This window comes from Papaver somniferum, chromosome 1, assembly GCF_003573695.1.
Source record: "Papaver somniferum cultivar HN1 chromosome 1, ASM357369v1, whole genome shotgun sequence".
Lineage (NCBI taxonomy): Eukaryota > Viridiplantae > Streptophyta > Magnoliopsida > Ranunculales > Papaveraceae > Papaver > Papaver somniferum.
Window position 1 is genome coordinate 211623307 of NC_039358.1, and position 72089 is coordinate 211695395.

At 35.2% G+C, this 72089-nt stretch overlaps 5 protein-coding genes across 5 annotated transcripts in view; 3 read left to right on the top strand and 2 right to left on the bottom strand.

Annotated features, from left to right (window-relative positions):
* Window positions 1-1747, bottom strand: part of LOC113315175 (probable protein phosphatase 2C 33) — a 4608-nt gene extending 2861 nt beyond the window's left edge. Inside the window, exons 1-2 of the mRNA XM_026563477.1 lie at window positions 1264-1747; window positions 387-1074 (exon numbers count right to left, since the gene is read on the bottom strand). Coding sequence (XP_026419262.1) covers window positions 387-632 — 246 coding nt within the window. The 5' untranslated portion in view covers window positions 633-1074; window positions 1264-1747. The remainder of the gene's footprint in view (window positions 1-386; window positions 1075-1263) is intronic.
* A 19177-nt stretch (window positions 1748-20924) lies between these two features.
* Window positions 20925-22370, top strand: LOC113359615 (serpin-Z1B-like). The gene is made up of 3 exons (XM_026603221.1): window positions 20925-21263; window positions 21522-21905; window positions 21963-22370. The coding sequence occupies exons 1-3, from the start codon at window positions 20925-20927 to the stop codon at window positions 22368-22370; spliced, it is 1131 nt and encodes a 376-aa protein (XP_026459006.1).
* A 7571-nt stretch (window positions 22371-29941) lies between these two features.
* On the top strand, window positions 29942-30256 carry LOC113359626 (serpin-Z2B-like). The gene has a single exon (XM_026603226.1). The coding sequence runs from the start codon at window positions 29942-29944 to the stop codon at window positions 30254-30256; it is 315 nt and encodes a 104-aa protein (XP_026459011.1).
* Window positions 30257-51125: 20869 nt separating this feature from the next.
* Window positions 51126-52518, top strand: LOC113359632 (serpin-Z2A-like). The gene is made up of 4 exons (XM_026603232.1): window positions 51126-51580; window positions 51683-51862; window positions 51974-52281; window positions 52325-52518. Exons 1-4 carry the CDS (start codon window positions 51126-51128, stop codon window positions 52516-52518), a joined length of 1137 nt encoding a protein of 378 aa, XP_026459017.1.
* Window positions 52519-52713: 195 nt separating this feature from the next.
* LOC113315180 (riboflavin biosynthesis protein PYRR, chloroplastic-like) lies at window positions 52714-57230 on the bottom strand. Its single transcript, XM_026563488.1, has 9 exons — window positions 56762-57230; window positions 56017-56151; window positions 55522-55621; window positions 55242-55367; window positions 54807-55120; window positions 54483-54602; window positions 53942-54187; window positions 53734-53859; window positions 52714-53178 (listed from the first exon to the last, which is right to left on the bottom strand). Exons 1-9 carry the CDS (start codon window positions 57110-57112, stop codon window positions 52930-52932), a joined length of 1767 nt encoding a protein of 588 aa, XP_026419273.1. The 5' UTR covers window positions 57113-57230; the 3' UTR covers window positions 52714-52929.
* Between the last annotated feature and the right edge of the window lie 14859 nt (window positions 57231-72089).

The following is a 72089-nucleotide window of genomic DNA, read 5'->3' on the forward strand; positions in this document are numbered from 1 at the left end:
TTGGTATCATGATGTGGAGAAATGGGCAGCTAAAACTGAAGGTATGTCTAAGCTTCAGCTAAATAACAAACTAGTCAAAGAAGAAAGCTTAAATCTGACTGAAATACTAAAGATGAGAAACCAAAGACATCATCTTAGTGACGGTATGAATAAGAAAGGAATCAAACATCAAAAGGATAAAAAAGATAATAATTTAGGATCCAAATGATACGATATTGTAATTGATTCATTCCCATCATCAGATTAGATACCCCATCAAATAAATTACGACATATGTATGATAGTGAAAAAGAACAAGCGTGTTGTAAAAGCAGGTAAAGTAAGAAATAAGCATAGCTAGACAAATGAAATTTAAATTAGCTAAGTTTATAGGCAAAAGACCTCACCTCCCAGACAATCATGGCATCCTGATTGGTCCCCTTCTTCCCCTGTTGGGTAAAAAGTGAAGCAGCATTACTAGCCCCATTAGAATACAATCGACCAGGAGTTCTACTTAACTGTTCTGATCTTCTTGAATCAAAAGAAGAACTACTTCTCAACCCCTTCTTCTTCCTGTGCTTCCTACCTCCCGAAGGAAATGTAGGAGAGTAAGGGTGTGGATTCGTCCCATCTGTCGATAGGCAGGACCCCATCCTGAGGGCCCTGATTATCTCGAGTAAGCAATCCAGACCAGCCAGACAATTGAATCCCCTATTTTCAACTGATCGATCTGCTGCTGTCAGAAACAAACCGAGTTTCTCCGTTTCACCCGTCGTTCCAACTTTTTAATTACCCAATTTTCTTAATCAATAACCACCACAAACTCCCTTAACAATTCTCTGAATTCAATTGAAGAAACCTTATGCAACAATGTCCTTCTACTAATAATAACCCCAATACTCAATCAAATTAAGAACCCGGAAATCCTTCCAAATCAAACAAAGATTGATGTACCCTTTATCCTATAATAACTTTCCTTCCGAAATTGTCTAAATTTTATTGCCAATATCAATAGCAAATTGATGATTAACAAGCAGATAACACTTGCAAAACTAATTGGATAACACCTTATGAAGCCAAAAAGAGAAACCCCACCTTCAAAAAACAAATATTGGATTGGATCAAAACTCAAACACATAGACAACAATAATGGAAGAAGGAGATAGATTCGAACTAATCACATGTAATAGTAAACAAAGGACATATAAATTGAATGATTTTTTCCTTTTTAAAGATTAAAAAATGAATTAATCAATTAAAGCAAAGGGTTATAGAAAAACTTACCACCTTTTAGCCCACAAGAATCCTGTATAACCTTTAGAAAAAAGAGTAGAGATCTGCAATAACTCAAACAATATATAAAAATGGTATCTTTTACATCTTCTTAATAACTACCCAATATAGCTCTTCATTAATTACAGAGAAAAAATTTCTGATATCCAAAAATTCAATTCTTGAGTGATCAATCCAATATTGGCTTTTGCATGTAATCAGAAACAAAGAGAACCCTTTGATAATCTTCGAATGGAGATCTAAAAAAACCAAGAAATGAGAAAAATTGATTTGATTCAGAGAGATTTCCTTTAATGAATTGAATTCGTTTGATGGAAGGTTTTTTTTTTGTATGATATCTTTTCTGTTTACTAAAATAAGTAAGTGAAAAAAAAGTTTTACAGGGGAAGAATGACGTGATCTATCGCTTTCATATGTTTTGATTCTTCCTAAAACAAAAGAACCCGATCTCAGATTCCACTTTCTCTTCGTGGTTTCTGTTTTTCTTATATTAATTTTTGAAATAAATGTTTATTAATTTTCTTTTATTACCTATTTTTATCTGTATCTTTATCCATGAAAAACTGGAAAAAGATTTGTTCGCGAAAATACACCTGGATATTATAACCATACTACGACATTGATGACGTGGAAAACCTGTATTCTTTGCTAGAAGGTCTAGAAGGAATATTGGTTTGCCAAGTTGGCAAGGGGTCTTTGTTAGGTCACGACGAAGTCCAATTTTGTGAACACTTGTGTAAATGTGGGCATGAAATTTTAATCTTATTTTTGATTTGATTTTGGGGGTTATGTAATAAAGAACGCAATTTTTAACAGTGAGATCGGCTGCTAATTACTTAACGTGGCTAGTTTAGAGCAGAGGTGTAAAATGTGTCGGTCCAGCACAACACATTCCATGAAATCACGTGTTTAACGTGCTATGTGTCGTGTTGTCCCGTGCAGGAGATTATGACGTGTCGTGCTGTGCCGTGCTAAAAGGCGTGATGGGTTGGGCTGTGCCAGAAAAATAAACGTGATGTGCTGTGCCAGGCACATTTATTTTATATTTTGCAATACAAATGTTTTTCAAATATTTAGGTATTATATGTGTTATTATAGAAATAAGTAGACATAACAGTAGTAAAATGTCAATAATTGGCTAGAATAAAGCTGACATAAAATGTGATGTATTGTGCCTTATTTTGTAGTATTTTATACATTTTATGACGTGCTTTCTTAACGTGTTGTGTTGTGTCGTGCCACGTGCTAATCTGTGTCGCCTGTTGTGCTGGGCTATTGTGCCAACTAGTCAAACTCAGGACGTCCCATTTAACTAACGTGTTGTGCCGTGCTGGGCTAAGTCACGTGTTGTGCTGGGTTGTGCTCAATTTTTAGCGTGTTGGGCTGGGCTGTGCTCGTGTTGGCATAACCCAGTTTACACCTCTAGTTTGGGACTTAAGACAATTATTTGGGGCCTGTTACTACATGACAAAATAAGATATCCCTTAAACAACTATTTTCTTTAATGATTATAATTTATCCTTTGATTAAATAGTGTTCATTTGGTCTACTAATAGATGTTTAATCTTATTAATCTAGAAATCAACTAATGTAAGATTTATCACCAAAACACATAGAATCTTCTTCTTCTTTTGCCGAAAACACTACCCAGAATTGGTTTACGTTCATGCACTCGTAAACCGATTTTGGGTTGGTGTCTCGCTATATACGAAGGATATCCAGAATCGTTAAAGTACGTATAGATAAAATCCGATTCTAACACTCGTGTTTTTCCTAGTCACATACAAACTGATTATTTCACATAATCAGCTTATGTGAACATTCACATAATCCGATTCTAACAAAAAAAACATACAGAAAATTGGGCCTCCTCCATACCATAATCGGTTTATGTGGACATTAACTTTTACCGATTCTGGTCAAATTTTCTTCGACCAGAAAACACATCCAGGTTAATTGATTGATGTTTTCATGAACATAGGAATCAGTAAATATGAACACGAACATCGACCATAAATTTTACCAAACAAAGCCATATTAACGTAAATTGAGTTTCTTACAATTAGAAATTTGGGCCCACTAACCCATAAAGGCTGAAAATTAAGCCTAATGATGAACCAAAATATCACTTTAAAAATATCATTTTTCTTGGTCACAGTTTGTCGCACATCTACAGTATTACTAGCCAAGGCTTAGCTGAAAGTGCCTGTATCACTGTAATATAATAATAAAATTGGTAGATAATGATATCCATAATCTAAACTTGAAACTCATCAGCACCGGTTTCTTTACCGATAAGAAAACAGGCTTAGCTCATAGCTATATTGTAACTAAGAGAAGGGCCATAGTGGTTGCTCTTGTCTAGTAAAAGTAAGGAAAAACACCTCCCATGGTGATTATTCCTCTAATTCTACCTACTAGACTTATTTTGTGAGGTTGCACAATGATGATTTTATGAAAATTTGTTATATTAATTAATCTTCCAACAGTAACTCGGTCAAAAATATCATGCAAAAGACAGTATCATTTTGAAGTCGGCTTGTTCACATTAGTAAACTCAACAACTACCATGGCAGAGTTCCCGCGCTAACCTCGTGAACATTTTCAATATTCTCGACCTTCTTTGTCAACAACAACTTTGAGCAAATTATAAGTTTAAAAAGTCCTAGTCAAATGATTGTAGATTTGACTTACCACATCCTTGGAGTTGGATGACCGTGACGATATTAAACTAGAGCACCATTTAAGAGACTGGCGTATGATCCATGGGATGTCACAATAAGACCCGCCACCCAGTAAAAATCACTGTTAGTTGCACCGAGTATTATTATTTATTTAAAATAAAAGCAGCTAGGGTCTGCGCATAATGTTGAAGCAGCAGCCCCTCCACGCATCGTACTGATTCCTTCCCCACTCGTTGATTGCATATTTGTCATTCAGTTTTCGATAATATCCATGATCTGATTCGTGGTCTGGTGATTTATTTGAATCTTTAAAGAAAATGTTCTTTTTTTATTATTATTATTATTATTATTATTATTTTATCTTTTGTAGATAATATTGAATTTTGGAAAGATATATTGATAATTTAATTTGCAAGACATTATTTTCTTGAAAACTATGGATGGAGTGTCCACGGTTTGGTCTAAATTAGTTTGTGCCCGGCCTCATTTCTTGACAATGATGGCTTCGAGATACATACACCAGTTTACACTTCAAGCACACGGCAAGAATGACTGTCAACAAAGTTGATCGAGGAAATACGTGGGAATTACCAAATTCAAATAAGCCAAAACAATTTTGCTTGTTGTATCAAATGGATTGGCAACTCTTTATGAAATTTGTATCAATTTATTTTCAAAAAGAAAAATTTGTTTTCATATTTTAAAAATTGTTTGGTAGAATAAAAATTGTTTTTGAAAATCAAGTTTTAAATCATATCAAATGTAAAGACTCGTCTAAGAGATAGTGATACTGGCCATGATTCACTTGCAGTCATTCCCCCGATCTCTTATTTTATTCTGAAAAGAAGAAGAAGGAACAAAAAAAGAGAAAAAAAAACACAGAAAATAATAATTTGTTGTTTTCATTTTTTTGTTTTCAAAAATAAAAAACAAATAGAAAAAAATTTCTGAAAATATCCCTACCAAACGCGTTTTCTTCTATTTTCTGTTTTTAAAAACAAAAAACTGTTTTTAAAAACTGTACCAAACACGCTCTTAACCTTTTACTTATAAAATTCATTTTGAAATCGTATGGTCCGGTTAGATTTTGACATTTAAAAGTCGAAAAATAACTTCTGTATAGGTATCCGAACATGCAAGTATCATTTTCCAGCAAGATTTCTATCAGAGTGCAAGTTAGTATCTGTAACTACAAGATTACAATCACATGGAAATGGATAGCGCAGAGATTGTGTGATCTTAGTAACAAACATGGAGAGAAATGTCAACTGAACCGATTAATTTAGCATAACTATTTTCTTTATTTATCCAGTTTAGGATAAATGTTTGGCCTACAAAATTTGTTTATAGTGATGAGATGGTGAGCTTCTTTCTTTCCTTTATTCGTTGCGGGATACGTGGGAATAAATCTTTAGACAAAAAAGAACAAAAGAAAGATTGTTGTAAAGGTGTGTTGGATTGTTCTTCTTCTTTTTTATGCACCGCCCCATCTGCTGCAAACATCACTTCCCTCCTGATGCGACTCTTTACGTACCATCGGATCTCTAATTTACGTAGAAAATTTAACATCTACCACTGCTGAATAACACTACAAGAAAATCTAGCTATTGCTACTCCATATTGCTACACCTTCAATATAGATGTTGCAAAAGCAAATTTTTAGTCACGGTACTTTTCAGCTGCAGCTAAAAGCTATTATTTACTCCTGCAAAGTGAAACTTTTGCCACACAACCGTAACAACAATATGAAAAGAGTGGCAAAAAAATATAATCTCTTGCTACAGCAATAAAGATTGGGTGCAGTAATAGACTTCTTGTTATAGGTTATCGCGATACTAGTACGAGTTTATGCCATAACCATTGGGTACTGCAATATATTAAATTTCTTGAAGTGATAGCAAGTACTATCGGACTTCTTCTGTAATTGGCATGATCCCTCTCACTACGGAGGTAGGTGTTCGAACCCTGTAATTTCCAAAAATCCATTCCAATTTAAGGAATTTGGATGTAGTTTAGGGACCACTAGTCTATGATATAAAAAAGAAAAAAATCATACTTCCTCTGTTTCAAAAATAATAGACTGGTTTTATGTACAATAATACATCCAAATCAAATCTAATGCACATCGATATAACGACTGCGTTTAAAAAATGTACACACTAAATACCGGCTTACCGTTTGTTCTAAGCAAAACGTTTTTTCACCCCTCTCGAGTTCAACCCATGAGTTCCCTTTAAAAAGGCGAAAGATGAGAAATCTTTGAGAATATTTTAAGAAAATGAAGAAGAGATATCTGAAAAACTACAGCGTAACAAGTAATCGAAGAATGGGGTAGGATCTGTTGACATGGTTATAATGACATAATCTTGACATTTTAGCGTCATTTTCTCTACCAAACCCATCAGGCAATGAATTTGAGGCTAGTTTCTTGATGACATGTTCTTCTTATAAGTTTCTACACTCCCACCAAAAATGAGAGAATTCCGGGATGTATAAGACCACCATCTACCATTTTGAATATCAACCGTTGAAAATTAACGGCTAAAATCAAAATTTGTGGATGGTGGTCTTATACATCTCGGAATTCTCTCATTTGTGGTGGGAATGTAGAGTTTTATACGAGAAACATGTCGCCAAAATATTAGCTTTAAATTCATTGCCGTTTGGGTTTTATAAAAGAAAACGATAACCATGTCAACGGATTATGTCATTATAACCATGTCAACGGATCATATCTCAAATATAATAATGTAAATGTATGATCCGCGTTTCTATAAACAATTAATTATTTTAGTACCAGCCAATCCCCAAACTGATGGAACCCCTCCTCACTCAATGCTGGATGGAGAAGGACTTGAGCGACTTGGACTTCAATGGGGAACAAAGAATAATTCGCAACAGAATTTTGATTCAATGCGACGCCTACATAGTCATTTAGTACTAATTTGATTCAAAAAATTTAGGTGGTTGCCAGGAAATTCTGTACTAACTAAACCAGATTTACCTATGAATTGTTTGGGTGGGTTCGAAAAGGTGGTGGTACAATTAGGATAGGGCACCCATGCAAAACACAATTAGTACCTAAAGTACATGTGTTCCATGCACCTTTCAATCTCACGTTATGATCGGAACAAGAAGGACATGCTTTGATGTGCTGCGCTTTTATGCCTTGTGTAGGTCCCGCACTCTTTTCACTTTCCATACACACAAAACATAAAAATCAAGGTCGAAATCCACCTATTCAAAAGAAAATTAGAAGGTGTTCCGATAAACCTTAAGATCGATATAGATTTCCGACCTTGAAGAAGCAAATTAGAGGAATTAGGTTAGGAGCCGAATTTTTATAACGATTTCTAGAAATAAAAGAATTTACTTTTTGTAAAACAATAACACTCTCGATTTCAGGATTAACTTCTGAAAAAGCGAAAGCACGCACCTCTGCTATAATATTCAAACACCCTTTAAAGTTTAGAATTCGTCATTCTGCGGTGTTGGAATCGACCAAGGTTAAACCGACGACCCTTTATTGACCCAAGGTCCCAAACCCTGGAATACTTGCAGCTACGGTTACATATTTTCCTCCATTGGAATTTGGGACCATATTGAACCCATTAATTGGAAACATTTACGCATGAAACGGAAAGTTCGAGATATATTAAGGACTTCATCTTGGTGCATTGCTTTGAGTAAATTGGCCAAGACATTAATGCTCAACCAACCTGGACCAAATTGAAAAGATAGGGACCAAATTCCGCAAGACAACCTCTCCCACTTATGCACACATCGAAATCGTCAATTCCTCCATCCAAGTTCACATCAATGAGTGAGGTTGTTTCCATTCCTCAACTTGTGTCGTTGGGGGATATCACCCACATCACACAAATATGACAACTGAGAAAGAAAAAAAAAAGGCAATTCCGTAATTACATCTTGGGCCATGGCAAGACACACTAGCCTCTTGGACCAGGTTTCGGACAGAGAAGTAAATTGATGTGGCTTCCTAAGAGAATCTAGCTTGCTGCCACTTGTTACATGAACTACCTCTCGTCCAATTGAGGAAAATGTATTGTAACAAAGTTATATCAAGTGAATTAATTTCACAATGTATTCCAGTTCGAACTTTTTCGGCAGTCAAATTCGTGGGCTCTGCAAATCGGGCGACATACTGAGTTAACTCAGTTTTCATTTTTCTCGGTTCCCTCCTTCTCGGATGCATTAGTGAAATCTCTCCATTCTCTCTTTTGATTCATTATAATGATTCCTTAAGCTCCTGCATTAATCTTTTCTTTTAATTCTTTTACTTTTAATTCTATTTATTAAATTTTTTCTTAGGTTTCAATCTTCCCTGATGAATCACTAATTTTTTTGTCTCCTCTTTGCGTTTACAGATTGCTTAGTCCAAATATGGCGTTTGCCGGATATCCAGTGTTGATTATGGCGTTTGTTGCTATTGTATTAATGCTTGTGAAAGCAAAAGTTTTTTCCATGATTCTCATTGTTGTCGATTTCTCCAAAGTCAGAGAATGGTTCTCTACCGATTCAACAAAGGATAAAACCACACAGGGATGTTACACGTGTAACATGAGTAGAGCCATCCCGTTACAAATTTGAATTTCTAATAACCCTCTCTCTACTATGGTCAAATACAGCTCATGTTTTTTCCTTTTCTGTTCCAACCAATCCAAAAAACCTCTCGATGATTAATTCTGGGAAATTTCATATCTATCCTATTCTAAGTAACCCTAATTTGGTTACTACTTATACAAACCCTAAACTGCAGAATTCCAATAAACTCGAAAATATTTTAAAAAAGGTTTCTTCAATGGAATAAAATCAACCAATTGTTCAAAAAGCAAATAATGAAGTTTCTGAGTTAGCATTAAGATTCAAACAAGCTACTTTGGATCTGCAATCGACTGAAGAACTTATTATTATTAATCAAGATGAGGATGCTGATGTTGAAGAAAATAACAATGGAGAATGGGATTTTTGTCCGATTGGAAAGATTATTATTGAAGGTAAAATGTCATTTGGGGTTGTATAAAAGAATATCCAGTTTACCTGGCCTTTCATTCCCTCGGAAGATGTGAAAATTATTGAAGTGGATATGAATGCAATGATATTTAAGTTCTTAAAGAAGGAGCAGGTTGAAAAAATTATTGAAGAAGGTCCATGGAATATAGATGGGAAACTTTGTATTTTATTTGATTATTTTCAGGGTCTAGTTCATCAAATTCTTGATTGGAGTAAACAAGTGTACTGGATGAGCTTAAGTATCTACATCCAGGACACATGAATGTGAAATCTGTGGAGGAAATGGGGAAATTATTAGGAGAAGTTATTGCAATTGAACCGGCTAATGTCATCCCAATTGATGGTACTCCAGTGAAGATCTGTGTTAAGATTGAACTCACAACTCCTTTGAGAAGAGGCGTCCTTGCAATCACTGCACGAGGGTCCACAAAATGGGTCAAATTCTTTTATCATAAGCAATCAAACAAAATTTGTAGAGAGTGTTTTATGATCAACCACTGCAAGGATGCTTGTAAAGATGCAACCATTTACTTGAAAACATCTCATGAAAAGCCATTACCTTTTGGAGGTGTAGGAAGAATCAAGAAAAGCATCAATGTTCGTTCAACTACTACTATTACCTCTAAGCCAATGGAAAGGAAAAGTGTCAAACCAGCTCCTTTTGTTCCTCCAGTAGATGGCAAAATGGCGAAATTTCAGCCAGTACCTGATTCAGAAGATGCTGCAGCTAGACTTGGGAAGAGGCAGAGGTTTGAGAAAGAAGGATAAATCAATGACAACAATGTTGATGACAAGGAGAAACATACAACAACTAGAATCACACTATAGGGCAAGCAATCTGAAAGCACTTCAGGGAGCACAAGGTACAAATTAAGCTTCCTAATTATTCTTACTTTCTATTCAGTTTGAATTACACAATAGTTTTAAAATCTCACTATTTTAGTTTTTCTATAAGGAACTCAAAAACATGAAAATTCTTTCTTGGAATGTTTGTGGCTTTGATAATAAGAACACTAGAAACCATCTTCAAAACCTCATTAGATCAAATAATCATGATGTTATATTCCTATCTGAAACCAAAAATCAACTTAAAAGAATGCAATTTTTAACTGCTAGATACAATTTCTCAAACATTGTTTTCCACAATCCTATTGGTCTATCTGGGGGACTTTGCTTAATGTGGAAGGATGAAGTTGATCTCAGTGTGATTGATATCAATTACAATATCATTAATTGTCTTATTAAACTTGATTCTAAGAACACTGCTTCTTTGGTTTCTTTTGAACAATTAATTGGGGGATAAAAAAAAGGAATTGGGGGATATTGATTACTTCCCCCAACCCATGGTGTATGCTAAGGGGTGATTTTTGTGTATGAAAATACTAAAATACCCTTTGATTAATAAAAAAACATTATGAAAAGACTACTATACCCTTTTCCCTAAAACTTAAAATCTAAAAACCAAACACATATCCCCCATTCTTCCATCTACCGGCACTGACCTAGGTTTAGGTTTTTGCAAAAAAAAAAATTCATCGTTCCTCATCGTTCTTCGTCGATTAATCGTCGATTCAAAAATTTCTTCGTCGATTAACCTACCCGAATCATAAACAATGCCTCCATGAAAGAAAACGAATGCCCGATCGAACTCAAAATCGATTGCTCAACAAAAACAGGAACAAAGAATTGCTAAGATTTCTCAAGAGCAAGAAAAAGAACAAGCATCGGATTCGGACAATCAACCTCTCGCAACCATGGCTTCTGTGAGAAGGTAAGTGATTTTAAACTACTTTATGAGTGTTTTAGTCGATTTATAGAAATGGGTTTAGGTTAGAATCGTAAACCCTAACTGAAATAGTTGAGTTTCAGTGATTACCGGCACTGAAATACGTATGAATATGGTGCCAGTATTACCTTCCGGCATTCAATCTAGGATGAATGCAATGCCGGTTTCACTCCGCAGATTCACCATAAACTGAATTCTAGATACCGGTATAGAATTTGGGTCGAATTCCCTGCCGGTTCTTGGTACCCACAGTCATTTATAACTATTCGTGTATGCCGGTAGTGGTCTAAAAACATACAAGAGAGTTTATGAATTTGTCACCAGTACCGGCATAGACATTTGGTTCCACTGTATGCCGGTTTATAGTACCGGCATTCTTTTGTGAAAATTCGAGCATGCCGGTAGTGGACTTAAACCATACAGGAGAGTTTATGAATTTAGCACCAGTACCGGCATACATTTTTAGGTTGATTTGAATGCCGACACCAGGTTACGACATGGAATTGATTTATTTCGAGAATGTCGGTAGTGGACTAAAAACATACAGGAGAATTACATATGATTACCGGCATTGTCGACAGTCATTGTTTAATGCCGGAACAGACAACCGACGTGCTTTGTTTCAGTAAGTCAATGCCGGTGTAAAAACTGAAAGTGAGTTGTCTCACATTCATTTCGTGTGATTTTATGATATAGGTCAAAAGCCAAGGAGGCTAACAAAAGAAAAACTAAAGATGTTGTCACTAAAAGAAGAAGGAAGGACGGTCTTGATACTCCTCAATCTCTACCTCCTCGAGGGAAAGATGAAGGTCGTAAAAAGCGTTTGGGGGCTGAGACAAGAGGGATAATTTGGGATAGTGGTGGTGACCATAGTCGAGCTGTAATCCCTGACCACGATGATAAAGATGGGCAAGATGAAGAGGAAAATGAGGATGAAGATAATGTGGTTCCTCCAAGTCAATTAGCAAGACAAAGCGAAATTGGTGGGCCAAGTCAACAACCAACACAAGGCAATGGCAAGAAGGGCAATGACAAAGTGAAAGTTAAAGGTTCCCATCTTCCCCATATTAATGACATGATACCTGACCTTGAACGTGGTAAAATTTGGGGTGAATCTCCTGAACCGAAAACACTATTTGGATACAAGCACTCGTGGGCTTGTACTATCTATCAAACCTATGTAAGTATTTTTTATCTATGCATATGTATTGTTGTGTATTTATGTAAAATATCTTAATTGTATTGTCTCCTAATTGTAGGATCATACGAAGGCTGTACGTGTTTGCTGAAACCAAGCCGCGGATTGTTGGAAATTGTCCGATGAATGTGAAGAGGTCCAACAAATAGTAATGGAATCTGATCTATATGCTTTGGTTGAAAATTATGTGAAGCCTGATTCTGGGACTGTCAATTGCTTCGTCGAAAGGTATCATGGTGAAACCGATACCATGCACTTCCCTTTTGGGGAGATGACCTTCATCCCTGATGATGCTCAAAACATTCTAGGCTTGAATGTTACCGGCAAATCAATTGCAGAAGGAGTTGAGTCTCTAGACCCAGAATGGTCGAAGTTGCACGCTCTGACTAAGAAGCTGTTGGGTTGGGACTACAAAACTTCTGTGGAGAGATTTTATGAATCCAAGTCTGGTAGGAAAAAGACAATCAAGTTGACGCTGCTTAAGAAGAAGTTTGAAAACACAAAGAAAAGATGTTTGGAGGATGGATGGGACCCTGAAGAAATTCGTTATACTACCGTTGCATACCTTTTATACATCTTGGGCACTAGGGTATTCCCTGACACTAATGGCAACATAGGAAATTTTGTGCATCCGGGAAGACGTCGGATATTTCTTTCATTAATGCATCATCTTGATCGGTTACGATCACCCTCGGAAGTTGATTTTCCCGAAAGAATAATTTCAATTGTCGTAATGCCCAATGATAATTATAGTCTCTCTCGTTTTCCATTAAACACCAAGCCAATGTGAATGTTACCTTGTCCGAGGTTTGCCCCACGATGTTGAACAACGACATATTGTATTTGTTTGTCTTGTAGGTACAATCCATCATAAGAACACCACAACATGTATTTGTCAATTGTGAAAGCAAAAGATGCGAAATGAATATTTGAAGGGGCTTCTCGTCCGGCCCTCTTTTAATGATACGCGTGTAGTTGTAATCCCAAGCCATCTTCTCAAATTCTTGCATAATGGACCTCCCTTCCCTTTCCACCCTTCTAATAGTTGCTTGTGCGCTATAAATTGTACATAGAGAAGACACGTTGGACTCATCCTTTTCCTTGAATCCTCTGAGAATTTGTCTCGGTTTGATAAGTGCTTTGGTCAATCTCTTTACATCCTCGAACTCATGAGGTTTCAGCTTCGCAACTAGGGAGTGACCAACAAAATCTTTCGGATCCCGGTGGTTATGACAGCCAGACAAAACCTCACAATCCCAATTGTTCATGTCATTTAAACGGAAAACAAGCTTAAACGGGCAATCATTCTTCCTCGTACGAGTCTTGTATATCCTATTAGTCTTCTTTGGATATACATAATCCTTTCTCTTGTGGTTATTCTTCTCCTTGTATTTCCCACTTTTCTCGCAAGCCATCTCAAAACGCCTCTTTGAACGTTCGGTATTCCTCACCAACACACACATGTTCTTAAGAGCCGTTTCTTTAGCCCAAGCGATTGCTTCATTTCGATCTATTATTCCCTACATAAGATCAATTTCACATTCATTAGAAGGTTCATTACTAGCAATCCATTAGTAAAGTATTCTTTGGTCACATATCAGAGGTATTTTATAGTATTCCGACGTATCCCAATAAAGCGGCTTTGCATTTGTTGGATCAATATATGTCACCACCTAAAGATCGAACGAAAATTAGTTCCAAACTAAATTAAAACACTATGCCGGAAACAAGTACCGGCATGCTCGACCAATGTTCCGGCATTGTCGAACTTAGCCAAAACTGAAGACCAAATTTGAAACATATTCCGGCATACATTATTCATTAGACAGCAACGCCGGAAAACAAGGTGCCGGCATTGTCGTAATTTATTGTCCCAAGCCGGTACATGCTACCGACATTCCAATTAATTGATATGTAATGCCGGTGTTTAGCTTTGGAAAACATTTATGCCTGTATGTTTTTTGTAGGTACCGGCATTGTAAATTTGAAACTCAACAACGCCGGTTCCACTGCCGGCATTCTCGAAATTGATGGTACCATGCCGGTAACTGGTTCCGGCGTTGATGGTTATTAATTTTCCATGCCGGTTTTTGGGTTTACATGGAAATGTTTCCTGTATGTTTTTCATGTAGTTCCGGCATGGTAACCTATCAATGAACCCCATGCCGGTTTAATATTCCGTAGTATATTCCTTGGTAGGTAAAAAAGTTAACTGCGTACCGGCATAGTTTTTTGGTATAATACTATGCCGGATCAATATTCAAATTGGGGGATATCGCTTTACCGGCATGGTCGTAATATGAATACCATGCCGGTAACGCGTCTGCCGGCATGGTATTCATACTACGACCATGCCGGCACCGAGGTTTTATAGTTGAAAAAATGGCGGGTTTAAAAAAAATTTGATTTTTCAACCTCCTAGCAGCTTTACCTGTGTATTGGGGATGCTTGCATGTTGTGCAAGTTTACTTTCTTGTGTAGATTCTTCGAAAAACTCTCCATACTCGTCAAAATCATCATTAAAGGGTGTTGGCTTAACAAAGAGTTGCAATTGAGAGTTGTTGTCGTTAGCTCCTTGTTGTAGTAGAGTTAAAGATTCAGCAGCTGCAATTCTCTCCTCACAATCATCTTCCATTTTCACAAAAAAAAATTCCACTCAAAAATATTTTTCCCTCCTTCTACTCTCACCTCACTCACCCAAATTCAAATAAAACACACACTAATCATTTATCAAAAATGTTAAGATTTTACTAATTATTATTAATCACTAATCCTGATTAGTGAGGGGTAGATTAGGTAATACGTAAACTACTTAGATAAGGGGTGACCCCGAATTGATATATGGAATCAGTTTTTGTCCTTTTCTTATATCCCCAATTCCTTTTTTTAACCCCCAATTAATGGTTCTTTATTTTATGTATGGGGCCATTAGTGATACTAATAGAGAACTTCAATGGCAATATTTAGATGATATTAGATTCCACAATGATAATAACTGGATTTTGGTTGGAGATTTGAATTTCATCCTTAATGGTGATGAGAAAGAAGGTGGCAACGTCTCTTCTCAATCAGATTTGGATTATTTCAATAGTCTAATTCATAATAGAGGTCTATATAGCATGAATTTTATTGGCAACCATTTTACTTGGACTAATAGGAGAGAAGGTCAAGAACTTATCTTAGAAAGATTAGATAAAGTTTGTGCCACTCTGGATTGGTTTCAAAATTTCAAAAATGTTGTTGTGTACCACTTAACTACACTTGCTAGTGATCATTGCCCTATAATGCTTGTTACTTCTAAAATTGATAACTCTACTAAAAAACCTTTTAAAGTGAATAAGGCTTGGTTTAATGACTCTACTTGTTCTATCTTGATAAAATAAAAATGGGGTTCTCACAATTCTAGTTCCTTTTCTTTCAGATTCTCTAATAATCTTGTTGATACTAAATTTTCTTTGAAGGACTGGAACTATAACCACTTTGGTAATATTAGTACCCAAATTTACAAGATACAAGATCAACTCTGTGCTATAACTAGAAATAGAAAATCCCAAAATCTTGATCTAGTTAAAGAGCTAACTGAAAAACTCAAAATTTTGTATCAAGCTGAAGAAGATTTCTGGAAACAAAGAAACAAAGATGATAACTTAAGATTTGATGATAGGAACACTGCTTACTTCCACCAAAAATCAAATTTTAGGAGGAAAAGGACACAAATAAATACTATTCAGAATAGTAGGTGATTGGCTTACTGAGAGAGATGATATTGCTGCGGAACTTTTGGATCATTTTTCTAGTATGAGTAAAACTACAAATCCTGATAATTATTTGTGCAATGTTTCTCCCTGCATTTCTGATGTTGATAACTACATGCTCATTGAGTGTCCTTCTTATGATGAAGTTAAGAAAATTGTGTTTGAAATGAAACCATGGTCTACTCCAGGACCAGATGGTCTTCCTGCAGGTTTTTATCAAATTATGTGGGACACAGTAGGATAAGATGTAGTAAATATGGTTAGATCTTTCTTTGAAACTCAGCACGTTCTAAAACAACTAAACCATAATTTTACCACTCTTATACCTAAATCTAATTGTCCTAAGCATGCAATTGATTTCAGACCAATAAGTTCATGCAACGTTTCTTACAAAATCATTTCAAAAATTCTGGCTTCTAGACTAAAAAAGATACTAATTAAGTAAAATTATTGATCCTAATCAATCTACTTTTATAGCTGGAAGATTAATACAGGATAATTTTGTGATTTCTCATGAAATGATTGACTCTCTTAAGAAAACCAAAGCTAAGGATGGAGGTATTGCTATCAAACTAGATATGTCAAAAGCTTTTGACAGAGTAGAATGGTCTTTCTTAATTGCTAATTTTAAAGCTCCTGGTTTATCTAACATTTGGTGTGCTATGATTGAGCAGTGTATTTCAACAGTTTCTACTTCCATACTTCTTAATGGATCTCCAAGTAAGTTATACTATCCACAAAGAGGTTTAAGACAGGGAGACCCACTATCTTTCTATCTTTTTATTCTATGTATGGAAGCATTTTCTAGAGATCTTAAAACTGCTGAGGATTCTAACTTAATTCATGCATGGATTTCAAGTAACTAAATATGCTCTTCCCATTACTCATCTGTTTTTTTTTTGCAGATGACTGTCTTTTATTCATCAAAGATAGAATCCATGAAGCTAATCATTTAGCTACTATTATAGACCATTTCAGTAAATTCTCTGGCCAAGTTGTCAACTTTGACAAATTAGAAACAGCAATGAATTTTATCCTTAGAGTTCCAGGTAATATTAGAAACACTATTTCAGGCATTTATTCAGATAAAAAGAATGGCTCTTCAAGAGAAATATTTGGGAGTTCCCCTTCTCCTCCAAATAGATAAATCTAAATCTTTCTCTCATCTTGTTGACAATTATAAAGGTAGTCTAGCAACTTGGAAAGGTAAGTTTGTAGCTCCTCCAGGTAGAACAGTTCTTATACAATCTGTTTCAGGTAATATGGCTAATCATCATCTTGTTGTTTTTCCTATGCCTAAAACCGTTACTGACAAGATGGATTCTGTTCAGATGCACTTTCAATGGGGAAAGGATGATAAGGGTGGAGGTATTTATCCTAAAATATGGTTGTATGTAGCTCTCCCCAAAGCCTTAGGTAGTCTCAATATTAAAAGGACTGATATCCTAAACCTGGCTCTTCTCACTAAGTTAGCATGGAGAATGCTATAACAACAAGATGAGCTATGGGTTAAAATTTTAAGTTGCAAATATTTCAGTAATATTAACCCTCTTAGTGATGATGTGTCTACTTAGGGCACTTGGATCTGGAGGGGAATTTGTCATGGGCTTTAAATAGTTAAAAGGCATTATGTATGGGAAGTGGGAGATGGAAGCCAAATTTCTATCCGGAAGGATAATTGGATACCAAATAGAAATAAGCCACCAGATTCTACCTTTTACTCCGCTCAAATGAAAGTAGTTAGTCAACTCATTGATAGTAATTCACACTCTTGAAAACTAGAAACCCTTAATAGTCTATTTGATGAGGAAACTGTTACTGAAATCCTGAGGATTAGAATCCCTTTTACAGGTGGCGACATACTTAGGTGGTCTCCTGCCCAAAATGGGAGCTTCTCTGTTAAGACAGCTTATAGAGTAATTCTAGATGAAGCCTTAGCTGACTGCCCCTCTAAGAATAATATGGCTATAAACTGAAAACTGTTCTGGAAAATGAAGCTTCCTCCTAGGATTCACCATTTTATATGGAAATGTTTGCAAAAGTGTCTCTCTACTAAGGATAAGTTAGCTAGAATTACTAGGCACAAAAATACCTCTTGTTGCTTATGTGATAATGGCATTGAGTCATTCCTACATCTTTTTATTGATTGCCCTGTTCCTGCCAATATTTGGAACACTGTTAATCCTAATCTTTATCATTCAATCTGTAATTATAATCTACATGACTGGCTCTGTAACATTTTGAATGCAGGAAGCAATGGTGTTCAGGTGGATTTTAAGAACTTTGAATATATTTGTTTTATTACTTGGTATGTTTGGAAAGCGAGATGCGAAAAAAACTTTGACAATGCTCAAGTTAATGTGTCTCATATAACTGAAAATATTGTTAATCATCTGGATGAATGGCACAATTCTGTAGCTAATGTTAATAGGCTAACCAATAGCAATATCTCAAGCAGTAACAGATGGACACCTCCTTTGCCTGGCTTTGAGAAGATAAATTTTGATGCATCCTTTATAGACAGTTCTCTTCCATCTGGTGTTGGACTAATCCTAAAGAATTTTACAGGGAATTGCAATAGAGTGCGATGTACCTCAGTCAAAGCAATAGATGCAGAACAAGCTGAAGCACTATGAGCGTTGGAAGTAGTTTTATGGGCGAAAGAAAGAGGATTCACAAGGATTCAACCAGAGGGAGATTGTCAGAATGTTATAAGAACTATCCAAAGAAATCCAACTTCAGTAAAGTGGACAACAAACAATATTATTAGACATGTCTTATTTATTTTATCAGATTTTGAACAATGGAATTGTAGTTATGTCAAGAGAGATGCAAATAGCATAGCTGATTCTTTGGCTAAATTTGCAAAATCTCAAGAAGCCTTGATAGGTTGGCGGTGTGAATGGCCTACTTGGATCAATACTCTGATCTTAAGTGACCAAAACAATATTATTTCCCCTTAATTTATTCAATAAAATATATTCCTATTAAAAAAAGAATTAATTTCAAAAGAAACTATCAAATGAATTAACCTAAACCCCTGGACGAACACGTTGTTCACATTTTCCCTCTAGTTTGAAAGAGTTACGGCCGGGCCATACATAAAGTCAGTTGAAACTTCAAATCATGGTGGTGGATCATCCTTCACATAAAGGAAGACCAAGTTGTTCGACTGATTGGAAATGAATATGATATACTTGATGGTAACCAGCTTTCGCACAAAAAAGATAAAGAGATGGGTCTCCGTCTCTCAACAGAAGTTTTAATTGAATACCGAGGATCTCTCTGTAAAAGAGCAAAGCCAATAATGGGCAAGTCTTTATCATACATTAATTAGTAAAGATACAAGCCTGGCTCTGCAACAACCAGAGTTTATGCATAACTATTAACTAGCTAACTGTGATAGCAACAGTAATGGTCACAATCTCCATTTTGCTGAGTTTATTGGAGTCTTAAGAAAATGTACATTTCTACCAATATTCAACCCCCTTCATGGTGTGTGACTCGGATAGTTTTCCTGAAACTTCAGGCTAGCATAAAATCCATAATAATAATAGTACCAATTCATAGTTTCTCTTCATTACTCATTAGGAGGAACATCAAGCTGTTCAAGTAAAGCCACAATATGATACTTAGTGACGGAACTAAGGATGGTTCGGGTGTAGGGGTGTTCATGGTCGGTTTCGGCTCGGTTTCTAGCCAAACCAAAATCGAAACCATCAGTGTCGGTTTCTAATTTTTGAAACCAAAACCGTGCCATTAACCAACGATTTCGGTTTTAATTTTACCATCCGGTTTTGGTCTTAACCACTCGGTTCCGGTTAACCGATAAATATGTCAGTTTTAGGTAACTGACTGTTCAAAAAAACAATTTACACAGAAACAAAAAATTCACAAAGAATTTTGCCGAATCCAGCAATAACATCAAAAACGAATTTACATATATGATTCTACTAACAGTTTCTCAGATCAAACCTTAATTTCACTAACAGTTTTAGTCATCCACCTGAGCTTCAAATTCAAAACCCTAAATTCCTAAATCATCAACAAAACCTATTCACATCATCAATTAAACAATAACCCCTTCATTAATTCAATCCCCTAATGTAATTCCTTCTTAATCATCCTTAATTGAATCTCGAAATCATTTCCAGGAACCCTAATTTCTTCACAGTTTCGGTACCTCTCAATTATTCTTCAAAAACAACACTACAACTTCAATCTAGCAACAACCCATTGATCTTCAACTGTTAACTTACCGATTTACAAATAAACTCAACATCAAACTCAAACCCTATTTTTTTGATTCCCTTTTCTATGAGTTTAATTCAACTTCTCAAGTAAATACCACCACCATTAGTCGTTCCTTAGCCAAACACTTCTTTTTGGAATCTCGTAACCACAGATTTGGTTCTCAAATCCTCAGTAGAAGATTGACAGAGAAAGAAAAAGGAGAAGACAAGAATTAAACAGGAAAAAGAAGATGAGGCTGCTGCGGAGGAGAAGAAAGGAAAAGGGAGAAAAAAATGAGATTTAGTTTTTAGGGTTTTTATTTTTATAGTTTTAATCAATGGTTAAGATTTAATATCTAAATCTATGGTGAAAAGCAGATAATCGGTTAACCATTGGTTATCGGTTCGGTTTCTCTATCATACCAAAACCAAACCATTAATCTCGGTTTTCCTCTTTTCTAAACCAAAACCAACCATTAGTTAATGGCTCGGTTCAGTTTTTCCCTAATCGGTTTGGTTTGGTTCGGTTTCTCGGTTAACCAGTTACCATGAACAGCCCTAGTTGTTGCACACTTTAAATCCATTATATTTTGAACCATTTTAATTTGTAGCCCAGGTACCACACAAGCCCAGTTATTAAGAAAAATATCTACCAAGTCGTTCGAGTGATTGGCCGCAGTAATAGATAGCCTTCAACTTCTTAGCAAACCCTAACTTTTAATAACTTGATGAACAAGTTTTTGGATTTTTTTGGAACTTTCAAATTCAAATTGAACAAGTTCTCTATATATTTACGTCTAAAACAGAGTTAGGGTTTTTCCAATAGTCTGATAGTTAGCTATGGAAAACAAACTAAAAGTAAATCCTACATCATTCAAAGTTCATGGATCATCGTCAACAAGAAAAACTTCGAAAGAATCAAAGTTACCATAAACTAGCAACAAAAGCACTTCCAGTTCATGTATGAAACTAGTGAAAGATGTCTGGTTAAGGGAGCCGAAGAACAAGAATTTTGTATTCTCTCCCTTTTCAATCGACAGTGCTCTAGGTTTACTAGCTTTTGGAGCAAGTGGTGAAACCTTAGAACAGATATTAGGGTTCCTCAACTCCGGAAGCCTCGACCATCTGAATTCTGTCAACTCTAAACTTATTGAATCCTTATGCGAATCACGGACTGAACCTAAACTTTCTTTTGCTGGCGGCGTTTGGATTGAAAAATCTTGCTCTATTAAACCTTCATTCGAAGAAGTTGCCACCGCAGTATACAAAGCCAAAGCCAAAACTGTGGATTTCAAAAATAAGGTATGAGAATTTTCAACCTCTTGTTGTCGCTTGTATGTATGACAAACCTCTTCTATTAAGCTTCTTTTTAAGAGTTTAGTATTTCTATGTGTGTTTAGAGCTTAGTATTTATTTTTGTGTTTTTTCAATCAATAAAGAGTTTGGTGCTAACCAGGTTGGTATATCACCTAATGACTTTACCAACATTGGCTTGTGACATTTAAAAATACATTTTATCTTTAAATATCGGTTTACTGATTTTTAATCAATTTTTTTTAGAGCAAAAAGGTGCAGAAGAAGGTAAATGAATGGGTGGAAAAGCAAACAAATGGATTAATCAAAAATCTTCTTCCTGACGGAGCAGTCGATGAAAGTACAAAATTTATATTGGCGAATGCACTCTATTTTAAAGGATGTTGGAGTCGGAATCCGTTTGCTGAAATGTTAACCAAGAAATCAAAGTTTTATATTCTAGATGGGGGAAAATCAGTACAAGTTCCCTTTATGTCGTCCGTTCAATGCCAATATATTACTTGTTATGATAGCTTCAGAATACTTAAACTCCCATATGAGTGTTCAGGAACACATAAATATGCCCGTGGTCCAAGTTTTTCAATGTATATAGTTTTACCTGAGCAACGATATGGACTTGGTGAACTTATAGTATAGGTGAGTTCTAATCCCTCTGGTTTTCTGCATACATATGTCCCTGTCGATCAGAGTTTGGTGCCACCGGGAGAATTTAAGGTTCCGAAATTCAAACTCCTTTTTGATTTCGAAGCATCAAGTGTACTCAAGAAATTGGGAATAGTTTTTCCTTTTGACAAATCTCAAGCTGAGCCGACGGACATGGCGAACATTGATGGTACTAGAAAATATAGTACTCTTCATGTTGACAAAGTTTTTCACAAGTGTTTTGTTGAAGTTGATGAAAAAGGAACCGAAGCTGCTGCTTCTACTGCCGTGCATATGGTGTGTTGTGCGTTGACTCCTCGTCCTTGTCCTCGTCCAACTCCTCCTCGTGTTGATTTTGTGGGAGACCATCCTTTCATGTTCATTATCAGAAAGAAGCAGATTGGTGTGGTGTTGTTCATGGGGCATGTCCTTAACCCTTTGCTAAATTCCTGATGACGACATATGATCATCTCCCTGGCTCTATTTTTCCTGTGTTCTTTATTCGAGAAATTCAACTATATTGCTGCATATGATTTCCTTTATCTGTTTCTTTTATTGAACCAGAACAAAAAATTAGCTTTGATCATCGATAGGTTATGCTATGATAAATGTGGTTCCTCGGTGCAACCCTCAAATAATCATTTCGCGCAACCAAAAATAAAACTTGTTTGCCTAATGTTTCCCTGGCCTTTATGAAAATCAGAACTTTCGGCAGTCAGGTTACAACGTGATGATTCTTGAGAAAAACAGTGCGAAAGTTCATCATGCCAAAAATAAAAGGGCTCTAGAATTGCAGACTAGTTGTTTTTCAGTTTGTATGTCCATCGGCAAAATTCCGATTTTTTTTTTTCGTGATAACTATGTCTATTATAGGCTTTGGGTGTCAGTTGACGATTTAGCTTTGTGCCCTGGAATGAGCGTGCCTGGACCTAGATTAACACGTTGTTCACGTTATATAGTTAATAGAGGCTAAGAAAAAAACCTAAGAAAACGTGTTTCCACAAATATTTTTTAGTTGTTGAAGACTAATTAATTATTTTCTAAAGTTAGCCGTGGTTATTTAAGGAAGGGGTTTCCTAAACTGGTTAGAATTCTTGGTGGCCAAGTTTGTAACCTATATAAATAGGTTGTTAGGCCTTGTAGAATTTGTGCGTTGTGTAGAAAACGATTAAGAGATCGGTGAGAGATTTCTTGTATAGATTTTAGGGCTAAAGATAGGATTTCGTTGTGAGAGCATATTGGTGAGGAACAAGAGACAAGGTTATCGTCTCGGGTAATTGTTGCGGTGTAACCAAAGGTTTGCTGGGATTCACACGACGTTGTAATCGTTTTTCTTCATAGTGGATTTGAGTTGGTGCGGCTCAAAGTGGACGTAGACAATATATACAAGTTTTATCTTTCTCGTATTATTATGGTTTCTTATGCTTGGTTTACTTATTATTCATCATAATATCTCAAGATCCGTTATTCCGCGGTTGTCAGTGATTATTCCCTAAGAAAATCCTGACAACTGGTATCAGAGCTCGGGTTAGAGCTTTAGGGTTTATCGTAGTACGATTGGAGTGGGAGTTATGGGTGATAATAACGAAAGTACGGTAGCTAGGGTTAAATTTTTAATGGGAAGAACTTTGCATTTTGGAAGTCTCAGATGGAAGACTACCTATATGAGAAAGACATTGTCGATCCATTGGGAGGAGTTGCGAAAAAGGGAGCACGCAAAAACGATGAATGGACAACTCTTGATCGAAAGTGTGTAGCCGTGATCCGTAAATGTCTAACGGAGGAAGTCTACAATAACGTACAAGAGGAAACTAGTACGAAGGATATTATGGATAAAATTGAAAAGTTGTATCAAAAGTCATCAGCCTCGGGAAAGATTATGTTGTGTGAAAAATTATTTAATCTGAAGATGCAAGAAGGCGAAGCAATTTCAGCACATCTGGGGAAGTTTAAATCAATTATTTCTCAGCTTTCAAAAGTTAGTATTACTTTTGATGATGAAGTTCAAGCTTTACGGTTGTTGTCGTCATTACCAAAGAGTTGGGAGACTGCAAGTACAACCATTAGCAATTTCGCAGGGAGCGAGAAGTTGAAGCTTGATGATGTGCAACAAAGGTTAATTGATGTAGAGGAGAGAAGAATAGAACAAGGTTATGTTTCTAGTTCTTCAAGATCGTCCTTAACTATGCATGATGAAGATAGAAGCAGGAGTTCAAATAGGAAAAACAACAACAAATCCAGATGGAAGTCTATGGGGGATCCCAATCTCGACCTAGAGGTGTTGTTGAGTGTTGGGCGTGTAAGAAAGTAGGACACTTCAAGCGCGATTTTCCGGAAAACAAAGGTGCTAATAATGGTGGAAACAAAGGTAATCAAGAAGAGGTAAACGTAGTTGCAGCTGCGGAACCGGTGAAGGTCCTTGTTGATAACAAGAAGGTGATTACGGAAGGTTTTCTACTACTCTCTGAGTACAAGCAAGATGAGTCTTGGATTATAGACTCGAGAGCTTCTTTCCATGCAACGGGTGATAAGAGTATTATGATATCTTATAAAGAAGGATATTAAGGCCAAGTATTCTTGGGTGACGGTGAAGCATGCGACATCATCGGTTTGGGTGATGTGATCTTAAAATTCAATGGTTCGACATGGAAATTGAAGGATGTATGACACGTTCCAAATTTGAAGAAGAACTTGGCGTCTGTGGGCCAAGTTTGTGATGATGACTGTGAAGTTGTGTTAACGAAACACAATTGGAAAGTAAAGAAAGGGGCTATGGTGTTAGCTCGTGGAGTTGGAGTCGGTACTCTATACCGGACTTCAGATGGAACTAATTTAGCAGTGGCTAGTAGTGGTGAAGACACTAACTTATGGCATAGAATATTAGGGCACATGAGTGAGAAGAACATGAAGATTCTATGTTCGGGAGGATATCTACCTAAGGTGAAGTCTGTTGATATGAGTTTTTGTGAAGACTACGTTCTTGGAAAGCAAAAACGAGTTAGTTTCAGCAGAGGATGAAGAGACTTGAGAAGTGGAAAACTTGATTTGGTTCACACGGATGTATGGGGACCAATTGATGTTGCATCTCGCAGCGGGTTCCAGTATTATGTCACCTTTATTGATGATCACTCAAGGAAGGTGTGGCTTTACTTCATGAAGAATAAGTTCGAGGTGTATGAAGTGTTTAAGAAGTGGAAAGCTTTGGTTGAAACAGAAAATGGTCTGAAGTTGAAGTGTCTAAGGTAAGACAACGGTGGTGAGTATGACAAAACAAAATTCTTACGGTTATGTTCTATAAATGGAATTCGTTTGGAGAGGGCAGTTCCAAGGACACCACAGGAGAATGGAGTAGCAGAACGTATTAATTGGATGTTGAATGCACGTTCAAGGTGCATGAGGTTGAAGTCTGGTTTTCCCGAGACCTTCTGGGCACACGCAACAGAGACGGCTGCTTATCTAATTAACAGGACACCTAGTAGTCCATAGATATGAAGATACCAGAGGAGGTTTGTACTGGAAAAAAGGTAAATCTTTCCTATTTGAAAGTTTTTGGTTGTGTTGGTTATGTTCATCTTAGTCCCGGTGAGAGGTCTAAGATAGGTGCTCAATCAAAGAAGTGTATATTCCTTGGTTATAGAATTGACGCTTTTGGGTATAAACTTTGGGACTATGAGGGTCACAAAGTTATTAGAAGTATAAATGTCACTTTTAATGAGAATGAGTTGTACAAGGACAGGAATACAACACAAGTTGAAGATGTCAGGTCAAGCAACGTCGATAAGGAGTTGTATATCGATATTGATGATGTTTCTGGAAGAAGTGTGGAACAAGAAGAGCATGATATTGCTGATGGCAGAGAAGTACAAGTGGAAGAGACTTCTACTGTAGTGAGAGTTATTCCTAGAGTTTCACAAGAAGTACGAAGATCGTCAAGAACTCCTAAACCAAACCCAAGGTATGCTTTGAATTATCTATTACTTACGGATGGAGGCGAACCTGAAGATATTAAGGAAGCACTAGCGGCTGATGATTCAGGCAAGTGGAAACTTGCTATGAAGGATGAGATTCACTTGATGAGAATGGCACTTGGGTGTTAGTAAAATTACCAAGAGGTAAGAAGGAATTGCATAACAAGTGGGTTTATCGGATGAAATGTGAAGTAAATGGAAAAATTCGCTACAAGGTGAGGTTGGTTGTGAAAGGTTTCCAGCAAAAACTTGGTGTTGATTACAACGAGATATTTTCTCCAGTTGTGAAGATGACTACTATTCGAGTAGTATTAAGTCTAGTGGCTTCTGAAGATCTCTACCTTGAACAGTTGGATGTAAAGACAGTTTTTCTTCATGGTGACCTAGATGAAGAAATTTACATGAAGCATCCAGAAGGATTTATAGTAAAAGGAAAGGAAGAGATGGTGTGCAAGCTAAAGAAGAGTTTGTATGGTTTAAAACAAGCCCCGAGACAGTGGTACAAGAAGTTTGATAACTTCATGCATGGAAGTGGTTACTCACGGTGTAATGCAGATCATTGTTGTTACTTCAAAAGGAATGATTCTGACTACTTCATATTACTACTGTATGTGGATGATATGTTGGTTGCCGGAACATCTCTACAAGAAGTTGAGAATTTGAAGAAACAATTAGCAAGTGAGTTTGCTATGAAATATCTTAGTGAAGCAAAGCACATTCTTGGTATGAGGATCATAAGAGACAGAGATAAGGGTATACTTATGCTTAGTCAGGTTGAATATATTGAACGAGTGTTGAAAAGATTCAATATGGAGAATGCTAAACCAGTTAGTTGTCCACTTGGAAGTCAAATTCGTCTTTCAAGTATGCAGTGTACGAAGACAAATGAAGAAAAGGAGTACATGTCTAACGTACCATATTCTTCGGCTATTGGGAGTCTAATATATGCTATGGTGTGCACGAGACCGAATATTGCACATGCAGTGGGAGTAGCGAGTAGATATGCAAGCAACCCAGGAAAACAACATTGGGAAGCTGTGAAGTGGATTCTCAGGTATTTGAGAGGTAACACAAACGCACCATTGTGCTATGGAAAAGGTGGTTCTATTTTAAGGGGTTATGTGGATGCAGACTTCGCAGGTGATGTAGATAAAAGGCGAAGTACGACCGGTTATGTTTATACTATGGGGTCAGCTGCAGTGAGTTGGAACTCACAGTTACATAAGTTGGTGACATTGTCTACTACGGAAGCGGAGTACGTAGCGGTGACGGAAGCGAGCAATGAGATGATTTGTTTACAAGGATTATTAGCTGATTTGGGAAAGGAACAAGGAGATAATGTTTTATTTAGCGACAGTCAAAGTGCTATACATTTAGCCAAGAACTCAGCCTATCATGCTAGGACGAAGCATATATATATATCCGTTATCATTTCATTCGGGATCTCTTAGAAGAAGGAGAGTTGAAGCTCGAGAAGATTCTTGGTTCGAATAATCCGGCGGATATGTTTGCCAAGGGAGTTAATCAGACGAGCTAAAGCTCTGCAAGGCTTTAGTTGGTCTCTCAGAATGAGGATCTGGGAGGGGAGACGCACTAACAAGGAAGATGTTTTAGCACCGTCAATCCAAATTTGAAGAATGGAAGACAATCAATAAGTCTTCAAAGTGGGAGATTGTTAGTTGTTGAAGACTAATTAATTATTTCCTAAAGTTAGCCGTGGTTATTTAGGGAAGGGGTTTCATAAACCGGTTAGAATTCTTGGTGGCCAAGTTTGTAACCTATATGAATAGGTAGTTAGGCCTTGTAGAATTTGTGCGTTGTGTAGAAAACGATTAAGAGACTGGTGAGAGATTTCTTGTATAGCTTTTACGGATAAAGCTAGGATTTCGTTGTGAGAGCATATTGGTGAGGAACAAGAGACAAGGTTATCGTCTCGGGTAATTTTTGCGGTGTAACCAAAGGTTTGCTGGGATTCACACGACGTTGTAATCGTTTTTCTTCATAGTGGATTTGAGTTGGTGCGGCTCAATGTGGACGTAGACAATATATACAAGTTGTATGTATTGGTCGAACCACTATAAATCTTGTGTCTTGTGAGTTGATTTATATTTCTCGTATTATTATGGTTGCTTATGCTTGGTTTACTTATTATTCATCATAATATCTCAAGATCCGTTGTTCCGCGGTTGTCAGTGATTATTCCCTAAGAAAATCCTGACAATATTCACTTCCCAACTCTCCCCATAGTGGCTCAGATTTCTTTTACTGAAAAAGAAAAGGCGGTCAGGCAATGCATAAATTAGTTGACACTTCAAATCATGGTGGTGGATCGACCTTAGCATAAAGGAAGACCAAGTTGTTTGAGTAATTGGCAATGTTGTGAACCTCTCTGTAAGAGCATTGCCTTACGGGCAAGTCTTTTGGTAAAGATACAACATGGTTCTGTAACAAACAGAGTTTAAGTGTGCATATCTATAGCTAACAATGATAATGATCACTTACAGTTCCATCTTTGCAGGATATTTTCAGGATTTTTCTAAAGATGCATGGTGAATAATTTGGTGCTAAAGAATTTCGAGTTCAAGTTATTAATATCATCTCAATGACTTTACCTTGTCGTTTATTTTATTACTTTTAGCACCCTGGCCCCTGGCACTTAATCACACAATCACAGTCTACTTCTAGTGCCCAAGTACTTTCCAAGTTAAAACTCTTTCCATCTTCTTAGCAAACCCTAACTTCTTGCGGAACAAGTTAGGGAATATTGGGAACCTCGAATTGCACAAGTTATATATATTACATGTATAACAAAGTTAGATAGATACAATAGGGTTTTCGTTCTCTGCAATAGTCTGGTAACTATGGAAAACAAACTACAAGGAAACCGCAGGCCTCTACCAAATATTGATTCAATAATAGCAAAATATAAATACACTGTGAAAGAACCAAAGCTACCATAACCAGAAACAAGCAACAAAAGTACTGCCAATTCATGTATGAAACTAGTGCAAGATATCTGGTTAAAGGAGGCGGAGAACAAGAATTTTGTATTCTCTCCGTTTTCTATCGACAATGCTGTAGGTTTATTAGCTTCTGGAGCAAGTGGTGAAACCTTAGAACATATATTAGGATTTCTCAACATCGAAAGCCTCAACCATCTAAATTCGGTTAACTCTAACCTCATTGAATCGTTATGCGAAGCACGAACTGAACCCAAGCTTTCTTTTGCTGGTGGAGTTTGGATTGAAAAATCTTTTCCTATTAAACCTTTATTCGAAGAAATTTCCGCCGCAGTGTATAAAGCAGAAGCCGAAACTGTGGATTTCGAAAATAAGGTATTAGAATTTTTAACTCTTTTAGCCAAGGCATTCGGCTTATTTTTTAGAGCTTTAGTATTTTTATGGTTTTTTTTTTCTTTCTTTTGAATCAAAATAAAGAATTTGATGCTAGCTAACCAGTTTCCTTGTGGGTATCATCCAATGATTTTACCATTGAACTGTAACATATTTTATTGATTTTAATCTATTTTATTTAGAGCGAAGAGGAGCAGATGAAGGTGAATGAATGAGTTGAAAAGAAAAAAAATAGATCAATTAAGCATCTTCTTCCTGACGGAGCAGTTGGTAAACATACAAAATTTATATTGGCGAATGCACTCTATTTCAAAGGATGTTGGAGTCGGAATTCGTTCGATCAAGCACGAACCAAGGAATCCAAGTTCTATCTCCTGGATGGGGAAAAACCTGTACAAGTTCCCTTCATGTCGTCCATACAATGTCAATATATTAGTTGTTATGATAGCTTCAGAATACTTGAACTCCCATACAAATGTTCAGGAACACAAGAAAATTTCCGTAGTCCAAGTTTTTCAATGTATATAATTTTACCTGAGCAACGAGATGGGCTTGTTGAACTTATAGCATAGGTTAGTTCTAATCCCGCAGGTTTTCTGCATAAATATGTTCCAGTCTATCAGAGTTTGGTGCCACCGGGAGAATTTAAGTTCCGAAATTCTAAATCCTTTTTGATTTTGAAGTAAAAAGAGTACTCAAGGAAATGGGTACGATTTTTCCTTTTGATAAATATCAAGCTGAGCTGTCGGAGGTGGTCAATATCGATATTGCTACTACTAATAAGCTTCATGTTGACAAAGTTTTTCACAAGTGTTTTGTGGAAGTTGATGAAAAAGGAACTGAAGCTGCTGTTACTACTGCCGTTAAGGCGCATGTGGAGTGTTGCATGATGCGTCCTCGTACACCTCCTCCTCGTGTTGATTTTGTGGAAGATCTTCCTTTCATGTTCATCATCGGAGAAGAGCAAAGTGGTGATGTGTTGTTTATGGGACATGTTCTTAATCCTTTGTTAAATTAGTGATGAAAACATGTGTTTATCTCCCTAGCTCTCTTTTGGTAGTTTGGAACATCCCACTTTTCCTTTATATTGTTATTATTTTTGCTCGGTTTAAAATGACTATTATTATATTCGGAGAGTTTAGGTTTTAGATTACGTACTAAAGTTCTTCTCATATGGTATACATACATAAGGCACTAGTATTTCTTTGAGCTGTAACGTGTTGCATATTTGTCATTTAGCTTTATTTTATTTTATTTTTCATCGACAAAGGTATAAATTCATTAAACATCTTATAGGGAGTAAGCAAAATCCAAAGCAACAGACACTACAAACCCCAGAATAACCAGATCCAAAAACAAAAGAATCAGTCTAAGCTGCGAAAACAAAGGGAAACTTCCCTTCCCAAACTCTTGGAAAGCTAAATTACAAAAAATTGTCCCCATCTAGATTTCACATTTTCTAGAGATATCCTCTCCGAAGCTTCTAAATTTTTGCACCAATAGTAAGATTGTGCTTTCACTTTCGTGATGACTTGTTGCACTTCAAATAACATCCCGTTGAAGATTAAATCATTCCTAGACATCCAAATTCCCGATGAAGATTAAATCATTCCTAAACATCCAAATAGTCCAAGTAATGGCCGCTGGCAGAACCTGCCGTAGAAAGATTCTTTACCCTCCAACCTTTGATTATTAATGTATTTGATTGGTGTACTCCCTGATGATGATTAGTCATCATGAATTTTAAAGAAAGTCTAAAGAATGTTTTCGCTTAAATTTCAGAATTCGAAAGATAGATATACTGCAGGATATTATAACTATGGATAGAGTTATCCACAGTTCAGCCATGATCTCTGCATCTCCTTCTATATTTTGACTTTGTAAGCAGGGAACCGTCATTGTACAAGTAGCAAATGAACACTCGTAGCAGCACTCATAAATCTTCTGGGGCCAGATTGATGCGGCAAGTTGCTTTCATGTATTCTGTGCAATTATAGTGTAGGATTTCATGTGTAGTGTTGGGAATATATGTTTTAAAAATATTATTAATTTCCAATAAATTAGTGTCTCACTTAAATGGTTTTATTGTGACATTTATTCTTCCTTTAAAAGGTAAATTTATTACGTTTTTAATGTGAAAACCGTTTTTTGTTGAATTGGCTAATGATGCTAATTAATAACTTATAAATGCATTTCATTTAATATTATTTAATTCTTTAACCATTATAAATCAGATTTTGATGAAAAGAATTTAGAGAGTGGATGAAACCTTTTCTCTATAGAGAGAGTTTTTTCTTTTATGTTACTTGAGTTACAAAGAAAAATGAATTTTTGTGAGAAACAAAAACAAGTGTGTGACATCCTTGGTTTTTTTAAAGAGTTTCTGAGCAAGAATGAAGTGTAGAAATTTCACATCCTCTCACCGTGCAAAGACTGATTGTGTAAGAGATTGATCTCGGCTGTTTTATCCTGGGGACGACGCGCCATTGAAGAACTGCTTGCACAATCTTGGGCAGAGCCGCAAAATGTCTTAAAGAAAGGACCGAGCCCGTGACTCAGCCATAACATTTGTTTCGTGTTTTTTTTTTTTTTTTTTTTTTTGTGCAGCCATAATTCAGCAATTGTTCCAACAATTTTAAGATGTTTTATTCTGCCATGGATATCAAAAAGAAAACAATTGCTTAAACGCGATAAGTATCATTTTTTTATTTCGTTTTATAGAATTATAATCGGTATAATTTTTCTTTGACGATTGTAAATGATGATTGAGATTTTAGGTAACTTGATACCTAGTGTTAATTTTATGTTATGGACTAGGATTCCAAAATGGTTGATATTTGTTCATGAATTTTTAGCATAGAAAAATATTACTGAACATACACGAACATTTTTGACATGTTATAGAGTTTTATGTGCATGTCTTTAATGAAAACGAAACGGGTCTTGAAATTTTAACCGAGTATATTAAACATCATGAGGATCATCCCTGCAAAATTTTAGAATTTTTGGAGTCCGAAAAGTATTCTTAAAGTATTTTAGAAAACTGCACAATGTATCTGAAAATTTCCGATGAGCAGAAATATAGTCCTTGTTGAATTCGTTTTTATGATATTTGTGTTGATAATTTGGATTCGTGTATAACATGAAACTTGTAGATAAGGAACTTATCTTCAAAACCCATTTTGAAGTTTTTCATTTGGATTTTTAGTTTGAGAGTTGTGATGTTTTTAAAATCGTTGTGTATGTTTTTCAAAAATAGGAGACATGATACTTGAGATTAGAGATTAGAGATGTAAGAAATTACTTTAAAAATCATGTTCTGATTCTAGTACTTCATAATCTTGTTTTGGTAATGAAAAGGAAGATTGTAGTTAGCAATCAAACTAGTGCACCACATATGTTTGATAAAATGCTTGATAGAGAGTTATAAATATATGATGTTATAACTATATTACTTTGGATCTTTGATTGAAATTTAAGAGAAACTTGGAGTACTCTATTTTAATTGATTTTTAAGTAATTATGTAAGTGCATAACTTGCTTATGTTTGGTTTCAAATTCTCACATGTAAATCATTGTGACAGGTTGAGCAAGTTTTTATTTTCCTATGAAATAAAAATTGTGGGAGATTAATTGATGTGTGGAGCAATGGGGTTGTTGATGTCTTTGTTGGTGTGCAAAGAATGGACAATGGTTTATAACCAATTGAGATTTAAAAGCAATTGAGGTATGGTTGATGGGCTATTCGTAGTTATTGTAGTGATCAAATAATGACATCCTAAATTGAATAAATTGATTGTTCAATCTTAGAATAAATTTTAGGGAAACAAAATATTGAGAATTATTGTGTATGACAATAAACATGTGACTCATATAAGTTTGGAACTTATGAAATAGAACTTGATATGAAACCAAAACTGAAAGAATTAGAAGCCTAGTCAAAACAAATGTGAATATCAACTCTCACTAAGAAATGAGCATAATATTGATTATGAGATTATTTGCTATTCTTGCACGGCATTGCAAGGATATCAAATGTTATTAACAACGCTTTTCAAGCTTAGTTAATGTGAATTGTGGATATGGTGAGAGATTGGTATATATTGGTGTTCTAAACCATATTTGTTTTGATAGGTTATAGGTTCAAAAGTTGAACCGAATCGTTTGAAAGAAAGTGGTGTTGAGATACACTCACATCACTATGATTTTTGATATTGGTACGATCTCAAAGTTTACTTTGGGTAGAACAATCTTGTTAAAGATGTTCATACTTTCGAAATGAGCGAGAATCTAGTTTCTGCGTATCTTGTTATAAACAAGATTGAGATTAAAATTTTGTTGAATTTGATCATTGCACTACTACAAATAATATGTTATGGATAAAATGTTTGTTTGAATATAATGTTACAATTTTATCATAACATGAATTGAATTTTGAATATTTGAATTATGAGATTTTGTCATGCTTTTAAGAAATCAATGAGTTAGTAACGAATGTGAGCATGTTATATTTTCTTATAAACTTGGTGAATTTTTGAGTAACATGTATGTAATATAACCTGACTCATAAAAGCATGTACACTTTGAAATCTTACACAACTTACAATGTTTTTTAATGAAATAAAATATTTGAGAATTTTATAAATACTTGCTTGATGCTTCTAGTAGCTTGTATTAAATAATCATTTGAGTCGTGAATTAGGCGATATTGACTTTACAAAAATTGTTTGAATTTTTATCCTCTATATTGTGTAAAATGTTTTGGGTTTAAGTCATTGGTTCATTAGTTTTCACAATTCTTGGAGTCTTTTGATATTGTTTTGAAATTCTTGTTTGAGTCAAAAATTAGTGGGGGTTCCATACCCTATGTTTTACAAACTTTGATTTAAATTAGAGGAATTAGAAAAATGAAGGTGACAAGTAATTCACTAAGAATGAAACTAGAAAAACATATATTATAGTGAGACTAAATTTTAGTCATGAATATTTTGTTGCTTATAATTTAAAGATAACTTCTCATTGAAAATAACTTTGTTCTTCAAAAAAGTTAATCTTTGGAAAAATAAATTCATGAGCCTATTGTTTTTAGACAAGCAAACAGAAAATCGTTGACACTTGCATTCATGTCGTTAAATTAACTTACATGCTTGTTTTATTCATGTTGTTTCTATGATGTATGATTTGTTATAGTCATAGTAAAAATATGTAAGTTAAATATGAGAATCTATGTAAACCAAGAATAACAAACTGTGTAGTTTCTACAATAAAAGAAAACATATAAGTTAGATATAAGTTATCATTTATATTCTGAAAACAACTTTAAAACAATTAAAAGAAATTTTGTTTACTTGAATCATTAGAATGATTTCAGAATTAATAAAAGTGAAATGCACAATAGTCTTTGTTTTGTATGCATAAGTGATTTGTTGAATTTTTATTCTAACTTATGATGAAAATGAAATTGAGAACATGTTTGGTTTACTATTTGACATGAAACACTTGAATGAAGATGGTGTATATTTTTGAAATGAATTTTTTTATTATTTGGATCTATTTCCTTTCAATGAAAATAGAATTTTAAAAGAGATAGAAATATGTATAGTCTGACTGTAAACTAGTTTTCACTCATTTGGTTTAGTGCTAATGCTTTTGAGATTGTGTGTGATTGGACTAGACATGAGTATGGTAGCTCAGTATGTTTCTTTGCCATGTGATTGACTATATATAAGTATTTTTGTAGTGGGGGTTTAATATATTACTTCCATAGTGGGGGTTTTATATTCAGATTTACAATCTTAGTATGGAAAATTGGTAAAATTTTGAGAAGGTTATGAGGTGTTTCAAACACACCTTATACCTAAAAATACACTATCTAAATGGTTACCGCAATCCTTTAAGGATATTGCAAAGCTGATTGGACATCCTTTCAGATGAATCCTTTAAGGGATGAAGCGATTCGATCCTCTAATAGATAGAGGAACAGTCATATTAATCCAATGTGATAGTATCGCGGTTATTGCATGAATTGAGAACGTAACGATAACTATAAGAGTTGATTTTATGAGAATATGGATTATATAATGTCTGAAAAGAGTTTTCATTAGTCCTTTGACGAAAGGATAAGAAGTTGTGAATACATCTTAGGGATGAGGTTGACGCCCATTGAGATTGAGTCATCTGTGACAGATACCAAACCTAGAAATAAGTTCAAAGGGACTAGATGAAGTCATGAATGATATGCATCATTGAGATTGAGTTATTTATGATGCGATTACCAACCTATAACTCAAGGTCTCAAAAGTAAGTTCAAAAGGGTAACCCTTACCTATGGAGTGAGATCCCAAAATATAGGTTCAAATGGGACTCCAAGTCATTGATAATATGGAGATGCGAGAATCATGCTTTTGAAGAATTCATCCCACGACATGATATCCTGAAGGGAGTAGAGGTTGAGTTTAATTTTTAGTTTTTAATTTTTAAACTCTTAATGATGTTTATATCTCTATTTAGAGTGGGGTACTTTCAGGAGTACTCTTGATAAACTCATCTATGTGAATGTGAAAGTGTGGCCGCTTTCTATGAGAATATGGGAAGTTCTTTAGATCATTCATTAAACCGAGATACAAGCATAGGGACGTAATGTGCTGGCTTTAGACTTTACACTAGTATAGTCGTGTGTGTTAAGTAATCTTTTTATCTCCTAGAGTTCAAGACTCATGTTCACTCTATGGTCAGATTTTAAGAGTGCCTATTAACACTATGTAAAGGTTCAAGTCGCGAGACACCTTTGCTTATGCACAACTATGTATGTTCTTGCTCAATGTTTTGACAAATATAAGTGGGGCATTGTTGGGAATATATGTTTTAAAAATATTATTAATTTTCAATAAATTAGTGCCTCATTTAAATGGTTTTATTGTGACATTTATTCCTCCTTTAAAGAATAAATTTATTAAACGTCAAAAACCGTTTTTGTTGAATTGGTTAGTGATGCTAATTAACAACTTATAAATGCATTTTATTTAATATTACTTAATTCTTTGACCATTATAAATCAGATTTTGATGAAAAGAAATAAGAGAGTTGATGAAACCTTTTTCTAGAGGGAGAGTTTTTTCTTTTATGTTACTTGAGTTCCAAAGAAAAATGAATTTTTTTGAGAAAAAAAAACAAGTGTGTGACATCCTTGTTTTTTCTAAAGATATATGAGCAAAAATGAAGCGTAGAAGTTTCACATTATCTCACCGTGCAAAGAGTGATTGTGTAAGAGATTGATCTCGGTTGTTTTATTTTGGGGACGACGCGCCATTGAATAATTGCTTTCACAATCTTGGGAAGAGCCGTGAAACTTCATAAAGAAAGCGATCTAGTCCGCGACTCATCCATAACTTTTGTTTCGTGTTTGGTTTTTATTTTTTTTGTGCAGGCATAATTCAACAATTGTTCCAATATGTAGTCTTTAGCTCTTGATGTTACACTTCTTGCTGAATATTTTGATGTTTGTTGAAGACCATATCATTTCTAAGCTTCCCAAAGTTCTAACATACAAATAATAGGTTTATCTTATTATCCACCCAGACTAAAAATTTAAACTAAAATAGGGCCGGACACAGGTTAAAGCCTTCAACCGCGTCCGGCCACTCCATTACTGCCTCATCTCAGAATCTTCTCTTTTCAAGTTAATTATTTCCATCTGCTCATCAAGCCCCAATTTATATGTAACTTGCGGAACAAGTTTTGCGAATTTTTCCAAATTCCAAAACAGAGTTCGATACAGGTTTCTGCGGTAGTTTGATAGCTACCTATGGAAAACAAACTAAAATTAAAGCCTCCCACATTCGAAGTTCAACAAGAAAAACTGTGAAAGAATTAAAGCTAGCAAACAACAGCAAGAAAATAGCCAACTCATGTATGAAACTAGTGCAAGATGTCTGGGTAAGGAGTCAAAGAGCAAGAATTTTGTATATTCTCTCCGATCTCAATCGACAGTGTTCTCTGTTTACTAGCTTCTAAAAGCCACAACCATCTAAATTATGTTAACTCTAAACTCACTGAATCATTATGCCAAGCACGAACTGAACCCAAAATAATTTGGTGATAATGATCACGTACAGTTCCATTTTTGCAGGATTAGGATTTTTTTAGTACACGTAAGGAGTTTTCTAACGATTCGAGTGAGCTGCATCCCCCCAAAATAATTTGGTCCAATGACTTAACCACGGCTAGCCTATTGCATATATTTTTAGCGCCCAAATACTTAATCATACATTCCCAGTTTATTAGGAAGAACACCACCACTGCCTAATCTCGAAATATTTCCTTTCCAAGTTAAAATTATTTCCATCTTCTTAGCAAACCCTAAATTCTTGCGGAACAAGTTAGGGAATTTTGGGAACCTCCAGTTAAACAAGTTTTATACATGTATAACAGAGTTAGCTACGATAGGGTTTCTTTGCAATAGCCTGTCTGGTAGCTATGAAAAAAAAAACTAAAAGTAAACCCTCCATCATTCAAAGTTCATGGATCACCAACAAAAAATACTTTCAAAGAATCAAAGCTATCAAAAACTAGCAACAAAAGCACTGCCGATGCATGTATGAAACTAGTGCAAGATATCTGGCTGAAGGAGTCGGAGAACAAGAATTTTGTATTCTCTCCCTTTTCAATCGACATTGCTCTAGGCTTACTAGCTTCTGGAGCAAGTGGTGAAACCTTGTAACAGAGATTAGGCTTCCTCAACACTAACAACCTCGACCATCTGAATTCTATTAACTCTAAACTCATTGAATCGTTATGCGAATCAGGAACTGAACCCAAACTCTCTTTTGTTGGCGACGTTTGGATTGAAAAATCTTGTCATATCAAACCTTCATTCGAAGATGTTGCCACCGCAGTATATAAAGCAGAAGCCAAAATCTTGTATTCCAACCATCCCTGTGTACTCGCATCTTTGGGCCTAAAAGTGGCCCCCTGGATAATCTCCAGGGGGCGAGGGCCACCCATATGTGAGTATACGGTTTTGCTATAGTTTTTTTAGGCGGTTCATATAGAACCACTGCTGCGGGAATTAACTTGAAGTTTTAAGCCAAGAAAAAAAAAATAAATTTTTTTGAAAGGTAAGCCAAGCAAAATAAGATAACGAGTTATCACTGCATTCACCATCCTTTCCAGCCTCACACTTTTAATTAAAATCTGTAGGATTGCATATTTGAATTAATTAAAATCTACAGGATTGCAAATTTGAAATGTCTTGGTTTCAAGAAGGGTTATTCATCTTTGTTTTTTCGCTTTACTTGCCTATTGTATCATTTTTTTGTAGTTATTTTTTGAGTATCTTATTATTTGATAGAGCCGTGCTATCCCACGCAGCTGCGTGGGAAGCAGTTATAAGAAAATTAGTTGTTAGCCGTTGGATGTTATATAATCTTCCAATTACGTTCTTTTAGACATTCTTTCCTTCATCTAAGTTTCTATGTGTAACATTATTTTCCCTTCCTTCTTCTTCTACATTCTTCTACAGGAAAGTCATCTAGGGCTAACTTCTTGCTTTCGTTTTTTGTTCTGAATGTAACTCTTGCTTTGGTAATCATCATATAAACCAAATAGAAAATAAATATATTTAAAATCAAGTTGATTTTTGGAAGAAAAAAAATCAACCCATTTTAAACTAGTTTAAGAAAACCATTATCCAATATTTTGTTCATGTTTTAGGAAATTCGTGAGACAGAATGTTGTTTATGGAGTTTTAATCTCTAGGTTTTTGGTGAACTTAATTTTGATGGAACAGTTTGAGTGTGAATTTTCTAAGTAATTGACAGTTGGTAATTTATCAAGATAATTCTAAAATAATCATGAATCACAACACAAATTTATTTTTCCATATTTCAAAAAAGATTCAATTTAGATAAGGTCTTCTGGATTCAAAGGAGGCATATTGATTTTGGGCTGATGATAGAACTGATTAGTCTCAATGCAACTAACTAATATCATCAATGGCATATCACCAACAACGACAGCAACCGAAAGCATAGTCGATAGGATTCTCAGAAACAAAGAGATCGAGTTACTTAAGGAAATAAGAGGGTATGGTTATTTTACTTTGTGGGGTATGTATGTTTTGATGGTTACTCTGAAAAATAAAAATTATGAGATCCAATAATATCCAAGAGCTACAACCCGCTTGCGTATAAAGACGTCCCACGCAGCTGCGCGGGACAGCACGACTCATATTGTTTCCCTTGAAAAATGCCATGTAAACGATCTTATCTTTTAATGCGAATGAATATGATAATATCTATGTTACAAAAACAAATGGTTTTTGAACTATCCGGCGGACATCAATAGGCTTCTTTCTCCGATCTATGGCTACCATTCCTCAGAAAGTGAAAAGACAAATCGTGGTTGAGAATGAACCCTTTTTTTAAGGTCTCATCCGACGTCCCGGATCTCTTTTTGCACTAAATCTCCTCTTCGGTTACAAAACCCATAACCAATTATTATCACCGATATCTTCTTGCGCTCAATCCTCTCTTCCGTACAGAAGTATATTAATGCTCTTCTTCGGATTGTTCTTCTCCATTGCGGCGACATGATTTGCGGGATTGAATCCCTTTGATCAATACCCGGATAATCAGTTTGATGTGTTACGTTTCAAATGTTTCCCTATATAAACCTCAACAGATGTTATCATCTTCCTAGGTTTCTCCATTTCTTTCTAAGAGCTTAATGTTTCGGAATAATCAACTAATCTACAAAAATCCATTCGGCGTTCTTTAAAGATGCAATATTAGAGTTATTTTATAGATACATAATTTAGGATCTTGAACTTCATGATAATCACACAATAAAATATGCAAGAGAGTCTATGAGAAATACCTTATAGTGCTAATCCATAATACATCCCCGATGATCTCAGTAGCAGCGGCAATACCTTGTGGAGGTCATGGTTTCTCCTTCTTCACCTCTTACGTTATGAATAATCAATTCTCCGAACCCAATACCGATGGCTATTGTGTTCCTCTTATAGGCAGAAGGAGGACCAAGTCCCTAGGGTTTAGTGTTGGCATTAAATCTCGACCGTCCATCAAAGAAGAGATATTAGGAATAATCCCATAAATGAAACCGGGTATAAGTATAGCAATAATCTAGATTACCAAGATTATTACACGGGCCCAAGGGAATATTTTAGTCATACAAAAAATATTCTTACATTCTCCCACTGGTCCATGTGATAATCTATTTAATGGTTAATCGTAGAAAAACATAAGCGCATAATTCCTAAATAAAATTTAATGGTTTAACATAATACCTTAACCAAGCAAATCACTCATGCGAGTCATGGCAGTGGCACGTTGTCTTGTTATCAACATGTTCCCTCCATGTACCACAACACAAACAACTTACTTGATCAGGCCTTAAATTGGGATATCATAATGGCCCAATGATGTCTTCAAACGAAAGACTATTTCTGTTAACATTCATCCATTCACATAAGTGTATACTAAACATGGATACATAAATAATTCAGAACGAAATTAATAAGAGCTCAATAAGTGTTCAAAAATAAGAACATAAATTAGCTGAACTCAATAATCAATTACTCCCACAGACCCAAGATTTTAATCTTTTCTTAAGAGGTCCTAAAAGGTAATTGTTCATTAAGAGCATCTCTCAATGCAATTGTGCTTAAATGATATATGAACAACTATTGTTTCTGAATTTCTTGATTCACGTATATATAATCAAGGTTCATGTGTTTTGTTCCTTTTGTATCATATCGTGCTTTAATGCTGCGATACGAAGACGATAAATTTCAGCAATGTAGAGACAAACTTAAATCTCTAAGTCTCGCAGTCATAAATATTCAAACTCAATTGTGGAATTAATATTGATGAATTCTTCCTTTATAAAATCCATACATCCACAAAAATTGAAGTCTGAAAACCCAATCAAATCTGTTGGGTTTGCTAACTAATTATAAGACATAAATTAAAATAGTATCTCAAAACTCTTGATAGCTTTCCTGTAATTTGTTCTTCGATTCTTTAACATATCAACAACTTGTTATAAGTTTCATATCAGAATTAAGACGTAATGAAGATTAAATTTATATCTTATATCCAACATGAAATAAAATCTGTTAAATATGTTATTATCTCAAAATTCTTGAATATTCGATATATGCCTTATATGAGAGCTTTATTAATCCATATGATATTACTATCGCATGGTAAGCTTCATTCATATCCTTTACTTAAAAAAACTATAGAGATATGCATAAAGTCAAGATCACTACTCGTAGGTAGTACGTCTTAAAATACAAGACCAAGAGTATGAATTTCTCCCACTGATCTTGAGGTATATGCATAAATCTGTAATAATTCATCCAAAACTTGAAACATTTATAGTTTTGTTGAATTTCATATACCATTATGGGAGGATGCTTAAATTTCATACTTTGATTTCTAAAATTTGTAGACTAAAATTTATCATTAATAAAGGTTATTTTCACATTTAATTAATGCAACTCTTAGGTCATACTGATCTACTAATAATACTATGACAATTCTGAATAAGTCTTTATTTGACACGAAAGAAAAACTTATTTATAATCAATGCATCGTTTCGGAGTAAAATCTTTGGCGATAAGTCTTGCTTTATACCGTTTAAAATTGCTATTACAGTCGTATTAGGTCAGAAAGACCCACTTTCATACAACTGATTTGTGTCTTTCGAGCAATTAAACAATATCCGAGACTTAACTTTTAACCAATGATTTTTGCTCACATAGCATCAATCCATTAATCAAAATTATTACACAAAATATTTGTGAACCTAAAACCGAGTCTTTGCCATTCCATATCAAAATGTAATAAATTCTTGTAAGAAAATCACTGAAACAACATGAATAACTTTCTTTCAATCTCTGTTGAGGCCTTCTTAATGCTGGTTCATGTTGTTATCAAAAAATTTCTTTATTGGCATATTATGGAGTATTGGATCAGTAATTTATGGGCTTTCATTATCTAACATTCTGATAATGAGAAGATTCACAATAACTGTAGAAATCTTAAATAAAGGGATCATTATCATGATTTCTTGAACAAATATATCCACGTACTCCCACAGATTATGCCATCATTAAAAATTTATATTTTCGATTTCAATAAATCCCATACCATTTGGATTATTTAGGAAAACCAATGATTCAGTAATAGTTTTCAAATCCAATTTTCATTCTTTGGAATGTAAGCCCTCACCTCCAACTGAACAACCATAACTTAAAGGTGATTTAAACTAGGTTTCCAGCCATTCTAGTCCAAAATGTGTCTTTGAAACTTCTTTGCTCGGAAATCTATTTAAATTACACAGTTGTTGAAAGAACATACATCACTGATATGTGTTCATTATGCATAACTCATCATGCTTCTAACCATTTTCATAAAAGTATGATTTTGCCTTTTGTTATACACCATTATGCCAAGGATAAGTTGGCCTTGTGTATTGAGCAACAAATCCAAACTTTTGGAGATACTACGTAAAAGATTTAGGATATTATCCTGTTTTGTAATACCTTTCACAATTTTCACCACCTTTATCAGACTTTATGATTTTCACTTTCTCTATAATTGCCTCTCAATTTCAATAATGAATGTTCGAGAAAATATCCACGGATTGAGATTCATAATGCAATTGATAGATGTACACAGTAACGCGAAAAATCATCAGGTGATAAACAATTTTATCTTCCAAAAAAATGGACCATTGAAAGTTTACAAAATAATCATAATCTACAATTAATAAGAACAAAAGCTGAAATTTATATTAGAGATAATTGACAATTAAGCTTACAATAGGTACGTACCTTCAATAAGATTCTCCTGTGGGTAAAACCTTATCAAGGAACAATGTGAGACATGAAAAACATTAGTACATATTTTACCTTCTCATACACACAACATTATGTTTGTTTAATACCATAACTAGAATCACCTGTGCGAAACTCACGTCCTAAAATGTATTAAAAAACTCAAATAATTCTAATGTTTAACCTAATACATTGGAATAATAGCCACATGTGGGTAGCTATTATTTCACATGTGTATGAAACATTTAGATAATCTTAATGCTTGTCTAAACCTGTGAACCAAAACTACTTGTGAGCAGTATTGTTCTTATTGTTAAATCAAACTAAAATGACTCAAAATATACAACATTTACAAGATAAAAGTTTAGTATCACTATGGTGATAACTAATCTATCCAGCAAACATGTACAATTACAAATATCCCACTAACTTTTCTTGTGATATTGCACAGTCCTAATCAATGATATGGACATCCTTGATCTGATCATAAAATTAGTCGATTACAAACAATTATGAGTAACCCTAAAACATTAATCATAAACCTTTACTCAAAGGCATGTCATCATACATAAATTGTAAAAATAATAACACCCTTTAATTGAAATGTCCAAAACATAATGAACTTTTCGTAAAACAAAATCTGGCGTTAAGCAAGTGTATAAGTATAATTCAATAATAAAATTTCATTGAAGAAAAATTCTTTGATGCATCACTCATTTAAATATGATACAAACTTAAATATCATGATAAATAACGGATATATGATGAATTAATATGAAAGGTGTTAAATAGTCAATGAATATCATTTTCAGAAATATGGAGAAATTTGTCAAAAATAAAACCTCAATTTCATAGAGGATAATTTGAGTTTTGGACAACATAATAAAAAATATTCATGAAAATATGAAAAAATCCGTAATAGGTTATTCAACTCGATAATGAGTTAATTTATGTAAATTTTCTTTTATGCACTTTTAAGAAATAACGTAAAATCATGTGCTAATTATTTAATCATCATAATGTATGATAAGATATTGTACACTTCAATGTTATCTTAAACATGTGAACTCAAATTACCTGTGGGTAATTGTTGTTCTAATACATTTAAGCAAAACAATATTATAAGCACTTGAGATAATAATGATTATGACTGGAAAAATTATTTGACATCATTGTGGTGATTGCCAAACAACTAAAAAATAATGCCATAATAACTACTAAACCTTTCCTTTTCGGCTTAGCGTGTTCGTGCTTACAATAAAATTATTATTATTGCTAAGATAAAACACTCTAGTATCACTGTGGTGATAGCTAAAGAATTATGACCTAAGAATCTTAAGCACAATAATTTTGTGCGTACATTTGAAATTATCATCAACATTGGGAGAAAAGTGAAACATAATGACACAAGACACCCACAAGATTCAAATCAATTCATATCCATATGATCAACAATCATATCATCAGTGTTTTCTTATATATGTGAACTCCAATTTCTTGTGGGTGAATTTTGTTCTGATATATTTAAGAAAAACGGGATTACAAGCATTTGACAAAAATTTTGATCATGAACAAAAGTGATTTGACGTCACTGTGATGATAGCCAATCAACTAAAATAATGTCATTATCACATGATGTCGATAACTGCTAAACCTACACTTTACGGTTTGCAAATTCATGCTTGTAATAACATTATGATTATACTGAGATATAACACTCTAGTATCACTGTGGTGATAACTAAAGAGTCCCATAATAATTTTAAGTATATTCCCATAAAATTTAAAGAAAAACAATAGTGCGAGAGAAACTATATCATAACGCACAAGCACACACACAAACCATATCATAATGCACACACAAATTTAATGGTGTCAAAAAATGGTTTTGATCATAAAATTTATAATGAAATTCGATTAAAAAAGATGTTTTAGTGTTTCGATAAAGCGGAAGCATATTAGTTAGTTTACATTTCTTAATGTAAAAAACCATTTCATTTATTTTAACATTGTCATTAAAATTGGTTTTAGTTGTAAATAGGTTCAATTCATAAATCTGTTCAGTGATGAACAAATTTAAAAAAAAATAGCTTAAGTTTGAACCATAATTGTTTATAACCTCTTAACTAGCAAAATAGAATTATGCTAGCAAAACGGGCCATTTAATCTAAGGCCCAATTTCTGTAATTTATAAGACACGACGTAAAATAGTTTCATGAGTCCATATTCTTAAACAAACAAAGACATTCAACTTGACCCGTATGGCCCAGGAAAAATAAAGACATTCCATAATATTTTACCCCCTCATCAAATTTCACAAACATGCCTAATATATTATTTCTTTAATACCCATTAATGTTAATATCTTTAATACCCATTAAAAAGAAAACGTAACTTCACATTTAAACAGGGAAGGAATTAATAAGACATTGATAACCTGTGGGTCCAAATTCACCAAAGGTTTGACCGAGAAAACTTAATGCACGCATATACAATTGTGCCACGTCATGTTCACCATATTCTCCTAAACATTTCAAAGAAAATGAAAAACCTAGCTAACTATTACAACGGCGGTCTTCATTTTTTTCTTTTTTTTGATTCTCATTAATTCACAGATTTTATATGTATATCCGGTAATAAGTTTTTGTGAAACGAAGGCTATGCATATTACATACTGATTTGGATTTTTGCTTTTGGTCTTGAAAATTAAGCTCATTGACGTGAATACGGACATAGGTTAAAGACATCACGATTTTCACATATCATTATCGGATGATCATGAGTTCTAAACACAGGCTCTGATGCCAACTATTAGAGTTATTTTATAGATACATAATTTAGGATCTTGAACTTCATGATAATCACACAATAAAATATGCAAGAGAGTCTATGAGAAATACCTTATAGTGCTAATCCATAATACATCCCCGATGATCTCAGTAGCAGCGGCAATACCTTGTGGAGGTCATGGTTTCTCCTTCTTCACCTCTTACGTTATGAATAATCAATTCTCCGAATCCAATACCGATGGATATTGTGTTCCTCTTATAGGCAGAAGGAGGACCAAGTCCCTAGGGTTTAGTGTTGGCGTTAAATCTCGACCGTCCATCAAAGAAAAGATATTAGGAATAATCCCATAAATGAAACCGGGTATAAGTATAGCAGTAATCTAGATTACCAAGATTATTACACGGGCTCAAGGAAATATTTTTACAAAAAAATATTCTTACATGCAACCCCACAAGATTTCCATTCAAAAATGCCGCAAAGCTAGCTAAATTCGTCCGTCTTACTCTTTTTTTTTTTTTTTTGTAGGTAATGCCATCCTTCCCCTATATTGAGAGTGATGTTTATAATATCGGGTCTACGGATGAACTCACACTCACATGTGAATTTTTAGTTATGTGGGAAGTGAGAAAAGCAACCCTTCTTAAAAAGGTAATATTCTTTCATCTGTGATATAAGATTAGTCCATTTGACACCAACCCACACCCAGTAAAGATTCGTGTTGGTGATAGACATGCAAGTTTTTCCTTTGGTTTCATTTAGTGAATGATTTTCTTGATTTGGTTATTTTTCTAAAATATTAAATGTAACTTTCACGTAAGTTGGACCATCAATCTTAGGTGTAATCGGTTTTTGTTGATCGAAAGGACTCGCCAAAACTCCTAAAACCCATTAGCCAGTGTATGGAAGTAACATTGAATATCTAGAATACACCTGAAATATCCATCCTTACCCAAACTTCTCAAATTTGTCTGGGCAGCAAAGTAAGTGTATGATGCATTTGCACTCTGTAACCAATTTTTTTTTCCTAAACGTTGCTTCTATCACGCTATATTAGTTACATAGCTTGAAAATAAACAACTTAGACAAGTGGATTGGCTTGACCCTTCCTTGGCTTCTGTTCGTTATTTGTTGTCGTAATATTTACAATTTCATATTAAATCCAAAAAAAATTATGATTGACATTGTGTTTTATATAAGGACTTCGGTTCAGGAAAGCTTAGAGTGAGAATGATATCTTACTTTTTCCGGCAACTCTTCTGCATATACTGATTGTTAAATTTAATTTTTAGGGATGTAACGAATTCTGTTGCAGTATATGCAGGTAATATCGTGGAAGTACTCTCTCTATAAGATAGTTTAACATACAAATAGATCGCCAGTAAGTGAGGAGTCGTCCCTCATTTCACATGGTTAGTGGAAATCATACTGTCGAGATAGTTCTGAAACTTTGCAGAGTTTTAAAGAGTCGTAGTTGGTGGAACTTTTAATGTGCATTTCAAGCTCTTCCTATTGTAAAAAGTTAATTTCTGAAACTATTTTCTGTTTAATTAATTTTCTTACATTCTTTTTCTTTTTTTTGCAGGTAAACCACAACTTAGTTTCAGTTGGCAAAAGGTTTGAAAAAACTGGAATGCGGCCTCTCATGGGTGATTCTTTTTGCACCAAGAATAGGAAGGCATGACTCTCACCTAAAAAAACAGATTATAACGTAATTCTAAATAGGGAATGTACTTCTCCAATATTACCTGAAACTATCCAATATTGGCCCCCTAACTAACATGTAGTACTTTTAAAATTCTCCCAGTAAGCACCTATAAGAGTTTCAGTCAGCTTCCTGAAAAGGAGGACATCATTGGATGACCATGATTTTCCTACGATGAAATGAAGTAGACTTCATGGGACCAATGAGGTTACCAGGTTTTCATTCTCTTCTATTTCATTATGTGGTATACTAAATAGTGGGTACAGGTTACGAAGTGTAAGAGGATGGTGAGCTTAAGCTACATCACGAGTGCTGAGACAGATGGTCCACCTAATATCGCCAACCAATCTCTTTTATATTACGAGATGGCACGAGAAGATAAATTTCCATATTTTCCTTAAGGAAGTTGAGTACTTCTTTGGCATACTACACAATGTTGTCATGCATACCAAGTTATAGCTCATGATTAGACGTCCTCTTTAAAGAGATGCATTTAAAGTCTATTGAATGTTAAACCGATGCCAATCCCAGGCTTAGAATGTTAGAAACAATGATAAAGGCCAAAGGTTGGTGTGACTAATTGTACCGATTGTTGCGTAAATCTTTGCACGTTGTTTATATTGTTTGGACTTTGGAATTTATTCTATTTGTTCTTTTTTTCTTTCTACCTGGACAGCCAACCAACATTTCTGCAATGTTCATCTCTAACTGTATCTATACTTATCTCACTTTTTCTGTTAGAGGGTTAAATTCTGAGTTTGTTCGTCCCATAGAAACTGCTCTTAATCTATAAAATTCGATAGTCATAGTATCGAACCATCTCCTTATATTGTTTCGATATTTGTGAACATTTTGTCCATCCGGCCCAATTGAAAGCCCAAAGGGTTTGTTTGGGTTAAAAGGATTGAAACCGAAAGTGACTAGGACAAAAAACTTTACATATTCATTAATTGAGGGATGAAAGTAAAACTAAAAGGTAAATGGATTGCCAATTGATTAAGTAAAAGATATTTTTTTTTCTAGGATGAGAATAATACTAACTCCGTTTCAGGAAAACTGTTACTTTCACTTTGTAAATGCGGAAGTATTAAAATGAAAAAAATGAAAGTAACATTATTTCAAATATGGAGGGAGTATTAATTATAGAGTGTCTGGAGAACTATATTAGAGGGAATTATTATTAGGGATATTTTGACTTCTAGTCACATAAAAATTATCAGAATTGCGTTTGGGTCACGAAGAAATTAGAGTTTGGGTCACGAAGAAATTTTAATTAGAATTTGGGTCACGAAGAAATTTTAATTAGAGTTTGGGTCACATGACTGTAATTGACCGTCTTAACAGTTAAATGAGTTAGTAAATACTGAAATGACAAATTAAATATTAGATTTCAATGTATTTACTAACATGGCCATTGAACTTTCTGTTCCACATGTGTACGGTATAAAATGGCAATCCAATTCATTCCTCCTGCTACTTCAACTTGTCTCTGACTCTCACGTTCATCGCCTCCATCATCTTCGAACGATGAAGCTGCTGTTGACTAAATTATTAAGTTGAAAATGGTAGAGAATAACTCTCCATGAGATAGCGTCTGATGTTGGTGTTACATCACTAATTGATGATGGTTGATATCGCTCTTAGCCTTGATTTTCTACTGGTGTATTTACTTAACAAGGTAACAACAAGGGATTTGGGAATTTCTGGATTTGATCGAGATCGGGTCGAATCAAGTTCTTGGGACAGAGGATGTGAGCAATCGATCAGTCAACTTGGTAACGGTTTCGAGTGGTTGTTTCTGCCGATAGAAATTGTTGATGTATGGATGTGATACGAATTAATTTGGAGTCCGTTGATGTTTAGGGAACTTGGGTTAATTGTTAATTCGAACTTGCAGGAATTATAGAGCTACAAAAGATGTTTCTTCAATGTTCAACAACAGCACCAGTTTGTGCTTAACAAATGTTCGATTGAATACCTGAACCACAGGTCATGCCTTGTCGCGATCAGTTCCGTCCATTCAGAAATCATCAGCAATCCGTGGAAGAAGAAGAGTTGTTATGAATTCAGAATTCAGAAATGTAAACGGTGGAGATTGATTTCTCTGTTCAACTTGGTTATTCATCTTTCCGGTTATCTTCTTCAAAAATCTTACCGAGACTGTCAAGTTGAAATCTTCGTTAAATTATGTACTGTTGTCGTCGGTTTTGATTCCAGTATCAGCTCCATAGGAATCTGTAAATCCAATGAATAATGGGTCCCCCATGGCAGATGCTCGACTCAAACTGCATACCTGTAAAAGAATGATTAGATCATCGGAGCAACCCAGCTTAATTAGTTCATTTTCTTACTCAAACCTTAATCAATAGCCACTCTTATATCTGTAGGTGATAACCAGAAGAATGGTTGTTCTATTTTCTCTAGTATACAGAATGGTGAGAAAGGACACTGTTACCGGAGGAGTTCATCTTCACCGGAGGAAGGGAGGTGGAGGTGAATGAGGTGGGATGACACTGTTAACGACAGTTAGCAGCGTTATATATATTGAAATTAATTTTTAAAAATAAATAATTAGGTAACGGTCAAGACGGTCATGTGACCCAAACTCTAATTAAAAAATATTCGTGATCCAAACACAACTCTGATCATTTGATCTAAAGTCAAGATATCCCTTATTACTATGGGCATGTGCACGCAAGTGTTTTTTGTTAGCTTTTCACTGAAACAGTGAAAACAAAAAATATTCACTAAAATAGCTTTTCACATAATCCAAGTAAGCTAACCAGCTAACAGTCGGTAACAGTGAAAACAAATCATAGCCCGGGCCGTTACGGTACGAGTCATTTACTAGGATCCACACAAAAAAAAAAACAAAAAAAAAAACTACCCTCATCGGAGCAAAACCCAAAAGCCGTGGAGATAGGTTGAAATGTACTGTTGTGTCATGGACTCCCAGAATAAGTGACAAGTGTATAATATTATACAAACGTGTATCCTATCCTATTATTCTCTATTAAAGATTAAATGTAAGAGAAAAAATTTAAATGAGTAAAATATCAAAGCTAAAACTAGCAAAAATACTTGTAATTTTGCTAAAAATATGAATAAAAGAATGAATAAACGGGTACCCAATACCCGCGGGTACCCAACGGATATTACCCGTTTGGACCCGTTTAAATTCGGGTCCAATCGGGTAATTACCCGTCCGGTCCTAAATAGCTAATGGGTCCAACTTTAGGACCCGGAACCGGACCCAAATATATCGGGTCCGGTTCCGGGTCCGGGTAATGGGTACTCATTGACAGCCCTACTCTGCATGGTACTAAAACTCGTGCAGATGACATTTGTTGATGCTAGTTGTAAAGTTTATCCTCTCAGAATTACCTGTTGGATAGAGGACCAGCCACATCACCAATGTATTCCACGACGTTCTATGTAAACAATACATTTACATGTAAACCAGAGTTGGAACGAAAATAGTAGGGACCGTAGGGTTTCTCTGCAAATTGGCACTAGTCTGATAATAGCTATGGAAAACAAACTAAAAGTAAACCCTCCGTTATTCAAAGTTGATGGATCATCGTCGACAAAAAGAACTGTGAAAAAATCAAAGCTACCAGAAACTAGCAACAAAAGCGCTGCTAATTCATGTATGAAACTAGTGCAAGATGTCTGGTTAAAGGAGTCGGAAAATAAGAATTTTGTATTCTCTCCGTTCTCAATCGAAAATGCTCTAGGTTTACTAGCTTCTGGAGCAAGTGGTGAAACCTTAAAACAGATATTAGGCTTCCTCAACACTGAAAGCCTCGACCATTTGTCAACTTTAAACTCATTGAGTCGATATGCGAAGCGCGAACTGAACACAAATTTTCTTTTATTGGCGGCGTTTGGATTGAAAAATCTTGTCCTATTAAACCTTCATTCCAAGAAGTTGCCACCGCAGTATACAAAGCTAAAGCCGAAACTGTTGATTATAAAAATAAGGTATGAGAATTTTCAACCTCTTGTCTTTCTGTTGCTTGTACTAGCTAAAACTGCTCTTTTTTCTTCTTATCGTTTATTGATTTTAATCTATTTTATTTAGAGCAAAAAGGAGCAGAAGAAGGTGAATAAATGGGTTGAAAAGAAAACAAATGGATTAATTAAAAATCTTCTTCCCGACGGAGCAGTCGATGAACGTACTAAAGTTATATTGGCGAATGCACTCTATTTCAAAGGATGTTGGGGTCGAAATCCGTTTGATGAAACGCTAACCAAGAAATCGAAGTGATATCTCCTGGATGGGGAAAAACCAGTGAAAGTTTCCTTCATGTCGTCCAACCAATGCCAATATATTACTTGTTATGATAACTTCAGAATACGTAAACTCCCATACAGATGTTCTGGAACACACGAAAATGCCCGTGATCCAAGTTTTTCTATGTATATAGTTTTGCCTGAGCAACGAGATGGACTTGGTGAACTTATTGCAGAGGTGAGTTCTAATCCCGCTAGTTTTCTGAATACATATGTCCCTGTCAGTCAGAGCTTGGTGCCACCGGGAGAATTGAAGGTTCCGAAATTCAAAATCCTTTTTGATTTTGAAGCATCAAGAGTACTCAAAGAACTGGGTATAGTTTCGCCTTTTGATGAATCTCAAGCTGAGCTGACGGAGATGGTGAATATTGATGGTACTAGTAAATACAGTAAGCTTCATGTTGACAGTTTTTCACAAGTGTTTTGTTGAAGTTGATGAAAAAGGAACTGAAGCTGCTGCTTCTACTGCTGTTACGGGTGTGGTGTGTTGCATGATGCGTCCTCGTACACCTCCTCGTCGTGTTGATTTTGCGGCAGATCATCCTTTCATGTTCATTATCAGAGAGGAGCAAAGTGGTGTGGTGTTGTTCATGGGGCATGTCCTGAATCCTTTGTTGAGTTCGTGATGGCTACATGTTATCTTCTCCCTGGCTGTATTTTTTTTGGTTTCATCAAGTAGTTTAGAGTAGCTACTAGTTTTGCTCTTTTGAGTTCAAATGTTACAGCCGAGTATAAAAGCCTTGGCTTCTGCATTGGACAAAATTTTCAGTTGTACCTGATTGTAAAATCGGTTTTACTTCTCTCCTCAAAACTATGTAACGTTTTCCCCGGAATAAAATGTATAACAGCCTTTATGACAATCACAACTTTCCAGTCAGGTTACAACATGAAGATTCTTGATCAAATCAATGCAAAAGTTCATCATGCCAAAAGAAAAGGAGCCAAGAAGACTTGGACATCTGGCTGGACCAAGTTGCTCGAAGTTTCATATTCAAAATTGTTACTATAACACCATCATCCTGGTGCACGAAATAATTTTACTGTGAAATTGAAGTAGAAGGCTCTCCCAAAAACTCTGACCTCAACTGCATTAACAACCGGCCGAGGTAATTTAGGCCTTCTCCCTCCCGTCCTCCACCCCAGAAAAGATCATGCGGTGAGGCTTCAACAAGAACAGATCCTTCCGTGGACAGTAACATTGAATTCAAATGAGGGTAGATAGAGAACTTGCATTTCAGAGCTCTGTACATCACCTCAATTTTCGCAGTGTCCCAATCAGATCTAACCTGCATTAGCAAAACAAAAACAGGCTATATATGTAAAAATTCTGTCAATATAACAAAAAAGAAGTAAGCATATTAGTACTTGATTGTAAAAGATAAGTTGCAACTGTCAGGTAAGTGCCCTAATGTTGGATTTACGAACAATACTACACTGCTCACGGATTCCTATCCAACAATCTTTTTCTTGTCATGGTCTCATACAATCTCATCCTCTCAAGGTATTTTAAGGCCCACAATAAACCTAGGGTCGTATTCAGCGAGTACTATACTATCAGTTCCACTATGTGGGAATCAGCTTGAAGTTTTAATCAAGCCAAGCAAACTCGGATAATGAGTTACCACTGCAGACACCATCCCCTCATTACTTTCGATTATAAAGTATACAGGGATATATATTTAAACTGTCAGGGTTTCATAAAGGGTTATGCATCTGACGTCTAGTTTATACCACCGCACGCCATGCATTTTGCCCCCATTACCTTCAATTAAAGTTCTAATGGCTTTCAAAACAGGGTTATTAATCTAATGTGTAGCCCATGCATGATTTAAGAGGCATACCAAATTAGGATGTTTCCTTTGCAGTACCCTTCCAATACGTGCAGCTTCTTCGGGGCTCTTTGCAGATTTTATTTGTTCAACACAATCTTTTGCCACAGGCTCATCAACACCAGCAAATTTGTGTGCCTGCAAAAGAGTGAAAAGCACTTAATAACTTTCAGATTCAGATGTGACAGCGAACAGAACTTGTTAAGTTTTAGAAGTTCACCTGATAATAATGCTCAACACTTGGCCATGTCAAATAACCTCCATTTCCATCAGGCATTTGTAAAGGATGAGCAGAGAAGTTTGAGAAAGCTCCATAAGGGTCCCATGTCTTGTAGAAGAATTTGATGCTTGCTTCGTAGGGAGTCAAACTTGGATCAATTGCTGAAGTTTCATCAATCGAAGGGATTACGGGTGTCAAGTCTGGAATGGGCTGAAGAAATCCAGTAACAAGCATGTCCGGACCAATCTGCAATCCATAAGTTATATGTCATGATGGAAATTGTAAACTTTACATAATCGTTCAGTAATATCGAACTTTCTCATGTGCCCATATAAGTTTGGCTTTGTGTAAATAGAGCTACTCTGCCATTGAATAATTATTTTACAAGGCATATAGAGGAGCTGAGGAGGAAGACCTGGATGATTAGTAATAATGGTAAGAAAAAGGTTTATAGCATTTGTACAAACAATTTTTAATAGCGCAAAAGAAAACTGATTCTATATTTATTTTTTTTAACCTAAAAAGTCATGCCAGCACCAACCTGCTCAAAGGAAACATCGATCAAGTTCAGTGCTTGTGACATCTCAACCATTCCAAGTTCACCAACAGGGGTTGGAGCATTTTTTCCACCAATGATTTTGGGAGCAACAAATGCATAAACCTGTATAAATTCGTTGTAGATAAGATATATGAGTAGTCGAAACTAGGTAGATCCTATGCAATGTCCACAGCTTTTCTTATTCTACTATATACAAATGAATTACTGTGTGTATAAGGATCATCCACGTACGAAATTACGGTGAAAAAATAATAATGTTCAAGACAAACGCTTCTTGGGTGGAAAGAGAAATAATACGAAAATTACCTTGTGTACACAACCAGAAGATATAGCAGAAGCAGCTAAAGTCCCTCCGCATTCCCACAAAACTGAAAGGTATCCACGATCATAGCAATACTCCATGACACTCCTTGTGTTTAAAATGTCAAACTCGACCACTTCAACTCCTTTAGAAGCAAGTAATTTCTGGAAACTCTTTCTTGCACCCCTCTGTGTCGTAACTATAGTGCGTACCTCGGAGACATCCCAAAGGTTCGCAACCTCAGGAAGATTTAGAGTTTGTGACATAACTATCCTTACAGGCGTATGCCCACCTCCATGTCTTGCTGTTAGCTTCGGATCTAACTCGAGACAAGAAAAGGAAGGTAAGGTGCAAAATAACCTTTACACAACAACATAATAGCAGCAACTACAACATAGTGGCTTAAAAGGTGGAGGTGAAGATTATAACAAGAGTCATACCATCGCGGCGGACGGTATTTCCTCCTACAATTATGGCATCACATCTGCCTCGAATTTCAAATACCCGATGCCTAGATTCTTTGCTGCTGATCCACCATGCATGTCCACTACTAGCTGCAATTTTTCCTGTCATCATGTAAAAACAAGCTCAATTAGAGAATTCACTTCACTGTATTGTGGTTAGGAAGTTCACCGAGTCATAAAAACTTCCATTAGTAACAAAGACCTCCTGATCAAGAATAGATTGACAGTCTCAGTATAAAGCGTCAAAAAAACTTACCATCAAGGGTCATAGCATACTTGAGAACAGAGAAGGGAACTCGGGAAGCAGCTCTGTAGAGTAAAGGAGCATTCACCAGGAAACATGATTTCAAAGCTTCCTAACCAGAGCAACATTGAAATGTTAATAAAGGAACAAAAGACAGATCATTGTATTTGGCTACAAAGGTTATGGAGAAAAACAACAAAGACTTGATATCATTATTAACTGTACGGTGTTTATGGCTAGTATTAGGGTGATAACTTAACAGAAGATGTTGAATTTATAGTAATCTTTCTAGAGGTTACATGTGGAAAGAAGTGTAGAGAGAATAATTTTGAACACAGCATATGTTGAAGCTGGGTTTCTCAGCGTGCACTTGATAAATGAATACAACTATCATTGATAAATTTTCAAAAAATTAATGAAACTCATGGTCATAAGCATTATAAAAACACAAGGAAGACTGCTAAGTTTCTAACGCTACACGAACTATGTTGTGAATAGATTTCCCACCTCAATTGATTGACTCTGCAAATCCTCTCCAAGAACATCAACCTGAACTCCTTCACTTCTTAGTGAACGTATAGCATTGCCTCGAAGATGCTTTAATGGGTGTCTGATTCCCAGAACAACTCTTGAGATTCCTGCCTGTTGTACACATATCAGTGGTCTATGACACCTGAAACCGCAAGCGGAATATATAAAAAAACAAACCAATCATAAAAGAACCTAACATTATCATATATAGAGATTTAAAGACTCTGGTCCAAATTAGAAGTGTACAATTCCAATAAACCGACACATGATTAATCAAAGAGAACGGCACAAATTCATGTGAATCAAACCCAATTCTTGCAACACCCTAGGCTAATCTGTGTCTTATTTAGAATGAGTACACGTCAAATGAGAACTATCTTCCAAGCCGGACTTGACGAAATGGGCATGTTTCTGATATAAAATTGGGAATTCTCAAAACCCATTTGAGTCAATTTTCTCTCTTTTGCATACAATCAATCTTAATCCTGACAATGAATCTATATAAGAACCAAACAAGAACAACCCCCATGAATTGAATACCTAAATTTTCAACCAAAATTGACATTTTTAAGCAATTTAACAACATCAAACCAAACAAAAAAAAACAAAACCTAGAACAAAAAACACTAAATTTTCAATCAAAAATGACATCTTTAAGCAATTTGCCAACACCAAACAAAAAACCCAGAACAAAAAACACTACAAGATTGAGCAAGGATACCTTAATTAAGGCAGAAACAGCAGTTTGATCACCATGACAATCACCAGGTTCCATATTAAGATAAGCAGTAGCACCATTAGATAATTCTCTAGCAGCTTCAACTGCTTGTAATTCAGCACATTTAGTACCTTGAGCATATAAAAACCCTTCTCCAACAATATTCACACCCTTTGCAATTACACATCCAAAGTTTGGATGTGGAGATGTAAATCCAGCAGATTTATCAGCAATTTCTGCTGCTCTTCGAATATGATTAGCTTCAAGTGAATAACTATTGTTGTTATTGTAATTGTTCTTGATGTTGCAGACGATTGGGGGTTGAAAAGCAGCACCCATCAATGAAAACGCCATTAGAGAGAGATTTTTGGTGATAGAACTTCTCTTTTGGGGTTCTCAAAAGAATCAATTTTTATTAATGGGCGTCATTGTTTAGTAGTATCCTGGGATTTTTGGAAAGATTTTGTGAAGAGTGTTTTTTGAGAATGAATTTATGTGAATAGATACTTTCCAGTTTTATTTTGTTTACTTTTTCACTTTTTACTAGTACTATATACTTACCGGAAGATAAGATTTATTGGACGGCTGATAATTTTCGAGAATGTACACAGGAATAAGATAGATAAATTTTTTATTGGATAAATACGATAACTAAAAATCCGGCGGTCATGATTATTTTGTTTTATATAAATTAGTCGGTTTACTCGTGCTGATAAAATTCTATTTAACAATCTTATAGAAAAAAGGGCAAATTTGAAATGGGAATTTATTTTATTTAAAAAAAAAGATAAACAACAATTGGCATAAGCAACAAGATTCAGAGTTGTTTTTGGCCTAAGAGGCCAGAGTATAGAAATATTGCTCTATGTTGGAAAGACAAGATATAAGCTACAAGACTAAAACTAAAAGAGAAATGTCTTTAAAGAAAGCACTCGCCTGTTGGTTTCTTTAAAAGTTCCAAAGAAAATTGGTCGGTTAAATTTTTAGCATCACTTTCAACTGTGTGAGTTGTTGATTCATTGCCTTGTTCAAAATTGTCCAGATGACCCTGGTTTCTGCTTCTTTTGGAGAGTACACTTAAAAAGTGATACCTACACAAAATGATGGTTTGCTAGATAAATCTCGCATTATGTAGCCTGCACATGTCCACAAGCTAGCAGCTGACTAATCCAAGAGATTAACTATATAATGAGGCACTAAGGATCTAAAACATCTATTTAAAAATTTATTTAGAAGTTCTAAACAAAGATTAACTCAAATCTAAACCCTCTCTAAAATATTTACAAGAACTCCTCTCAGATTATACAAATATACTTGTGAGTTGATTTACAAACAGAATATAAACACAAAATAAACATAGCGGAAGCTAAACAACTAACGTATTTAACTCCTCAAAGATTTTCATGAACTGAGCGACCATCTCCACGTGCACAACTTGATCTGTCTCTGAAAACTGAAAGTGGGAACTGGGTGAGCACATCATCCCGAAGGGTGCCCAGTAGAAATAACAACTAACTTTCGAGTAATCATTAGAATGATTTAAAGACAATGCAGGTTTAACAGAAAAACCGTTCAAACGCGGAAAACAGATAAAGCATACTAAAATAATAAATTGCACGGAAATATATAAAGTTCTACCAACCAATCATTCGGCAAACATTCACAACAGAAATAATAGTTGAGCTATGTCTTCCTTCGGAGTAGCAAGGCATGACTGTTGCGGAATCTTCAATGATCATTAAAGCGCCCCGAGGTTTTCGGCCTCGAAGTCATAAACGATGTGTACCTTACCAGTACCTTATTCTACGTGCACTCTAATAACAAGTACCCAAAGAGACTAATGGTAACAACATTATATCCGATCGAAGTGCTTACCCATGAAGAGCCGTATCCGTCCACGGGTAAATCCAACAATCATATATAAGATTCTCAACATTATTCTCTCTAAACACCAAAACATAATATAATAGCTTTTCAAAGTAACTTAAAAGAATAATAAACATCCATGTATAAGACATGAGTTGCCCGTACAGAAATAGGGAAAATATATTGGTGACAATTACACACCTATTAGGATAGTTTGGGTGACAATTACACACCCGTAATATTGGTGACAATTACACACCTATTAGATGTGCTTAACTTAGATATAAAGTTTGGTGCACACATTTTATACCAATCAAAAGGAAACCTTCTTCCTTACTTGCTAGAAATAAGTAAAGATTGTAACAACTTTCCAGTCAATGGAAAAAATCACATTTTGAAGACAAGTAATTACTCCCAAAATACAAATATTAGTTGTTTCTAAAGATCCGATCCAATCTCATCCCAAAATGTAAAAGAAAACTAGTTTGTATTATATTCATATATACATGCATACACATATCATATACTAGCAAAGATACGCATGACTTTTGCAATATAAATAGATTTATAATACAATAATGAATACAAGAGATTTCGTTATTGATTCCCACCTTTTTTTATGACAAGCCTCGCCTACCTCGAGATCTACAATCCACTGGTTTAATCTTTGAATCGATCGTTGTTAATAAAGGATAACTTAGCCAAAAGGCTCATACAAGGCTCATATAATTCTCTAATTATAGGTAAGTGAACTATCTAATGGTTCTAAATCAATTTATGGTTCTACATATTTTCATTATCTATCTTTAGCACATCCAAAGGTTTACTAATTCAATTAGGTTGATTTTATAGTCCATTAGATATGACTTAAGAATATCTGCAACTTTGTAGAAGGAACCAAAGGTCAATGCGGACCATAAGGGTCTAATTCATGTTCAATGGAAAATTAGTTCTAAGTCCAAGCCCAACAAGCCGTCCCGTTAAACTAAGGTCCAGTCCATCTGAGTCAACCAACGGTCACTAACAGTCAAAGAGGTAAACTAACAGTCAACGTTAGTCAAAGGTCAAGTACATAGTCAAAGGGTTAACTAAGTCAAGTCAAGTCAAGTCAAAATTCCAACTCAGGTCAAGGTCCACTGAGTCAAGTCTGGTCAGGTCTTGTTACTGAGCTAACTCAGTCAGATACACTAAGTCAGATAGACTAAATCAGTCAGGCATCTGACTGAACAGAAAGAACAGTGGCCTAAGCCATTGCATAGGCCAAAGACACTAATGCACCATCATGATGCAACACCAAAACTCTTAACTATATTTTAATTCTACTAAACTAAAATTATACAGTTATTTAAAGTAAACTTAATAATTCAATTACAAATGTAAGTTAAGCTTACCTGAAAGTGGCAGCAGTAACATGCTTTCACTGAATCTACCCACTATAATCCTACACTACCCATACAAACATCCATTTCATCATCATCACTACCAATAACCCCAATTCAAACATTCTCCAACTCATTCATCTTATTCCAATCACAACAATATCACTAACTGTCATTCCAATTACATTCTCAATCCTATAAACTCAACTCTGCATATTCATACCCATCAACAATGACCCTACCAACTCAGGCAATTATCCACACTCAACTTGAATCCTAGCAACATTATCATTATCACTTCAATCAATTCCACATAAATCCTCACTTTGGAAACCCTATCTTCATTAATTCATCGATACAACAACATTAGAACATTGACTAAACATCAGTACCACCATCGAACCTTCTTTGATTATACACTAACAACATCATCGATCGATTCTCTCAAATCGATTCTCAGAATCGCCGGAAACGAAAACAGAAGAAGAAAAGAGATGAAAAGAAGAAATAAGAAGAATGAAGAATAAGAAAGTAATAAGGAAGGAAAGATGAGTCTATCTGCTCAATCCGGGGATAAGACCAACCAGATTTACTGAGGCGCTCAACATCTTAGATAAGGGCTGCCAAAAACCCATCAACGAAATGACCATTTTACCCTTCATACTTATCTGATGTTATCTTCTTAGTCTGGTATCTGATTGACACGTTCGAGTAGTCCATTCTGCGTAACCTTTCGAGACCTATCTAACAATACTAGTTTCGTATCTAAATCATTGTTAGATTAATTTTTATTAATTATTGTTCGTGTCAAACTAGTCGGATTAATATCGGCTAAGACGTCTCTTGACTGGTCTAATAGCGTTGACGAGCTTGAGGGTCTTTACAGCACCATTAGCCAAAGCACCATCAATATTGCATTTAATCCAACTAGGAGGAGGAGGCATGCAAGTAACATCACCGCTGACATTAATAATGAGGCTCTAGCTCTAACAATCACAACAACAAGATTCTCCTTCTTTTTACCAAAATTAGGTTGTTTCTACTGTTCCAGATGGACCACATAATATCAAAAAATTATTTTTTACTCATCGGATGAGGAAGTAACAGAATTTACAAGCCAAAAAGCTAACAACTCATGCAGAGTAGAGTTAACAAAGTTATGAGCAGGAAGATATAAAGGAGAAGAAGTCCAAACAGAAGAATCAAAAGGACACAAAACCAAAGCATGCATAGAGTATCCATTAGAAGACAAACATCTATGAAAAATTACCATGTCAATTAGCATAATAGTTTACAAAACAGTTTTGGTTGGTAGAGCATCTTTAGCAGCTTCCCAAATGAAAATCTGGATACGATGTGGGACTCTGAGTTTCCATATGCACTTCTAAAGAGTGTAGATTGGGGAAGGTATAAGACCTCTGAGATCCAAGTAGGTAAATTTAGAACTAAACCTACCATTCTTTGAAATCTCCCAAGTCCTCCTATCAGGAGTGCATAGCTGGCTTAGGGAATAATAAAAATATTCTCTATAGAAACTTTAGCGAAATAGGTATTTAACCTAGAGATATTCCAGGATCTAGTGTCAGGATCAATAAAACAAGACACTTTCATACTAAGAGATTGTGTTACAAAGGGATTAGGTTTGGTAGAACCCAAAGTAGGTATCCAGTTGTCACACCAAGAGTCAATGAACTACATATCACTCATAATGCAATAAATAAAGGTTTAATGAGCTCCTTAATGTATGAATACATCTCCAAGTCCAAGAGAAAGAATAGGGGAATTTGGCATTCAATAAGTCATTGTTAGGGAAATATCTAGCCTTGAGGAAAATACCTAATAGAGAGTAGGGTTTTCAACCAGTTTCCAGGCATTTCTAGCAAACATAACAAGATTGTTTAACTCATCTTTTCGAAACCCAAACCACCTTCGCTCTTATGATATCAAAGAATGTTTCATCCAAGTAAATGAAGTTTCCTATATTTAGGGTCAAGAGTTCCTCCCCACCAAAGTTTACGCAAAAGAGAGTCCATTTTCCTTCAAAGAGCTTTTGGCATAATAAAAGCGGTCATTTGATAGATGGGGATAACTTGACCCACATGCTTAACAAGAGAAGTTCTGGCATCTTGAGAAATCATTTTATGAAACCAGAAGGTAATTCTAGCATCGACATATTGAAAAATACTCATATGTGTTTAAAATTTGGACTTCTGAAAGCTAATGGGGGTGCCAAATACTTTTCTCCCACGTCACGGGAGCTAATATTCATAATAGAGGAAAGTTGTTGAACTTGTTTTGGTGACAGATATTTACTAAAAAGAATACCTGATTTATTAAAATTTATTTCCTAACCAGAAACAGAACAATACTTACAAAGATAGTCTCTAATGGTACTAAAATCATGAGCAGTAGCTTTGGGGAAAATTAAACAATCATCAACAAACAAAAAGTGAGTAACATGTGGAGCATTTCTGCAAACCTTAATGCTTGAACAAGCTCTAGACTTAATGCTTGAACAAGATCCAGTCTAGTAAGTTTTTCAATATAAGGAGACAAAGCTTCAGAACAAAGATTGTAAAATATAAGGAGACATGTGATCTCCTTACCTAAGACCTCTCTTAGGTTGAATCAAAGTAATAGGAACACCATTAAGGAGGACAAAATAGGAGACAACGGCAAGACATTGGATAATTAAAAACATCAGTGGTCACATATATAAGCCAAGTTTTCTGAAAACATTTTCAAGGAAATTCCATCCAGGTTTGTCATAATCTTTAGAGATATCAAGTTTAATAGTTGCCAGACCCTCGTCCCTATGATAATGGTTCAGTGTAAACACCACTTCATTAGCAAAAAGCATATTATCAATAATGCTTCTTTTAAGCACAAAAGCACTCTGATTTTGAGAAATAAGGTCATCCATGAAGGGTTTCAGTCTACTATTTAGTATTTTAGACAAGATTGCGTAAGCAAAGTTACACCAAACCAATAGGTCTACATTGAGAGAAAACTTCAGCCATAAGGGTTTTGGGGATAAGTAATGTTGGTATGGTTGATAAATTTAGCCAAATGGCAAGTTCTTACACAGGTTTACACCATATCAATAACAGGTTCACCAACAATATCCCAATGTTTTTGGTAGAATAGGGTTGTGAAACCATCTGTCCTAGAGATTTTTTTGCCTTCTAATTGGAAGGTTGCATGCTTAATCTCCTCGGGGGATAAGGGTTTATTAAGGAGATTATTGTCACTCAAAGAGAATTTCGTGGGGAGGTCGAAACGGACTTCGTCTTGGAAAGATTGAGGGGTATATGAATAGAGGTTTTTGAAATAATCAACAAAGGAGGTTCCAAATTTCCAATGCAACTTATATCAGTTAGAATAGCTTTATAATTATCTTTAATCCAGCTAATATCAGTTCCCTTTCTTTTATAGAGCGTGACCCTATGGAAATATGGGGTATTTCTATCCCCTTCCAAGAGACAAACCTCTATGGACTTATCTTTCCTTTATAATTCCTCTAAAGAGTACAGAAAACCAAGCCTAGCCTTAAGTATGGAGACAGACATGGTCTTAGATGGATCAACAAACTGAATTTTTTTAAGATCCACCCTAGTGGTAGATATATTAGTTTGTATATTACCAAAAGAGTTTGTGTTCGGTTGTCTTAAACCTTTATTGGTATTAAGGAGGCTTTGAGTTTGTAAGCAGGAGAACCAACCACATAATTATAGACCAAGAGTTGGCTGTACTATATATCTCTACAAGATGGATTAGTAATTCACATGGACAAGAAATGAAAATGTTTGGGAGTACAATCACCATCAAAATTAAAACCTATATGGGACAATGATCAGAAGAATCCATGGGGATGTTATTCACACAAAGTTTGGGGAATAAGGTTTAAATTTTTGTGATTTACTAGACACCTATCAAGCCTTTCAAGAATCAAGTTAGTACTATTCTGCGTATTAACCAAGTAAATCTAGGACCAAGAAAACCAGGATCACGCAAGTGAAAGACAGAACAAAAATTCCTAAGATTCAAGAAATCATTGTCATCAACTTGAAGGACACCATTGTTGTCCTCAGAGCCTAAAAGAGAGTTAAAGTCTCTCACGAATAAAGCAGGGTCACTACTAGGTATGAGATGAAGGTTATTCTGAGTAGCTCAAAATCCAATGCTAAGAGTTTGGGTTGGTTCACTGTATGTCAAATGTATGTGATAAAGTTTGGAATGTATAATGTCATTGGTGGTAACATAGATTCCTTTGGAGTTAGAAGAGATAATGTTGAGATACGATTCCTGCTTCCATGCCAATAGCATACCACCACTTCTACTAATACACGGATCATTAAAAACATAGGGGAAACCTAGATTTTTAAGTTTTCTAGCAGCTGTGTCATTCTTCATTTTGGCATCAGACAGAAAAACAATAATGAGTTAATATTCTTTAAGCGAATATTCAATTCTTTGTTAGCCGATTTCTTGCATAGGCTTCCAATATTCCAGCAAAGCATATCGATGTTGGATGTAAGGGGGGTGGGTGGGGGGCGGGTGGGGGTATTAACCCCAGTAAAGGTGGGGGAATTAATAGATATGGGGTATTAGATGGAGAAGTTACCTGATTAGTAGGAACAACACTACTGTTAAAATGAGAGCTAAAAGAGTCACCACCTTTTTTAAGTTCCTTTTGTTGCATTAAGATCCAAAACGACAACCTCTTGGAGAGAATTATTACAGATATCATGGTTTCCCAAGGATTAATGACTGGATGGTGCAGGCAAAAAAACTAATTCATAGAGTCGAGACTAAGAGGAATGTATAAACCATTGCTGCCATATATTCGATCGTGGTTTACAATTATAGATTTCATATATATTAATTTGGGATTAGTTCTCAAATAAGATATAGAAAGGACAAGGATCAAAGAAAACAGCGATTCAAATCAAGATTCTACAGTACCTTATGTTATTGTTAGAGCACTTCTCGGTCAAACTCACAATCGTTGCTATCTCAATCTTGTTTTTCAAGTTTAGTTGCCAAAACTATAATTCTTGATTTGTAGTCTACTTATAACTATGTCTCGGATTAGGATATAATGTGTAGTTGGGCTTTAGACTTCACGTCATTCATCGATTGAAGACGAAGAACTACTAAGGGGATCTTGTGGAACTTCATCAACAAAAGGTATGTGGAGACTTGAACTCATCTATCACTCAGAAGTCTATTTCTATTCTATCTCATATTGAGACAAAAGTCGTATAGCTATATAGAATTTACTTTATACAAATTTGATATTTCGATCTGAGTTTAACTCGCTTACATATTTATCTAAATATGTGTTGGTAAGATTTCACTTTAACCAAGTTCATCTTTTATTCTTGATGAAAGTCAGAAGATGATCATGTGAAAATCGCCTGGTAACATCTTATATGATTTGTATGAGACAGTCATTTGATATAGACTCAGAATATTTTGTATTGATCATTTAATCACTTGAAAATTGCTTTGAAGCTAATAGTTTGTGTGAGACAACTATTTCTGTCTTCTAAGAATGTTTCAATGATTGAAATGGGAGTTTAGAATAATTAACCATTGATTGGATATAGCACAGTATGCGTACTTGTATGCTAACTGTTGCAGGTATATTCCAAATCCGGGAATTTAGTATACATACCCGTTTGCGTACTGATTCAACAATTGAAATCCGGGAACTATAGTATGCATACCCGTATGCGTACTGGTCTCAACTGAGTTCGGTCGTGAACGATATTATGCATACATGTTTTCATACTGGAAAACAGACCTGGTCGAGGAACTCTAAGTATGCGTACCTGTTTGCATACTGGCAACTGGGAAACCTAATCCCACACCTCCTGTGTGATACTAGTTAACGACTTAAAGACTTCATTGGGATTCTGAAGCCAGATCCAACTATTTTCTCTGTAGTTGCGTGTTATGATATTACTTTATATCTTATTGAGTACTATGTTCTCTAAGATTTGCTCGAGATTCAATCTCCGATAGGTAAGATAAAAAGTAATCACAAAGCTCTTCGGGAATATAAGTACGGTATATCAATTGGTTCCTGTTCACCTTGATTTATCAAAAGACGGAACAAAAACTCATAGGTATTTCTGTGGGAGACAAATTTATCTATCCAATATACTTTTTTGTGTGAGACAGATTTGTTTATCAAGTCTTCGACTTTGGGTCGTAGTAACTCTTAGTTGTGGGTGAGATCAGCTAAGGGAATCAAGTGCATATAGTCCTGCTGGGATTCAGAGGCGTAAGGAACACGACTGTACCTTAATCAGTGTGAGATTGGTTAGGGCTCAACTACATTCCAGTCTGAAGTTAACTTGTAGTATGCTAGATTCTGTAGCGGCTTAATGCAGTGTGGTGTTCACATCTGGACTAGGTCCCTGGGTTTTTCTGCATTTGTGGTTTCCTCGTTAACAAAATTTATGGTGTCTGTGTTATTTCTTTTCCGCATTATATTTTCTATATAATTGAAATATCACAGGTTGTGCGTAGTTCAATCAATTAGATAATCCAACCTTGGTTGTTGATATAAATTGATTGACACTTGAACATTGATCTTTGGTACCGTTCAAGTTGTTTCTCATAATAATCAGACTCGCGGATTTCTACCTGTTTGATTTGTTGATTACATTAAAAAATAGAGATATAACTCTTGAATGTATTTTCCTTGATTGAGTCCGACTGCCTAGTTGATTCTCTTGGAAATATATTGGAGTTAGTCCATACAGATTGCCTAAACGAAATTTTGGGTGTGGTTGTTAGACCCCCGCCTTTTCAGTTATGTTAAACCACGAAAACAATATGTCCATAAGGGTTCACAAGTTGATGAGAAAAGTTTTCATGATTAGGAATGAGAATTGGTGGAAAACTCTCAAGATTTGCGATTGGTGGGAATAGGGTGTTGTAGTCTGGAAATACATGACTTTTTGGTGGGACTACAATAATGCTAGCCAAAGCAGACATAGCAACACGAGTCATTTTTCTAGCACCAACACGAGGATTGATTTTTCTCTTTAGATTAGAAAGAGCATCATATTCAGCTACTAACGAAACAATTTCCTCCCTTGACAAAGAAGGATTGATTTGGCCCAGCTGCTGTCTTGAACCTTTTAGCAGAAGATGTTTGAATAGAAGAATGAGTGAGTTTTTGAAGCTCATAGGGGTTTGCGATTAGATCTATAAGCTTATGAATGATTGGTAGACCATTTTCCATAATAGTTAGAACTTGTTTATAAATGAGTCAAACTTCATGAATTTTCAAAGCAGTGGATGCTGATAAAACAACCCATGCTGATCATTCTATATATATAACTATCAATTACAAGAGATGAAGTATCTTGGAAAACAACTTTCCTCTTTTCTCTTGAGAAGGAAGCGAGAGAATAATCTACCATAGTAGTAATATTATCTGGTTGAGCAGTAGGGGGGTAGCTAAAGATTGAATGAAATCAGATCTTGATGAGTCATGAACTTCTTGGGGTGGCATCCATCTTGAGATAATCATTATTGGAGTTGGGCTTCAATGATGGAAATATTGACTATATTCACTAGCTTGTTGAACTATTCTCGGTTTCACTTTAGTACAAGTAACACTTTATGGTCAATAACACGCAGGAATAACAAAAAGATCTTGGTACCATAAAGTATCTTCATTTTGTTTGGAATTGCTCAATTCCGCCTCTATTAACTAGAGGAACTCTAGTGGGAAGGGGTTTTTGGATAACAATATTATTAATACACACTTTGAAATTCTTTATCTTCACTTTCTCCAAGTTTGAAAGCTAACTTCATGTGATCTTCAAAATCAGTATATTTGTTTGGAATATTGCACGGGACCAAAGACATAAGCTCTTCTGTGAAATCAGTTTGCCAATTATTGAGCCAACCTGTTGGTGGAAATGAACGCAGAACAATGAGGTAACCACAAGCATATCAAGTCATTTGCTCATTTACTCTGTTGATATCAACTAGAAAATGAATAAGAATCTTGTTCTTCAAACAACTGAAGGTTGTAGCTGTGTGAGTTTGAAGAGGAGGCTATTGTTTACAAATATATCTCCTAACATAAGAAGTATGGACTAAAAATTCACTACCGATATGACCAGTAATACATTATTTCTAGTTATTATCATTTTCAGCTACTACTATTTTTTCAATAAAGACAAATTCTGTAATAGATAATGGGAGTTTGTTCGGTAAGATAAGTTTCTCAGACATTTGGTGACATAATTCATGAATTTCTTTTAATGTAGAATAAGATGGTAATGATGAGATGTTTTGAGTATCATTTGAGGAGGTATGAATACCAATATATGGGAGAAGGGGGATGAGAAACAAACATATGATATCTATTTTTAAAATGGATGATGAGGATGGGATAGAAGTTGGTGACTTGGGTGTGTTGAACTATCTGAAAAGAAACGACTATGTCATCCTTAAAATTATAAGTGTTGTAGAAAGAACCGCAAAAGGGATGGAGGCCATGTGTATGAAATGGTTTAAGGTTAGAATTTTTCTTGATGGTACTATGACAATAAATTTTTAATGTAGTTGGTGTTTTCTTTCAGCCAACGTTGCTTTTGAGATGTAGATCATTGACCCAGAAAGGGGCACACGGTCCAAATATGCGATGTCTAGATATACTTCTGATGAAGACGTGTTCTTTGCACTTTAAAAGAGATGTCTTTATACCAACAACAATGATTCTTTTTGGACCAGTGGTAGTATAGTGTAGTTGACCATTTATTATGGATGTCTTTGTGTGGCCAATTATTTGAACTACTACCCGAACCCCAACTCTGGTTGGTATTTGTCAAGATAAAGCCCCCAAATGTATCTTAGATATGGCTACTCAGGGTAGTCGAACATTTATTATGGATGTCTTTGTGTGGCCAATTATTTTAACTACTCAAGATAAAACCAACAAATGTATCTCAGATAGGTTGAAAAAGGTAGAGGTGGATACATGGTTTGGCCAGGTATGTGCTGAAGTGCATAAACCAAGACAGGGGGTTGGAGATGAAATGATAGTAAAGAGGGTGAGGGTTTTGAGTAACGACAGAATGCATGCACTAGACGTGTAAAAGCATGGTGAACCACAATGTCTCTCAACACTCAACAGGTGTTTCCATCTTCGAATCTACAAAAAAATAAATTAGGATCATTAGTGATACACTTAAGGCCATGCAAGTAGGCGACCTACTAAAACTCCTCTTAATGATAATTCCATTGAAATGTAAACGGTGTAAAATATATGGGTACACATTGAGGGTGGGAATTAACGAAGAATAATGATGGTTTTTGAAAAACTGCGTCTGAATTGAATTGGTGTGGTCATCCAAGGGAGGGGACGTTTAACCATGCGCCTAAATGGACATTTATGGTTAATCTATCCACTCCATAACAGGGAGAAAATTGGATAATTTCACCATTAACGCTAATTATACCCAGAGATTAAAGATTTTAGAAATGATTGAATCAGACAATAATGAAGATAGTGAAAATATTGAGGAACAAAAAATTGCTTCACCAGAATTCAAAAATGCAAAAAGAGCAGTTGAGGCATTATCAAGTCATGAGATATAGATACTGATACTATTCGTGAATCAAGAGTTAGAGAGGAAAAGAATTCAAGTGGAGTTTGATTATCAGAGAATTGAGAACAATGAGGAGTTTCAATTGTGGGTGTGAAAAAATGATGCAATAGGTGCAATGAAAACAAGGCAGAGACAAGCAAGGCAAGAAAATATGAGAAACTATTGGACAAAGACAAAAAGTGCAACAAAGAGTGATAGTGAAGAAGAAGATGGAGGAAATGCAGTTGTAGTTGAAAATGCAGGACGTAGCAGTGAATCAACAACTGATCTAAATGAGGCATCAAAGGAGATTGAGAGACAAAATCATGTTGAGGATATGATGTATCGGTGTTATCTCGCAGAGAGGAGGCTACCCTAGATATTTTCTTGAACCACATCAGAAGCCCCAAACATGGATTCTGACGGTGAGGAGATACCCAGGTTGTATATTGATTGCAATCATGTGTCCGTTGAGATTGATCAGAATGCTACAGATTAGGATGTTGATCAATATGAAGATGATGAAAAAGGGAGTGAAGATGAAGGTTATGGTTATGCTGCTTCAACCAGTAGTGATAGCGTCCGTAACTTTTTCTATGAGGAGGAAGATTTCGAAAAAGACTACGTTGATGATCAATGGTGATCATCTGGAGAGTGTGATAATGATTTTTAGAGGAAAGATTCTGGAGATTAAATTTTTTAGGATTTATTGAACTGGTTTGTGCAAATATGCAGGGGTTCTTCTTATGCTTGTAATTGTGGAAATTGATGAAGGAAGTTGGTCTCTCTATTTCTTCAATCTGCTGGGTAGAAATCATGGAGGCGATAACAATTTTTTTTTGTTTGTTAATCTTTTGTTGGTCTGTTGGATTGATCTTAGTAATAGTAATCTTGATCGTCTTTAGTTAGTGTTTGTAGGCTGAGAACTTCTACAACTTTTTGGTGTAAGATTGTGGGTTTTGAACTTTTAATCATGGGGAAACAAGATGTGAAGGTGTTTAATGTAATGAATAAATATCCGATTTGTGATTCGGGAATTGAGATGATAAACACACTGGAAGCTCTGATGAACTAAAGTAATGAAGTAGGAGACTAACAATTGTAAGACTTTGATGAGAATATTTCTAAATTGACCTTGGAGAAAATCATGGGAGGGAATGTTGGAAAAGCGATTAATAAAAAAATAATTTTTTAAAGTTTTAATAAAAAATTATAATTTATTGTTTTATTTTGTGAATGAAACTTTTTAGTCCCACATCGTGGAGTTTCCAATTTTTAGTAGTTTTAAGAAACTATATAAAGCTTTTAGTCCCACATCGGGGAGTTTTTCTTCTTAAGTTGTATTTGTCAATTATATAAAGAAATTCACTATTTTTGTAAAATCTATGGGAAAGGGGTTGCTCTATATTTTAGAGGGACCCCTAAGGGAAAATATTTTATAGAGGTTTTTAAGCATTCGCGATTTTCCTTAACGGTTTTTTCGGAGTTGCCAAGCTCAAGTTGAGCATCTACTACATATGCTAGTAGTAGGTGTATTAGGGTGTTTTATCATGGAGATATCCGTCCGGGCGCTAATGTCTTAAGGACAGCGTGTTGAACACGTGACTCACTCTATTTTCCAAAGTTTTGCCTTGTTGCTGTTGCGGAGATACGGGGAGCTTGTTCGTTTCGTCAAAGCAATCACTTCCATTATAAAGGAGCTAAGTATCAATAACTTTTGCTTATTTGATTTTTCTTTGTTTTTGATTATTGCACCCAACAATCTTAAGACATTAACATTTGTAATAATCGAAAACGATTGATTGGTTTGTGAATCATGGATGTTAATTGTGGAGTGAAAAAACAAAAACGAATTTCTGGTCAGCTGTAGAGTTTCAATTTTATCTTTTAATATAGAAGGAATTTCGATGAACCCTTTTGACACAACGTAGTAGACATCCTGATAGTTACCCGCTTTAAATTTCAGAATTTTTGGAGTTGTAAAAGTATTTTTTTAATATTTTACAAAACAGAAAATCGTTTCTGAAAAATTCTGACGAGCAGAAAATTGTTGTTAACTAAATTAATTTTTGTGGGGTAACCATGAGTTTTTTGAAACGCTGATTCAAACGAAGTTTGCATATATAGATGTTATCTTCAAAACTCATATTTTACTTTCTGATTTGGAATTGTGATTTGTGAATAAAGGTGTCATCTCCGAGGGACATGGCTAATAGCCGCATGTGGTTGGAAACAAATCTTCCAAAGATGGCAAAGGTGAGAACATCGAACGCAACTCTAAGCATGGTCTTCATGATAAAGGTATATTTCGTAAACCTGAATCCGGAATTACTTTAGTTAAGGGTGAGTGTTATGTTTGTAAAATTTCTGGCCACGCGGCAGTAAATTGTAGACAACATAAAAACCTTAATAAGTAGAAAGTTAATGCTAATTTAGTTGAAACAAACTAGAACAAGTTTGGTG

Bases quoted from the DNA above. Each gene is read 5' to 3' on its own strand.
- LOC113359615 (XM_026603221.1), top strand. From the start codon at position 20,925: ATGAAACTAGTGAAAGATGTCTGGTTAAGGGAGCCGAAGAACAAGAAT. The intron at 21,264-21,521 runs GTATGAGAATTT...AATTTTTTTTAG, and splicing joins CTGTGGATTTCAAAAATAAG to AGCAAAAAGGTGCAGAAGAA. The intron at 21,906-21,962 runs GTATAGGTGAGT...CCTGTCGATCAG, and splicing joins ATGGACTTGGTGAACTTATA to AGTTTGGTGCCACCGGGAGA.
- LOC113359632 (XM_026603232.1), top strand. From the start codon at position 51,126: ATGGAAAACAAACTAAAAGTAAACCCTCCGTTATTCAAAGTTGATGGA. The intron at 51,863-51,973 runs GTGATATCTCCT...ACTCCCATACAG, and splicing joins ACGCTAACCAAGAAATCGAA to ATGTTCTGGAACACACGAAA. The intron at 52,282-52,324 runs GTAAGCTTCATG...GTTTTGTTGAAG, and splicing joins TGATGGTACTAGTAAATACA to TTGATGAAAAAGGAACTGAA.
- LOC113315180 (XM_026563488.1), bottom strand. From the start codon at position 57,112: ATGGCGTTTTCATTGATGGGTGCTGCTTTTCAACCCCCAATCGTCTGC. The intron at 55,622-56,016 runs GTGGGAAATCTA...TGCTCTGGTTAG, and splicing joins TGCAGAGTCAATCAATTGAG to GAAGCTTTGAAATCATGTTT. The intron at 54,603-54,806 runs GTAATTTTCGTA...GAATTTATACAG, and splicing joins CTTCTGGTTGTGTACACAAG to GTTTATGCATTTGTTGCTCC.
- LOC113359626 (XM_026603226.1), top strand. From the start codon at position 29,942: ATGGGTACGATTTTTCCTTTTGATAAATATCAAGCTGAGCTGTCGGAG.